The sequence below is a fragment of the Lampris incognitus genome, chromosome 9 (assembly GCF_029633865.1).
Source record: "Lampris incognitus isolate fLamInc1 chromosome 9, fLamInc1.hap2, whole genome shotgun sequence".
In the NCBI taxonomy this organism is placed as follows: domain Eukaryota; kingdom Metazoa; phylum Chordata; class Actinopteri; order Lampriformes; family Lampridae; genus Lampris; species Lampris incognitus.
In genome coordinates, this window is record NC_079219.1 from 37509195 (window position 1) to 37581283 (window position 72089).

At 46.7% G+C, this 72089-nt stretch overlaps 2 protein-coding genes across 2 annotated transcripts; both read left to right on the forward strand.

Moving 5' to 3' along the window:
• The first annotated feature begins 10802 nt into the window (after positions 1-10802).
• rrp15 (ribosomal RNA processing 15 homolog) lies at positions 10803-17235 on the forward strand. Its single transcript, XM_056286707.1, has 5 exons — positions 10803-10851; positions 11194-11495; positions 11635-11732; positions 12901-13090; positions 16693-17235. The coding sequence occupies exons 1-5, from the start codon at positions 10803-10805 to the stop codon at positions 16819-16821; spliced, it is 768 nt and encodes a 255-aa protein (XP_056142682.1). The 3' UTR covers positions 16822-17235.
• Positions 17236-20156: 2921 nt separating this feature from the next.
• Positions 20157-45197, forward strand: tgfb2 (transforming growth factor, beta 2). Its single transcript, XM_056285912.1, has 7 exons — positions 20157-21104; positions 35648-35811; positions 37980-38112; positions 38203-38313; positions 38845-39025; positions 41908-42061; positions 43156-45197. Exons 1-7 carry the CDS (start codon positions 20762-20764, stop codon positions 43312-43314), a joined length of 1245 nt encoding a protein of 414 aa, XP_056141887.1. The 5' UTR covers positions 20157-20761; the 3' UTR covers positions 43315-45197.
• The last annotated feature ends 26892 nt before the right edge of the window (positions 45198-72089 follow it).

Below are 72089 nucleotides of genomic sequence, written 5' to 3' on the forward strand. Positions count from 1 at the left end.
ACGGGAACTTGATGATAACCACGGACCAGGTCGACTTTTGAGAAGACGCATTTGCCAGACAGGTTTGCAGAAAAGTCCTGGATATGCGGGACAGGATAGCGGTCAGGCGTGGTGGCGTCATTTAGTCGGCGGTAGTCCCCGCATGGGCGCCAACCTCCATCAGGCTTAGCGACGATGTGGAGTGGGGACGCCCACGGGCTGTCAGAGCGGCGGATGATCCCCATGAGTTCCAGGTGCTCGAACTCAGACTTGGCAATGGCGAGTTTGGCGGGGTCGAGACGCCTGGCTCTGGCGTAGACCGGGGGCCCCTTCGTAGCAATGTGATGCTCCACCCCATGCTTAGCGGTGGGTGCAGAGAAGGTAGGCTGGGTGAGGTCAGGGAACTCAGCGAGGAGGCGGGTGAACTTGTCTGCCTCTGAGAGAGAGTTGGCTAGACCTGCATAGGCCGCTTCCCTCCGCGTACATGCGAAGGAGGAGAAGGTTAAGGCATCGACCAGACGGCTGTTCTGAATGTCCACTAGCAAACCGTAAGCGCACAAAAAATCAGCTCCGAGGAGGGGAAGCGTTACATTGGCCATGACGAACTCCCACGTGAAACGTTGTCCACCAAAACACAGTTCTACAGACCGCACGCCGTAGGTGTGGATAGGGCTGCCGTCAGCCGTCGCCAACTGGGGGCCCCGCTCCCCGCCCATGATGTCGACGTCAGTAGCAGGGAGCACGCTTCTCTGTGCGCCCGTGTCACAAAGAAATCGCCGACCGGAGATGGTGTCGAGGATGAAGAGTAGCCTGCTCGTATCGCCAACACTCATGGCCACTACTGAGTGTTGGCCCTCTCGTTTCCCGTCGGCCTGTAGTTGCAGGGGGAACGGCACCGTTTAGCTTTCGCACCAAATCGAGCGTGGTACATACAGAGTCCAGAGGGCTTGTAGCGGTCTGATGCTGTGGCGCCACCGTCGGGCCACGCCCGCGATGTCGGCGGGGGGCCAGTGAAGGTAGGAGCCAGCACCCCGGCATGGGAGGAACGTTGTGTAGCGACGAAGAATCGGTCTGCCTCCTTTGCCAGCTCACGGGGATCAGTGATGGTGGAGTTAGCGAGCGCAGTCTGGACGTGGGGCGGCATGTTGCGCAGAAACAGCTCCATAAACAGGAAACATGGCTTTTCTTGACCCATTAGGTTTAACATCCTGCTCATTAGCTCCGATGGTTTGCCATCTCCCAAGCCCTGAATTGCGAAGAGGCGACGTGCTCTCTCCGTTGCTGACAGTTCAAAAGTTTCAAGGAGGAGATTTTTAAGTGCGGCGTATTTACCATCGGCCGGTGGGTTGGTTATGAAACCGCTTATCCTGGAAGCCGTAGCGCACCCCAGCGCTGCCACTACGTAGTAGTACCTGGTCTCGTCTGCTGTTATGTCTCTGAGCGCGAACTGTGCCTCAGCCTGCGCGAACCATGTAGCCGCGGAAGACTCCCAAAACTCCGGCAGTTTAATTGCAACGGCGTTCGTAGCCATAATGTGTGTGGTTTCAGAAAACTTATCCGAAAACCGACGTCGGGGTCACCAGTGTAGAGCCGAAGGAACGGAGAAGACCGTAGGTTCACACTTTAGCCGTGTAGGCAACTTTCTTTAATCCACGGTAAATCAGCGAGACAAACAAAACCCACAGCTCGACTGAGCGGAGGTGGCAAGAATAACCAGAAAACTGGCTGGACAACCATAACTTAACCCTGCGTTAACCTGCCAGGGCAACCATGACTTAACCCTTAGTTCCTGGGTTGAATTCTGTCCCCAATACGTGTCCACCACAACCGTATATTTGTCATGTGACGTTCAATCTCTATGTACGTCCTGATATACTGTATAGAAATGTTTACATACTGTTCCCTTTGGCACTTTGGATATATCCATGTATTTTTGGATGGAATGTATATTTGCCATGTTTGTTTTATAATGAACTTTCTTCAAGAATCTGTACATGAATATGAACAATGTTCAATAAAAATATATACATAAAAAAAGTATCAGGTCTTATAGGGCTAGGAACCTTAATGTATGGGAAGTTTTCCGGGGGGTCAATAAAGGTCGGACCGAATCCAGTAAAGACACCGGTGTTGTGAGTTCTTATTTGAAAGTTCATGTTTAGTGTCATAAGACACACTAACCAAACACTCTTCACCGGCCAATGAGGTAGCGCTTCTTTTATGAATATTAACAAACCGTCCCCTGCCACCCTACATTTCGGGAATTCGCCCTCCGGGCATAAAGGCCCGATACAAATTGGGAAAAAAACGGAAAATTTGAAAAAAAAAACCGATGCGTCCCGGTAAGCGGAAATAGTCATCTGTCGTATCAGCAGCCCATTGGCTTCTGCGCCAGGGACCGCCCACGACCTATCAGGAAACTCGTGGATATTTCGGATTGAAATACTTTTTTGAAAGCCATCATGATTCCTGAGCCCGAGATATCTCCAGCGTATGGTAAGATTAAGATCACGTTTACACGACAATGGTCTTGTTAGAAGACTAGACTAATACTTTATGTCTATCTCTGCTCAGATGAAGTGGATTATTAAACCGTTATAAAGAATCGTACTGACTACTGAACTTCTGCTGGAGGGAAAAATGCAGCCTCCGTTTATTCGGTAGTTTGGGGAGATGAAGAAAATGAACGGTGTCTCAGTGACGTAATCAATCCGCGCATGCAAGCGCAACACCGCCCACTTGTGGACAAACAAAGTCGTAAACAAAATAATAGTACACAGTAACACAGTCATACAAATACGCTGGTGTCATATCTCAACACTCCCACTTATGAATCATGAGCTTACTGTATACCTTTTCTTATTCATAGAACAAAAATAAAAATAAAACTTGGTATAACCCATACCACTCACATTTCACACACCAAACATTGCCTTTGCAAATGTCTTCAGTTCTACCTTGGATGCGGGCTTCGTCATTACATCCGCAACCATTTCGTCTGTAGGGCAATACACCAATGACATCCTTTCCTCTCTTATGGTAGACCTTATAAAGTGGTATTTGATATCCACATGTTTGCAGCGTTGCCTACACACCGGGTTCTTCGCTAAAGCTATTGTCCCCTGGTTGTCCTCATAAACCACTGTTATCTTGTATTCATATGAATCAATACCTCCCAGTAACTGTTCAACATAAATACATTCCTGGATGGCTAAAGCCAGAGCCATATACTCCGCCTCGCACGTAGAAAGTGCCACAGTAGCTTGTTTCTTGGCTTTCCAAGAGATAAGTGCACTTCCCCTGCTCATGCTCACACAGTAACCTGATGTGCTGCGTCTATCCGCAGTATCTGAAGCCCAGTCGGCATCACTATATGCCTGTAAGCCAAGCTTCTCGTCGCTCTTCCTGTAACAGAGCTGTTTGTCTGTGGTGACCTTAAGGTAACGAAACACATGTTTTACTGTCACCCATTGCTCTTCAGTAGGCTCTGCAAAATGCTGAGATAGCTTGCTCACAACAAAACATAAATCTGGACGTGTACATGTAGCTAAGTATATTAGACTCCCGACCACCTCTCTGTACTTTTTCACATCTAACATTTTTGGTGCATCTTCTGAGTAGTCTAATTTCTGCTCACATGGGGTTTCTCTTACCCTGCACTCCTGCATATCAAAACGCTCCAATATTTTCTCAGAGTACCTTTGTTGTGAAACTGTTACACAGTTGGCGGACTGAGTGAAGTCCATCCCAAGAAAGCACTTTAACCTGCCCAGATCTTTCATCCTGAATTTTGTGGACAGCATCTTTTTCACTTTACTCAGCATCTCTGTGCTGCTTGATGCTATGATAAGATCATCTACCCAGGTTATAATGATCGTTTTCCCTTCCTTTGACTCCTTGGAGTACACACAATGGTCTGATTGGTTTTGTGTAAAACCATCACCTGTCAAACACTCGTGTAACAGTAAGTTCCAATTGCGGCCAGACTGCTTGAGGCCGTAGATTGACTTCTCTAGTTTACACACTAGTTTTTCTCCCTTCTCAATATAACCCTCAGGTTGTTCCATGTATATGTCATAGTCTATTGGGGCATGAAGATAGGCCGTCTTTACATCCATCTGGTGTAAAATCAAGTCATACTGAGCCGCCTTCTGTAGAAGCACTCAAACACTTGTTAGGTTGGCTGTTGGCGAAAATGTCTCCCCATAATCCACCCAGCTCTCTGGCTATATCCCTTTGCTACAAATCTAGCGTTGTACTTGTCGTGTCCGTCTATATCTGTCTTTATCGAATACACCCACCTTCCTCCCACTGTTTTCTTGCCCTCTGGCAATTTCGTAAGGGTGAATGTTTTGTTGTCTCTTAGAGACTCCATTTCCTCGTCCATTGCCCTGGACCACTTTTCTGATTCTGGCGATTCCATGGCCTCTTTAAAGGTCAGAGGGACACCGCACACTGCCCTGTATGCATAATCTATAGTAGTGAGTGAGCTGTCATCACTGTCGCCCTGACTATAGTCAATCAGGTATCTCGGAGGGTTGCGTTCCCTTTGGGGGTACCTCCCACTGGCTGAGGCTTGTGACGTCACCCTTGGGTGCTCCTCGTCATCATCCTCGGGTGCTGACTGTGTACCGTCAGTCTGTACATTTTTCTGTACTCTAGGCTGAGTTGCAGCTGTCTCAACAGACTTTCTCTCTCTTACCCAGTCTTCTGGGTGCAGACCTGGTGTCTGAGTATAATTTTCACTAGTTGCCTTGTGTATAAACTTAACTAGTCTGTGTCTCTGTACTTTCTCTTGGTCAGGGTAGTAGACTAGGTAGGCCGGGCTGTTCTTGTCATGTCCTACAAAACGCCCCCTCTCACATCTAGAATCTAACTTTCCCTTGTCCTGCTGGTAAGCATAGCATTCTGTCCCGAACTTTTGCATTCTAGCCATGTTGCACTTTTCAACAACACATTCAGTTTGCAAATAGTACATTTTCCCCTGTACAAAAATGTCAAACCTGGTACCATCCGGTGACATCAGGGCACCTCTGCCCTCTTCGAAGAACACACTGGCTCCGTGTGCTGTCGCAGACTTCACAGAGAAGAGCTCTTGGGGGTACGATGGAATATATAGTGCGTTCCGCAGTGTCACTCTACACCGTCGCCCCTCACTGTCGAGCAGACATACCGTAGCATCTCCCCTGCCCTGCACCACACCAAAGGTGCGCTTACCGTCCGCCAGCTCCATGCAGTGTTTCTCTGGCTCGAATGAGCTGTCAAAGCTCTTGAACTTCTTCTTATCATTGACTATGTGGGAAGAAGCCCCACAGTCCACAATCATTCCTGGTTTGAACTGTTGCCGTCGTCCTGGTCCTGCTGAGCTGGTCTCTCCAGCCTGCACTCTGAAGATGTAGTTCTCTTCTTCCGCAGTATTCCCCGGTCCCTGACCTCGACCTGCTCCGTGACCACCGCCGTTTTAAAGTAGAGGCCTATCATTGGGTCCTCATAGAACAGCAATCCATGATGCAGTTGCACTTGGGAAGGGCTCGATGTCTCCCTCAGAAGCAGAGGCCTCTGTGTCATCAACACAAGAACCATCAGTGTATAATCACAATACAAATGCCACAGCCATTAAAACAAAACACAAGAATCAACATCGTAAAGTAAGGCTCAATCTGACAAAAATCAACTATTGTTGCTAGTTGAAACTAAACTTAAATTCTGAACTGGGCATGTGACTGGCTGTCTGGTAGATGCTCTGACCTGATGGCGGAGGACAACGTTCCTGGGCCTGTGAAGCCTGACCACACTGACTCTCAGCATTACTATCCTCGGGTTATCCTAGCTCTGGAGCACATTTACCCATCTGAAATAATCAGGGACTAATCTTAACCATCCCACATGAATCACAAAATGAACTCTGATATAGCGCAGTTAATACATAATGTATATTTCAGTAAAATTGTGTAATATTTATGCCAGATGGTCAAGATTAGCCTTGGATTGTTTCTGTTAAGTGTTATTTGATGGCGCCCTTACTGATTGTATTACGGTACATTCGGCTGTGACGTCGCCACGTTCTCAATGTGCGACAGTGTGTGTTGTAAGTGTGCGACATCGTGTGTGTTGTAAGAGTCGGTAGTAGAGTGCTAATACGTGCTGTATTTGCATAAATAAACATGCCTTACGATAAAGGCTAAAGAGAAAACAGTCAAGCTTTGCTTATCCTCCGTACGCAAGAAGATTGCGCACTGTTGAGAATCACCTTCGTGTTCCTCGTCCCCGGGTCCGTTGATGTGAAGAAAAAAGCCACCACGTCTTAGGAGATTAAAATAATTTTATTGAGTACAGATCTGGAGACACACTGCCAATCCGTCGTGTGTGTCTGACTTCTTTGTGTGTCCTGGTGGGTTATATAGACCCCCCTGCTTCTCCTTTACGACACCTCTGGTCTTGATTATCCTATCAATAGAACCTTTTGGTGGTTGAGCTTTAAGAAGTGCTCATCCTGTTTTAACCTACTGAGCTTAGCAGGGGGTCCTCCTCGTACCAGACACGGTGTCTCTCCAAAGGCCCCAGGGGAGGGCAACCCCCTCCCCTACCCACATTCTTGTGGGAGACCTGCAATATATTTGTCTACATGAATGTGTCTTCTTCACCCTCTGTTCTGGTTACATACATTGGTTACATACTGAGTAATACAAAATACACTCGGATTATATTTAATATCACTTAACAGCACCCACCCCAGCTCAACAGGTTATGGGCCTAGGCAGAGTTGGACAGAAGCTAGCATTCCGGAAGAAGTTTAACGCTAAGTATTACACGGAACTTCTACAGGCTATGTGGACCAGCTTGGCAATAAGTGAGCGTTTATATCACAGAGTTTCTTAATCTGTGTTTATATTCGCGGAAGAGGTTTTACATGATGTATTATGCGTTAGCCAATGAAGCTTATATGCTAGCTTAGCAAAGAAAAGTATAGCACGCTAGCAGGCCACGGTAAAATTAGTGCGTTAGCAAAATGGCAAGCAGAGCAACAGGAGTCTTGGCACCGCAGCTTTTGTTCGACGGATCCGAAGATAAGTATGACCTTTGGGAAACAAGATTCCTAGGCTGCTTACATACTCTGAAGCTAAAAGAGACTATTTTACATGAGCCCACCGGCACTAGCGAAGAACAGCTAGCTCAAGATAGATGAAAGAATGCTGATCAATATGCTGAGCTAATAAGACTAATAGATGATAAAAGCCTATCACTGATAAAACATGAAGCCGCTGATGATGGCAGGAAGGCTGAGAATACTGAAAGAACATTATTCTGGAAAAAGCAAGCCATGGATAATAAATTCATACACATCATTGACCAAGCTATGCATGGCAAATAACGCAAGTGTTACCGACTACATAATAAGGTTGGAGAACCTCATTATGGCTCCGAGAGATGCAAGCGAGACCATGAGTTATGGACTGACCGTAGCCATGATATTAGGTGGGCTACCAGACTCTTGTATAGCCGCTAGCCGTCCACATAACACAAAACGAAGATAACGTTACGTTCGCAGACTTTTAAAAAAAAGACTACTGGTCTACGAAGAGGCAGAGAAAATGAACGCGGCAAGATCTACAGATAATGTGATGAAGACATGCGCAAGGCAAGGCCAAGGCCCCACCAAGACGCACACTAGCAACAGAAAGATGAAGATGCCAATGTGACGTGTTACAAGTGTGGAATAAAAGGGCACAAGGCAAGAACATTTTACCGAAAAGTGTGGTGCAGTTACTGCAAAAATAATACACACCAAGAATCACTGTGCAAGAAAAAGGGGGAACAAGATGGTGTCAGAAAAGTCGCGGAGGAACAAAATAGCGACCAAGACCATCTCTTCAAGGCCAAGCACACAAAGAACGAGAGACCACCAGACAACGTGAAGATGAAAGGCATCATGGTGGATGCAGGAGCAATATCCCACATCGTGAATGACATCAGAAAGTTTAAAAGCTTCGACAAGTCATTCCAGCCTGACGCCCATTCAGTGGTTAGCCGATGGGACCAAGTGCAGTGGAATAGCACAACGAAGAGCGACGGGATACACTGTATATGCCTTCATACCCACATGACGTCTTTTCGGTGGCAAGAGCAACAAACGGAGGGGTGACAATCACTTTCAAGAAAGGGGACAGTCACATGGTTACCAAGGACAGTAGCAGGTTTGACATCCACGAGAGTGGAAATTTGTATTACTTGCCAACTGTTGAGGCGAGTGTTGACCAATGTAAAGGGTGTCACGACATGCAAACTTGGCATGAAATGTTGGGTCATTGTAACTATGAAGATGTACAAAAGTTACAAGGTGTAGTGAAAGGCATGGAGATAAAAGGAAGTGCAGTCAGACCAGATCAGTTATGTGAAGTGTGTACACAGGGCAAATTCACCCAGACGAGAAATAGGTAGCCAGACAGAAAGGCTAAGAAACCCTTAGAACTAGTCCACACTGACTTAGCCAGTCCCATGCCAACGCCAAGCATAGAAGGGTACAGATATGCACAGTCTTTTACAGACGACTACTCAGGTGCCGTGTTGGTGTATTTTCTAAGGTCCAAGAGTCATACAGTGCAAGCCACAGAAAGGTTCTTAGCAGACATAGCACCTTACGGAGAAGTCAAGTGTATCCATTCACAAGCCGAGACTTCCAGGCACTGTTAACAAAGAATAGGATTAGACACGAGACGTCTGCACCCTATTCACTCCACCAAAATGGCATAGCAGAGAGAGGTTGGCGAACTCTGTATAATATGAGCAGATGCTTACTGATAGAAAGCGAGTTACCTGATAAGCTATGGAACTACGCTATGCAGACAGCAGCTTATGTAAGGAACAGGTGCTACAGCAGGCGCACAAAGAAAATGCTACAGAGCTGTTCATAGGCCAGAAACCAAACATATCCAAACTGCAGAAATTTGGATCAATGTGTTTTGTGTACAAGCAAGAGAAAGGGAAGCTAGACTGTATAGGTGCAAGCAAGGTGTTTTCAGTGGCTACGATAAAAACAACCCAGCTTATCTAGTGTACTATCCAGACACAGAGAGGATCCAAAAGCACAGGTTGAAGTTCACAACCAAGACAGCCAAGGTAAAGAAACACAAATACCTGAGTCATACATGGAATATGGTGATAGGAATGTACATACCAGGGTCAATGACAGCGAAGAAAATGTTGTTCATGAAAATTTGGAAAATGTCAGGGTGTTCAGAATGGAGTTCCTCGGACTTTATCTGAACAGACTGAACGCACACAGCCGGGCAAAGTCACGAGACTGTAATCAGAAGGAACCCACCACGAACCAAGAGGAGACCAGCTTACCTACAGGAATTTGAGACTGAAGATACAGAGGACAAACTGCAAACATGCGTGGACTCTTGTTATAGAGCAGTATGCAACATTCCTCAAGCCTACCAGGATGCCATGGCGTCAACCAAATCAAGGCTGTGGAAAAATGCCATGAACGAGGAGATGCGATCACTGGAGGAGAACAAGACCTTCAGCCTCACCCAGTTGCCACCAGGTAAACAGGCAGTGGGTGGTAGATGGGTCTGCACACCCAAGTGTGACATTGATGGATCTGGTAAGTACAAGGCAAGATTTGTAGCAAAAGGCTACAGTCAGAAACCAGGAACTGACTACGAGGAGACATTCTCCCCCACAGCTGATGTAATGACAAAGCCAACCACTAAGCTAAAGAGGTCTGCTCAAGACATGTTTGGCACTTAGAAATGCAAAGAGTGTGTTCTCATTGTCAAGGTAAAGAAGAAGCCTTATTTTTGTTGTTGTTTTGCTTTCCAGATAACTCAATGAGCTAAGAGCGAGTGGGGGTGTTAAGTATTGTTATTTGATGGTGCCCTTACTGATTGTATTACGGTATATTCGGCTGTGACATCGCCACGTTCTCAGTGTGCGACTGTGTGTTGTAAGTGTGCGACAGTGTGTGTTGTAAGAGTCAGTAGTAGAGAGCTAAGACCTGCTGTATTTGCCTGAATAAATATGCCTAACGTTAAAAGCTAAAGAGAAAACAGTCAAGCTTTGCTTATCCACCATACGCAACAAGAAGATTGCGCACCCCAGCTCAACAGTTTCAGATGGTTAAACGTGTTCCACAGCTAACATTGATGCTGCTGTAGTAGGCCACGTTGACTAACGCTAGCTAGCTATAATTTATCAGACTAATCTTAACCATCTGACATAAATATCACAAAATGAACACTGATATAGCGCAGTTAATACATATTATGTGATATTTCAGTAAAATTGGGTAATATTTATGACGGATGGTCAAGATTAGCCATGGATTGTTTCAGATGGTTAAACGTGCTTCACGGCTAGCTAACGTTAACGCTGCTGCTTTAAAGGTAATATTTTCGCTAGCTATAATTTATCTAGAGCACATCTCCGTTTCTGAAACAACCAGACACTAATGTTAACCATCCCACGTAAATATCAAAAAATGACCTAAACCCAATGCAAGTTTTATTTAAAACTTACTTCAACATGTGTTGTTCTTTCACGTAGATCCCGTTGTGTGTAGTTGCGTGAACTCTGGAAGTATTGTCCTTGTCCTCAATATTAAAAAGACGCCAGCGAATAAAAGTTTGGGGTGGCACCTGGGGTGGCCAATCAATCGGTCCACTCTCCAGTCCAGTTGGTGGCGGTAATGCGCCAAACCGTTGTTTGCCAACCGCCAATAAGCCTAAAAGGCAAAGAAGAAAGAAGATGCACGGAACTTCCGCTACCTGGTAACGAGCCACTACGGAAGGATTTTACTGTAACGCTTTTCCGGAACAATGACGGAAGCAACCAAGACACATGTGCGCGGCTCTACTGATGTATTAGGTAAATACTGCATAATTTACGTTGCTTTATGATTCACTTCATATTGATTAGATATTTTGACAGATTGCCTCATTAGCAGAAAAATACCCCATTTGCCCTTCCTACCCAACTTCCTTTCTGACTGTTTATTTTTGTTTTTTGGCTAACGTTAGCTCTTTTTGCCAAAAGGAAAGAGGCATAGTTAATACAGAAGGGTGAATTTAAACTTGCCTCGGTTATAGTCAGTCAGTGTCTGTTTAACTGGGCCCTGCGCCGCTTATGAGTAAAGTTCAGGAAAAAAAATTGACTGCCAGCAATGTAGTGAATTGTTGTCAGTAAATTGCGCATGTTTGTATTACACAGATGAGGATGAACTTCAGCACGGCGATAGCAGTGACCAGGGGGAATCTGATGGAGGAACAGACGATGGAGAAAGCGATGGAGAAAAACTGGATGACGGGAGTGATGGGGCGGAAGCAGAGGATGAAGGACAGGACGATGAGGAGGGAGACGAGCTCAACCCCAATGCTGGGTGGGCGGAGGCCATGGCTAAGGTTCTGGGGAAGAAAACACCAGAGAGTCAACCTACCATTCTGCTAAAAAACAAACAACTAGACAAGATAAAGCAGAAAGAGAAACAGGAACAGCAGGAGAGAAAGAATCAGGTACACAATAATGAGAGACTGAGTGATGTACATATAGAACCACTAGTCATAAACCCTCATGGATTAAGGGACTCGTGTATCCCAATTATCTCACAACCTCGCACAACGCTTAAAAAAATAAAATTTGTCTTATACATAGGTGGATAAGAAGCGAACATGGGAGATGATGTGCAGAGAGAAACCGGATGTGGTAAGAGACCGTGAATCCGAAAGGAATCTACAAAGAATTGCTACCAGGTATGTACACCTATTGCATTTATGGTTCATTGTTGACTTTCAGGCAACAAGATGACAATGAAAACATGTACATTAAATGAATGTTGAGGCGCGATCCAGGGTAAAACATGATTTTCCAGCTTCCTAGGAGGGGGCATTCGGGACATGTTTGCATGATGGAAGAAATTTGGAGTTTCTGATTATTTCAAAATTTTTATTGCCATAATTTCAACCAAATGCAAGCACATCAATGTCATAACAATAGGGAAAATTGGAAGTTTTTAAAATCTCACATTTTGATGTGAATCATTTTGTGACACGTTGCTCTCACATTTTCCACTACACTGCCACCTGCTTGTCTCTAGATAACTAGTAGCAGTGTTTGTTACAATATACAATGAGCATTAATGCAAGTTAGCAAGTTTAAAGTGCAACAAGCTCAGAAATGGCTGTCTGTTGTGCAATATCTTTTTTTTTCATGTATTAGTATCTTCAATTGAAATCATTCACCTGCTCAGTTTGAAACAGGTATTACATTGCTTTGCAGTGCCCATTTCAAATCAAATTTAAATCAGTTAGATTTGAATTTTGAAAAGTTAAGCCAACACTATTCATTTATGGGACAAGTATTAGCACAAAGCCACTGTCATCTCAACTGTTCTGTCGCAACCTGATTTTGACTGCCAGTCAATATAAGCAATGTATTTGCTATTGTTTATCCTCACTTTGGTTGCCATCTTCAAATTCCACAAGTCTGAGCATTGTTAAGTGCGTAGTGGTTAATTGTTAATTGAATGAACTGTTGCTATATCAGATGTGCTTTGTCTACAGTTTGCATGTGTTGTCCTTCAGTGTATGACTTGCCGTCAACAAGTCAATCAAAAGTCTTTTTAAAAAAATTTGACATTCCTACACTTTTAAACAGCATGGCTAGAGGTGGTGAAAGAATTGCCGCACTATATCTGTATGCTTTTGAAATATGGGTAATCTTGTGTCTTGATGTTATTGTACATTCAACATGTTTTTCAACATGAACAAAATTAAGTCAGTGGAATCAGTCATTAAATATGACTGAGTGAAATTGTTTGGCTGTAGCTGTAAAATAAGGCTATCTTGCCTCTACCCCTTGAATACAAACCTGTGAGCTGTAATGCAGAATTTTTCTTGTTTGATTCTCATTAATCCTCAGAGGGGTGGTCCAGCTCTTTAATGCTGTAAGGAAACACCAAAAAACTATGGATGAGAAAGTGAAGGAGGTTGGTGGCTCAGAGAGAAAGAAGGCCAAAATCCTCTCCACAGTTTCCAAGAAAGACTTCATTGATGTCCTAAGGAGATCAGAGGCGGGTGCTGATGTGGTCATGAAGAGGGGAAAGCAGACTGTGAGTTGAGTATAACAGTTATGTGTGATTTAAATAATGCTCAATTAAGGTTAGGTACACAATAGACTAGAGAATAATGGGGGACAAATTTACCCAAGGTGTGCCTATCGTAACAGTCAGAGGGCAATTCTCAAATCCCAGAAAGACAACACAGATGAGGACATAACACATACAAGCGTTTTTTTCTATGTATTAATTTTTCTGTTTTACCAATTCACATTTATTTTCCTCAATCCACCAAGCTGAGCCTCGATGCGTGTCTCTAATTTAGTGGTCGAGATCATATTGAATTGCACAATATCCTGTGATACCTGAGGTCCTGTCACCAAAGATCTTTCAGGAATCAGCAGGATAATGTCAGTTAAACTTTTAAAGTAGTATCTGTGATGTTAGGAAACGGTGACTACGTTGCTGTTGTGATGAAGCCGGGAGATGGAGTTACACCCCTCCTAGCCCCAATTCACCCCCAACAGATACCTACAATAGCACGCCTACTGGAAATTAAAAAAGGTCACTTACTTGCACAGTAAAATGTTGGAAGGTCAGCACCACTGCTAAATCTTTCCCCATTTTAGAGCTCTCCCATATTTTAAAGCATGGCCTATATTAATTTGACGGTGAGAGTGGTTGTGAGGTCGCTTGTGCCAACCAGTGCAAATCAATAAAAACTGAATGGAAAGAGGCAATATGGTGCAACAAGCTGCTGTTTCACATCAAGATTTGTAAAAGGAGAGTAATGGTTGCTTGCTTGGATTGAAAAGGGTTCAGCTTGAAGCTGACAATATTGCTCATAGCGAATCAGCCAACATGACTCTCTCTGTCAGCTGGGAGGCAAGGTTGGAAGTCCCATGAAGTTCCGTATGTCAAGTTTGAGAATGTTGGCTTGCTGTTGTTTTACTGACTACAAGAATAGGTTAATTCATAATGTGATATGTATCGCAGAGCGAAATCGTGGCTTGTGCCGTATCGCCTCTTTCCATTCACTTTTCATTGACGTGTGCTGTGCCACATTGTGTTCGGTGCGAATCCACCATGAACACGGTTGTTTTCCTGACTCCACCATGATAGAAACGTTGTCCCTCACAGGTCACACTGCTTCACAGGCTATCATGACCCCTCCTTTCTCCCATCTCAAATCCAACCCACACAACAAACCAAAACAAAACAATGGAGTGGAAGTACACATTATTGGTCTTACTTTTTCTTTTTTCTTTTTTAAGATTATTTTTTGGCATTTTCCACCTTTATTGGAAAGCAATAGTCGAGAGAGACAGGAAAGGCAGGGGAGAAAGAGGGGATGTCATGCAGCAAAGGGCCGAGGCCGGATTTGAGCCCAGGCTGCTGCGGTAAGGACTCAGCCTTATGCCTTATGTGGTACACACTCTACCAGGTGAGCCACCGGGGTGCCCCCCCGGGTCCTACTTTTAATCATATGTAATACCTTGTTCTCACCTAATCACCTGGTGTGATGTACAACAGGGTAAAACAGCTGCTTTATCAGTCATTCTGTGTGAAGCTCTGTGTTGTCAAACAATTAGCATTTTGAGTCTTCGTTTTTGCTCATTGTTAGTCAAAGCCATAGGGGTGCTGCAGCTAATAACACAAGTAATGGCTCTGTTAAGTGTATCAGCGCATCTATCAGCAGAGACAGACAGAGCCGGCACTAAAAATTGTCAATAGTACTGATAGTACTGTTAATGCTGATTCTTTGGCACACTTACATCCAACAGATCCGTTATTAATGTTATAATCTGCAGCTGTGTTTATCCTGCTATGCTAACATTACAGAGTACCAAGATCAGCTTGCCATGTTTTTAACCTTGATGTGGTTTTCAGAATCAGAATCAGAATACTTTATTCATCCCCGAGGGGAAATTTAACCTGTAGATGACAGCAGACTCACTAAAACACTCTAGGGTTTAGCTACTATTTAAAGTTATGCCTATATCATGAAAATGTAACTCAACTATGTTGTCTGTGTGTGTGTGACATCAATTGTGGGACCTTTCCTTTTGCGGTGGACCTGCAAGATCACCTCCCCCTTTGTGTCTTGGGACTTCATGAATTAGAAACAGAATGAATTTTGATCTGAACATCATAAACCATACTTGGTGGGAGTATGTCACGTGATTAGAAGCCGACGTGCCCTCGTCACACATCAGTGTTCGGAAGCACTGGTATCAGTAGACAGTAGATCAAAAGAGCTTTGTCTGTTGGTCTTAAATGTTTCAGTCAGGGCCATTGTCACTGGCTTTGGAATTAGTCAACCCTATATGCACTGTGGGTTTTTGCATTTGTTAGTAATGTGTGACATTATGAATTATAGTATTAATTGGGTGTCACCGGTCCATAGCTCATTGATAAGCCCATTGCAAATGGTCTACGTAACCCTTACTGTTTCTTCAGCTCATTTTGGTTAAATTTGATTTCACTCCCCTGCTGCCACCAGGTTCTCACCAGCATCACCTTGGGTGGCACGGTGGCGCAGCGGTTAGTGCTGTTGCCTCACAGCTGGAAGGTCCTGGGTTTCGAACCCCGGCATTGTCCAACGTTGGGGGTCCTCCCAGGTCATCCTCTGTGTGGAGTTTGCATGTTCTCCCCGTGTCTGTGGTGGGTTTTGTCCAGGTGCTCTGGTTTCCCCCACCGTCAAAAAAGACATGAAAGTTAGGGTTAATACTCCTGTCTGTGCCCTTGACCGAGGCATGGCAAGATGAACTGGAGTTGGTCCCCGGGTGCTGCATGGTGGCTGCCCACTGCTCCTAGCTACACAGCTAGGATAGGTTAAATGCAGAGCATAATTTCCCTATGGGGGTCAATAGTGTGTATGAAAAAAAAGAAAAGTTCCTATTGCTATGTTCTTAGTCACACCAGGTTTGTGGGACTGCAGATTTTTTTTGCATCGATATGTATTATCTCTGGAAAACAAAAGGTCAGGCTGGAACATGTGAATGTTTTCAAAAACCTACCCACAGCCATTGAAATTCTGTTACACTTTGCCCTTTATATGTACTCTGGATGGTGAACATAGGGAAGCAAGGAAGGGTGGCACCGTTGAGAGAGCGGGCCCTCCAACAATGTGTTGGGTGGAGAACGGGCCCTTGCAAGTGATTCAGATTGCCACCTCAGAAATACGCCTGTGTTCAACGTACTAATGTTAAATAAAAAAATGGTGCCATTTGCTATATATGCCCTCAAAAAGGCAAACACATCTCCATCATGTTTTTTTTTTGTGAAATAGTCTGTAGCAATTATAAACTTATTCTACACAACGATAAAAACTATAAATAAACCTTAAAAAACTGTTCATAACCTTCGGTGTCATTCATTTCCTCTGAGATTATGTAAAATATAGGAAGTCGTTCAAAGGATAGTTTCTTTTAATGGTACAGAATTTCTGATTCTGGTTCTGATTCGAAACTGTTATTTCATTATGCGCCCACTAGGTGGCACTGTTGACTATGGATAGCTCGCAGCCGCGAAGCTGTGACATAATTGCAGAACGTGAGACTGAAGAATTCTTGAATTTAAAGGAGCATTTTGATTTTAATGAGTACTTGGCTTTAAGTTTCATTGTAATGCTAGTGATGATTTCATGTGTTCAGGCTGCCGGAGCAGAGGACAAGCCTGCTTGGAGTGTCCTTCAAGAAGATTTTATGATGGGGGCTTCAATGAAAGACTGGGACAAAGAAAGTGAGGAGGAGGAGGGTGAGCCAGAGTCACCAGGTGTGTAATGAATGGTAAGTCGTGCAGAGACTATCCATACTACAGTGACTGTGGACATGTCACTAAACCCGCCCAACGAGGAAGGTGGAAGACCATGGGATCTGTCAGGGAGCTGGAGCTAAACTGTGCTAAACACCTAATAAGGAGAATGTGATGAAAACTGTTCCTGTTCTTCCGTGCAGAAGTAGTTTTCCCCGGCTGAAACTCGAGGAATTTGACATGGCTCTGTGTTGAGGTTCCTCTATCAATTATTTTTCATAATCTGCTGTTTTGTCTTTTTGGCTACATTGAAACCGTGGCTATTGAATCACCTGTACGAGTTTTGTACCCACCATCACTCTGTAAATATTTTGTTACCAATTCTAGATTTAAATAAAAAGACATGTCTTTTAGTTGCTATGATTGTTGGGATGTTACAGGGTATACAAAGGGGCTTTATCATGTCATTTTTGATTGTGTTAGTGATGCCATACGTGAAGTTAGTTTTCTCGCTTCTCTTCACCTGTTAAGGGCTGAAGTAGACCATCATATTCTATGCAAAGCATTCTGACATTAAACTCTTTGTGACCTCACAGGGGAAATGTGTGTACCAGATAGCACAGGCCAGCTGGTGACGGTTAAATAGCTGTCATACTATGCATAAACCTCCGGTTTAATGAGACCCCTGCCTGTTTCTACTGGGCTGTTGCCAAGGCGCTACCTTCCCCACCCATTTTACATTGACCTTTGGAGGTGAACTGATGTAGCGTTGATAGTTTTGCCTACTCTTCCCCCCCCCCCTCCCGCCGTTTTGCTTTGCTGTGCTCTTCCCCATTCCGGTGTCTAGCTCCTGCCACACAGCGAGTGGAAATATTTGCCGAGAGCCATATTGCCACAAGGAGGATGCCGGTGCGTCTCTGCAGACCTGTCTGCGCCATGTAGAATGCTCATTTGTCATGGCAACACTGTGGCCTGCCACTGTGGAATGCCAGCCTTCCCCTGGCCCTGTTGACACACAGGACGGGCTGCCATATCTCCTCATTTACTGCCTCTATCCTATCCGTCTCTCTCTCCCACGACTTGCCTCTCCCGACCTCTCTGTGCTCCCCGCCGTCAGAGGCCTTAGTTCTACGGCTTTAAACATCATCGTGTGTGTCTGTGGATTAAATCTATAGGTGTCACTCAGCTGTCGTATCTGGGAAAGGTGGAGTAGCACTCCCACAGCAGGTTCACATGCTCATGAGCTGTTGTAAGCCTGCATTATTTCTTCTATTTTGTGCTATATTGTCCAGTATGCTGTTAGAGTAGTAGTCATAGGTGTGAGCAGGTGTTGGGAGGACCATGCAGTGACTGCCTCAGCATGAGATATCTCCCCAACTCCCCTTTCACCAACCCAAACACACACACTCACACCTCTGCAGGCCTCACATCTGTCTCGGTGGGTACTGATTTACTGACAACATCTGGTTTACAACAGTGCTGGATGCTGAGATTTTTTTTCTTTCTTTCTTGAACTTGTCTCTAGTGATAAATGGCTGTCTTTGGTTGGGTTGGGGTATGGGGGGGTTCTTTGGAGATGGGCAGGCAGTAAGCCTTGGGAAATGAAAAGGGAGAATTTTTTGGAACATAAATGTAAATCAACCCAAGCTTACACGAGGCATTGGAAGTATGGGAGAGCAGAAGGAGACGAGGAGGTGGTGAAGGCGTCTTCCCTGTTGTGGTCTGACATGATCCAATCATGGAGAGACAGGTGTAAGGATTAGAGTAACCCTATTTCTAGTTCCTTGTTCCCTCCACCGGTAAAAAGACCAGAACCTGTTCAGTTTTGTTGATCCCTGTGGGGTGGGGGGTTGATATTAGGGCTCTCGTCATTGGCTTGTTTTTTTTCTCAACCTCAAAGGAGTCCCAACTGTAAATCATGCTCATAGTGTATACTCTGCCCTAGTCTGAATTTAAGGAGAAAACCCACATCAGAGATTCTGCATGGTCCGAGTTGTAATCACTAGAATTTAAACTATATGAAGTTGCTTTAACTGGTGGAAAATGTAGACACCCCCACTCCCCCCCACACACACACACACATTTTTCCTTTCATGTATTTTGAAATCAGCCAATAGGTTTACTAGTGATTTTGTACATCTGTTGGAAGGGATGTCTCAGTATCATGTAATACCCCCCAGCATGATTTACAACTTAATACCCACAGCCGCCCCCCCTCCCCCCATATCAAACCAACCCAGAACCCACTGGTCCAGAAGTACCAGTACCACACACAGACACACGTGCTCCACATGGCCAGGGTTTAACGGCGTTTTCTAAAATAAGTCATTTTTCAATTCACATTCACACGTTTGTTAATGACCCTCTTAGGACTTGGAAAAGAAAACCCTTAAAAAGAGATTTGAGTTGTGTTGTCATCAGCGCGAGGTGAGGTGTTGTCGGGTATAAAATGGATGTTTTGTACACCACATATTTGGTGTTTTCTTATGGGAAGGACTATAAATGTTTGCATTCATTTACGTATTGAACTATAGCTGTACTAAACTATAGCTGTGCCGTTTTGAGATTGCAAATCATCAAAACACAAAACGTCACAACAGACAGAAGGTCTGCTGCAGCTTTTATCAGTCTTTCATACAGTTGTACCGCTGTTTGTCTGGGAGTTAGGACATTGCGAGATCACTTTTGGGGAAAGTTAAACCCAAGGCATATATGTGTGTTGTCCAAGATGTCACAGATTATACAAATCTGCCCTCGTGTCCCTGGGATGAACATCGGAGCGGTCTTGACGAAGCCCGTTTTAAGATTTAAAGGGGAAGGGTCCGGCTTTAGGACCCTGCGTCGCTCCGCGCCGAGCCAGAGTGCCGTTACCCATAGCCGTTACCCGCAGCACTGTCCCAATGGGCACACTGTGCACTCATTTTTCACACTAGGTCGTCCCAGTAAATCGGAGTCGCAGGGGTCCGCTGGTTTGGAGAGGGGAGAGCACGTGGTGAAGGACGGCCCGTATAAACCTGCTTGAGGTCGGCCACGGCTCACAGCACAGTCCTGAGCCGTCTGCCGACCTGCATGGGCAGAGGAGAGACGCACGAAACGGTCCGCAAGTGAAGGATAACACCGGTTGTTTTTTTGTTTTTGTTTTGTTGCTTTACCTGTTGGTCCATAAAGGAGCAGTTCCTCAGAATTTAATTCATCTCTGTCCGTCCGTCCGTCTGTCTCTCTCTCTCTGTCGGATACCTTACGCTTGAGCCAAAACTGAAATGATCACACCTTGCCCGGTGCTAGGGTCGACTTTTTTAACGATATATTTGTCTTTTTTTAAACTAAAAAAAATGACTTACTGCTCGAGATCTTGAAGCCCGGCGCTTACCAGAGGCAGCAAGACGCGTGTTTTGGGTGCAGCGCCTGGCCCCGGTTGGAGAGCTGGCCGTGCTCTGATGCGGCGGAGGTGTGCTCTATCCCGCAGGCTGCTGCCGCTCCGCGCTGTTATCGCAAGCTTGTTTCTGCTCCCTTTCTATTAAAATCCTGTTTTTTTTTTAAATTTTATTTTGTTTTTTATCGCCGGCGTCAGGAGACGCTCGGTGGCAGGTTTGGGGTGACATTCGGCAGCATCTCCGCGGGTGTGTTTTTTTTTTTTATTATTTTCAACCGGGACCAGACCGGAGCGGTCCGCTTTGAGCGAATAACGGGTCCGTGTGCGGGGCAGCTGAGTGGATTTCCAGGTACAAGTGAAATGACTTCACAGAGGCTGGGAACATAAAAGACAAAAAAAGCCGCAAAGCTTTTGAAGTAACTTTGGAGAAACCGGCACAACCCTTTGAAGTGTTTCGTTTTCCACATTATCCACGAAATGTGTTTATTCCATTTTATTTAAGTCTCCCCCCCCCCCATTCAACTTTTGTTTTTGTTTTTGTTGACCTCTCCTTCTACCGAGACTATCGACGCGCCGCACGGAGTGACTCGGTGAAGATGAACTCATACATCTTAAGTCTTCTCCTGACTTTGGATTTAGCCACTGTGGCACTCACTCTGTCCACGTGCAGCACCCTGGACATGGACCAGTTCATGAAAAAGCGCATCGAGGCCATCCGGGGGCAGATCCTGAGCAAGCTGAAGCTGACCACCCCTCCGGACAGTTTCCCGGAGCCCGACGAGGTGTCCCGGGACATCATCGCCATCTACAACAGCACGCGGGACCTGCTGCAGGAGAAGGCCAACGACCGGGCGGCGACGTGCGAGCGCCAGCGGAGCGAGGAGGAGTACTATGCAAAGGAGGTGCATAAGATCGACATGCCTCCCTACCCCTCAGAGAGTAAGTGTTTGTGTGTGTGTGTGTGTGTGTGTGTGTGTGTGTGTGTGTGTGTGTGTGTGTGTGTGTGTGTGTGTGTGTGTGTGTGTGCACGTGTCCCAGATTAGTACACACTATGAAACTTAGTCATGAGTGATACGAAGTTGCTAAAGTCGACAGGCAGCCTCTGTACTCAGAGAATACATGTGTGTGTGACCCCATTAGTGTTACACACTATGCAGCCCTAATGGCGTGAGTGACGGGAGTGTGCTCATGTGTGTGTGTGTGTGATTGTTTTGGAAAGAAAAAGAAACCTTTTCCAACAGCCATAAAGAAGAAGAATGGGTCTGTGCTTGTGCAGTCATGCATCAACAAAACAACAAGCCAACAAACGACTTCTTCTCATGAGATAGGTGGGATAACTTTTTCCCAGCCCCATTCCCAGCACTGCCACGAGAAGTTATTGTTTGTTATGCATTGTGTTGCTCTATTGTATTATTGTATCCTTTAGACCTTTTAAAGAATCAGCCCCCCTTTTTTAGCCTGGATGCCTTGTTTAAAATGATCACAGTTTCAGGTTCATGTTTGTCACCATATCAAAGCTGTTCCCTAGACTAGGAGAAGACGAGGATAGGGAGAAAACAGTGAAGTACACAGTGATGCATGGCCCTTTTTACTTGGACTGTGAGCGTGCCCACGGTCCGAGTAAAAGAGGTGTTGGTGCATGCATGCTTATGCATACATGCATGCACTAATACTTTTGTAACCTAGAGGACGTGTTAGAAAGTGAAGATACAGAATGGAGTATGTATGTAAATGACCAGGATGAGTAAATATGAACCGGCTATTTTTAACTCTAGTGATTGGGGAGTCATTTTGATAGAGTGAGTCAACTACAAGGCCTAGATTCAAGACCATTTGACTGCAATTGCAGTTCCTACCAGCTCCAGGGATTTGATGAATGGTCACAAAAGGGGACCAAGCACAAAATTTTTTTTTTTTCAGGATTAATAGAACATTACAAAGAAAAAAGGATATGATTGTATAAACAAAATTAATCCATTTATCCATTACTTGCTGGTTCCTTTTCACAGGGGGGCAGGGGGGCACCCTTGACAGGTCACCAGCTATTGTTGAGCCAGCACACAAACACACAATCACTCACATTCCCATTCATACCTCTTGGTCACATACGAGTCTCCAAGTTCCCCTGACCTTCAGGTCTTTGGACTGTGGGAAAAAGCTCTGGCTGAGGTGAGCATCCCGAACACATGGAGAACATCCCAAATACATGGAGAACATCCCGAGAACATGCAAACTCCACACAGAAGATGGCCTGGACCCTCTCTTACCATCTTACATGTGTGCTAACCACTAAGGGCCTCCCCTTATTAACATAACATTATGTGTAACTACAGGGCCTTAAACCCTGAAATGCCCCCCCCCGGATCAGAAATGTGAGTTTATGGTATGAAGTAAAAATAAATTAGCAGATATTTTACATGCCCCGAGGTGTATTTTGCGCCATGTTATTCTTGGCTCCGCTTATGTTGTATAAATAAATACTCCAAATGTGAATAGATTTGGTCTGACCCCGAGTGCAGTCAGGAAAGCATTTAAGGGGTATAAATAACACCGATTCAAACATCCAGAGGAAAAAGGCCAGAATTTATACCTATTAATCTCAACTTCTGACGCTGCCCAGCGCCTTAGATCTGCGGCGGCACGATGACAGAGGGCAAGTGAGATAAAGAGGAGGGGGAGGTTGTGGTGGATGTGGGCTGGTTTTTCCCCTCGCTGGACTGTGGAGGCTGTTATTCAGTGTGTGAAAGTGAATATCGTTGCCAGCGCACGCAAGCTCACAAGGGTATCAACCTTATTTGATAGGGTGCCAGGAAGTCCTTAGAAGCAGTATTGTGGGGGCACCGATGGCAGCGGAGCCTATAAAAACAAAGCACGAGACGGTGAGGAGGAGCGGAGCGGGGTGAGGAGGAGGGGAGTGGGGTGAGGAGGGGGAGGGGGTAGAGGCAGGCAGAGGGTCTCTGGCAGGAGCCAACAGTGCACTATTCAGACCAGTGCATTGTGCACCACCGCTGTATGTTGCACCGGGCTCGGCTCTGCGCTTGCCACTTGCTCCATGGAAAATTCCAGGAGGAGACCCACTGTTGCTGGGGTGTGGAGCTGCTGAAAACGCAATTTGCTGCTGGTCGAGAGATCCTTTACTCACCTCCTCCCGTTCTATCCCTTCCCATCCTGTCGTCTCCCCTCGCCCTCTTTCTTTCCTTTCTTTCAGGTCCAACTGCCCCCTCAATGACCACCTTTGTGTGTTCTTTGTATGTAGATGTGTGTGTGTGTGTGTGTGTGTGTGTGTGTGTGTGTGTGTGTGTGTGTGTGTGTGTGTGTGTGTGTGTGTGTGTGTGTGAGCATGTCTTTGTGAAAGTGTGTGTGTTTAGTCTCTATAGGGTCTATGTGTGTGTGTGTGTGTGTGTGTGTGTGTGTGTGTGTGTGTGTGTGTGTGTGTTTGTCTCTATAGTGTCTGTATGTGTGTGTTTGTGCGTGTGTGTGACCATGTCTTTATGAAAGTGTGTGTCTGTTTGTCTATAGTGTCTGTATGTGTGTGTTTGTCTCTAGTGTGTATGTGTGTGTGTGTCTATAGTGTTTGTGTGTGTGTGTTTACAGCATATATATGGCTGGGTGTAATGGGCTTGGTTTGTTAGTACAGTGACTCTTTGTATTGTGTGCATGCCCAGTACAGTAGAGGAGTATGATACATAAGTGTGTGTGTGTGTGTGTGTGTGTGTGTGTGGTGTGGACGATGTGTCTGCCACCAGTGTTGCTGTGTGTCTCTGCTGAAACATGGAGTTCCCTGGTTGAAACATGGAGTTCCCTGGTTGCCCCCAAGCAGCCAGGAAACAAAACGAGGCTTGTCTGTAGGGCAGTGGGGCTGCATTGTGCTTTCATATACTTGTACTATTCATTCTGTCCTTCAGATGAGACGTTAAACCGAGGTCCTGACTCACTGTGGTCATTAAAGAGCCCATGGCATTTATCGCAAAGAGTAGGGGGGTTCCTCGGTGTCCTGGCAAAATTCCCAACCTGGCTCTCTCCATCTGGCCACCGAATCACACCCCCCCCCCCCCATATAATTGTCTCAATGATTCCTCCCTCTCCACCTCAAGCTGATGTGTGGTGAGTGTTCTGGAGCAAAATGGCTGCTGTGCATCACCCAGGTGGTGCTACACATTGGTGGTGGTTGAGGTGAGTTACCCCCTTCAATATGAAGTGCTTTGGGTGTCTAGAAAAGCGCTATATAAATGTAATCCATTATTATTATTATTCCATAATTTCAATTTTCAGTTTGTATGCCATCATAATCTGTCTACAGCGTGTGCTGCATGCATGTATTTACCGTGCAGCAATGCATGCTTGCGTAATATGATGTGTTTTGTCTGCATGTGTTTTGTAAGAGCATCGGTCATCCTCCAACATGTTACTGACACAGCAGCACAGCAGTAAGACTGAAGCTCTGCAGAGCATATGCAGAAATTGTCAAAGCAGTAATGGTGTTGCTGTTGTTTGTCAGATGTGTAACACACTGAATGCTCTTGGCAAACCCTCACAGTGGATGTGTCCTTGAAAGCAGATAAGCTCACTAGCATGGCCGAACACCCCCCCCCCCCAATGTTTCACTTTATCGCTGATTTACATCGTGGCTTTACCATAAATGATGTGTGGCATGTGGTTCTCTTTGGTGTTTAGCTTGGAACTGTGCAGGAAACACACACACACATGCACACGCGCGCACACACACACACACACACACACACACACGCCTTTACTACACACATTGTGATGGTACATGGTAAAAATGATTCCACGTCATTTCTTGGTTCATTTTGGGACATTTTAATAATCAAACTTATTTTTCTATATTTCGGACCCACCCACCCCAAAATATTTTTTCAATAATGGTACAGAATCACAGAGAAAATGATGAATTCACAAATCATAAGACAGTGCTGAAAGAGCAATACAAAGTCACAAACTCTTCAAAAAATATCTTCAAGCCAAAAGGCAGAAGCACTTGAAACATATTTACATCTTGAAACATATTTACATGTTGAAACCTATTTACAGGTTGAAACGTATTTACATGTTCAAACATATTTACATATTGTAACATATTTACGTATTGAAACATATTTACAAGTTGAAACATATTTACAGGTTGAAACATATTTACATGTTGAAGCATATTTACATATTGAAACATATTTACATGATGCAGGCACAGGTTTGTATCATGTACTGTGTTGTCATATCATGTGCCTCATGTAATGAGATTTGGTGTTGAGCTTGGATCTTTGCTGGAAACACGCACACACACACACACACACACAAACACACACACACACACACACACACACACACACACACACACATGCACATATGCGTGCATTATTTACAACACCAATCTTTAATAAGTGCATGTGACGTGAACATGGAGTGCCCACCACTACAAATCTCTTGTCAAAACTGTGATATTAGAGATGTTTGGCTAACATTTCAAAGAGCATTAGAGAGAGGCCAGTTGTCAGATGCCAAAGATTTACTCATTATTTACAAAGTAAATGCAGACCACATGTTGCCCTCTGCTTTTATTTAGTGATCCAGATTCAAACGCACTAATTAACCCCAAACATCTGTGTGGGTGAAATTAGATTAAAAACATTATTAGAAGTTTTTAAAAACGTGGGGATGCTGAGCGGGTTCAGTGTTGTTGGCTCGGTTATGTGCCGCGGTATCTGTTTGAACACACAACTGCCGAGGCAACGCACTAGAAAGAAAATATTTGGTGGAGCCGTCACAAGTACGAAGGCTGCTAATCGAGAGGCCTTTCAGAGAATAACTTGTTCTGTGAGGATTTTATCTGCTCTCATCGTGTGTTTTGTGAAGGCGAGCTGGCACCACGTAACGACATTCCTGTGGCGAGCATATGCAGAGAGGCTGAAGAGAAACAAGCTTCTGTTTGGCAAAAGCAACACAATTACAGTATGGCTTCTAATCCAACATGTATGGCCGTCAGTGCAAGGGCATGTCCCTTTATGATTGGAAGCCAGAGGATGTGTGATTGGAGCGTCATGGCTTGTGTGTGTTCACGTATGGTTGTGTCATTAAATGACTGTGGAGGGGGGGACACCTGACTCGTTGCAAGTGTTTGAGAGCTTGTGTTTGTCCTGACGTGATGGCCAAAGATTTATTTACATGATGTTATCCTCTTGTGGTTGTTTTGCATCATCTTCCGGTGTGGGAAGATGGCAGTGCAAATTCACGTTTGCAGTGGCTTCACCCAGTACCAGTGTGGGAAGATGGTGGCGCAAACTTACATTTGCGGTGGCCTCGCCCAGTACCGCCCATGCAGTGTCTTTGTCCACGTCTGCATCTAAGTTTGTGTCTTCATTTGATGGCTGGGAGAGCTTGGTCTGCTGTGTCCTGTGGGCCCAGCGACCACGGCCCTGCCTGGAGCTGCACCCGAACAGGAAACTCTAAGGGAGGTCTGACAGGACGCAGAAGTGGGGCAGGCTAAGCTAACCGCTAGCCCATGCAGACTGACAGTTCCGATAACACCGACGGCTGCCTCGCCTAGTGTTGACTGTGTTTTTGGTGTTATTGTGTGGAGTGCGGGCAGGTGTGTCGAAGGTGTCTGGCCAGGAGAGCTGGCATTGGATCAGCTGGGAGAGCCTTGTCTGCTGGGTCCTGTGGACCCAGGGACCACGGCTTTGCCTGGAGCTGCACCCGAGGAGGAAACACCGAGGACGGTTTGACAGGACGCGGAAGCGGGGCAGGCTAAGCTAACTGCTAGTCCATGCAGACCTGCAGTTCCGACAGTCATGCTGGTGTTCAATTTCTTGGACAGTGAATTTTTTTCTTGATATGTTGCATAAATGTGTTTTTGTAGTTTTTTTTTGTAGTTTGGATTTATATGTTCTTGTAGTTTGGATGTGTTTTTTGTCTTTGTGTTGCACTCCTGTGGGCTGGGGGAAATTATATTTCATTTCATTTCATGTGCGCAGGTGCATGGACTGAACTGACATATAAAAATTATTGATTCCTGATCAGGGTTTAGTTACCCACCCATGCATTTAAATGGACCGAGTCGTGTGTATTGGTTTGTGAAGGAAAAGCTGTAAAAACAGGGATGCAAAAGATCATAAACACACCTGAGATAGCAGGTATGTTTCAGACCCAAAACAAAACTTTGCCGTCACACGCCGGTTTGTCAAAGGACAGCCTTGGTCACTGCAGTACCTGTCGCTGGGGGAGGTAACCTCAACTGACAAACACTAACTGTCCCCCAGAATTGTAATGGCCCTATTACGACAGCAAACACTGATCCTAATCAAGAATCAGGAACACTTTATTTGCCATTTAAATAATATAAATATGGCTGGGGGGAATATCGTTTCCCCCAGCCCACAGCAGTGCAACACAAAAACAAAAACACATTTCCAAAAACTACAAGAACTTCAAGAGCACACATACTAACTAACACATATATCTAAACTAACACATATATCCAAACTAAAAAAAATAAAATAAAATTACTATGCAAGGGAATGAATGCCAGCCAGGATGACTGTCAGAACTGCTGGTCTGCATGGGCTAGCAGTTAGCTTAGCCTGCCCCGCTTCCATGTTCTGTCAGACCGCCCTTGATGCTTCCTCCTCAGGCACAGATCCAGGCAGGGGCCATGGTCCTTTGGCCTACCAGACACAGCAGACCGGACTCCCCCAGCCGATCCAACGTCAGCTCTCCCAGCCAGACACCCTGGACACACCTCCTCGCACTCCACACAACGACACCAAAAACACCACAGTCAACGCCACGCGAGGCCGCCACCAGACCGGCCTTGGTGTGATCAGAACTGCCGGTCTGCATAGGCTAGCAGTTAGCTTAGCCTGCTCCGCTTCCGCGTCCTGTCAGACCGCCTTCGGTGTTACCTCCTCAGTCACAGCTCCAAGCAGGGCTGTGGTCCCTGGGCCCACAAGGCGCAGCAGACCGGGCTCCCCCAGCCGATCCAGCGCCAGCTGTCCCAGCCATCAAACGAAGACAAAACTTAAAAGCAGACGTGGACAAAGACACTGCATGGACGGTACTGGGTGAGGCTGCCGCAAACGTGAATTCACGCCACCATCTTCTCACACCAGAAGCAGAAAAATATGGCCCATTGACCTGAATCAGGCATGTTGTCATTGATACAATGGTCTCGTGTATCTCAGCGGCGCCACACCAGAATCACAGCCCGGCTTCACCCCCACTTAATATCATTTGTTAACTCGCCCAAGGTGTTAAATCTTCATCTGCTGAGGATACCACCCAGAACGCTAGTGTTTCTTTCTGAGATTAAACCAAGCCCTCAGCGTTTGAACCGAAATCCCCTCTCCTGTCATACGGGGTCAACAGGGGGCAGATGTAGAAGATGTAGGGGAGAAGGTGTGGTAGGTCTGAGAGCTGAGGACTTGTGGGAGTGGGAGTGAGTGACAGGATTGCTCGGCAGGATTGTTGTTGAGAACGGGGCTGCGTTCACTTACGCAAGACCTGGACGCCTGCTGCCATCTGAACTGCACCGCCACCGCGGCCAAGCAGCATTGCGTAACAGAAAGAGAGAGTGATTGAGCGAGAGTAAAAAGAATAACAACTTCTCCTCCCAGCACTTTCTGTATTGTTTACAGCAACAGCACAAGTTCTGTGTAAGATGATAGTCTTAACAGGAGTGTCAACTAAAGGGACTGAGATGTTTTTTTTCCTTCGTTTTTGTTTTTTTAGATGACTCAACTGCACTCTGGTTTGGGTTTTCAAGTACCACCAGTTTTATGATGAGTACACCTCGGACGCTGAATGAAAAATTGCGCCGTGTTTTTGGCGGAGTTGGTTCAAGCTGCATCTTATGCAACCACACGGTCAAGTGCAGGCTGCTGCGTTGTTTGTCACAATTGTGTGTCAGGCTTTGTCACACTTCATTTACATACACCATGCAAGTGGCTCAGCTCCATGTTCTCTCTCTCTCTCCCTCCCTCTCCCTCCCCCTCTCTCGCTCTCTCCCTCGCTCTCTCCCTCGCTCACTCTCTCTGTCTCTCTCTCTCCCTCGTTCTCTCTCTCCCCCTCCCTCTCTCGCTCTCTCTCACTCCCTTTCTCTCTCTCCTTCTCTGTCTCTTGCTGTCTCGCTCTCTCCCTCTCTCTCTCTCGCTTTGTCTTTCCCTCTCCCCCTCTCTCGCTCTCTCTCTCTGTCTCTCTGTCTCTCCCTCTATAAAAAGATATCAAGTGTTTTTTGGCAATTTTTTGTTAAATAAAGACTTGTTTTTAAATTCAATTCTCTCTCTCTCTCTCTCTCTCTCTCTCTCTCTCTCTCTCTCTCTCTCTCTCTCTCTCTCTCTCTCTCTCTCTCTCACTGTCTCTCTTTCGCTGTCTGTCTCTCTCCTCATCTCTTTCCCCTTCTCCCCCCTCCCTCTCTCACTGTCTCTCTCTCTCCCTCCCTCTTTCTCTCGCTCTCGCTCTCACTCTGTGTGTGTCCTGCTGTCCTTTTGCCCTTTTGACGTACATTGACTTAACTCACCTAAGCATGTAGGAGCTCTGTTTGAACACCTTTACAATGAGTATTGGAGTATCTCTTGCTCCTTCCCGTGCACGCATGTGTGTGTGTGTGCCTCCATGATCATGATGTGAAAGCACACAGCAGTGTGTTTCTATGTGCACACGTACGTCTGTGCTCTCACCATGGTGTGTGTGTGTGTGTGTATGTGTGTGTTATGTATACATGTGTGTATATCTGTTGCTGGGAATTGGGCCTTTGGAGACTGACAGGCCTTGGTGGAAGGGGCTTCAAAGCGCTGGATATTTTTAGCTCCCAGGGATTATGTGCAGAGTTGTTTTCAATTTGCTATTGGCAGGTGAGTGGCTGGGCGGAGGCGTCTGCAGGGATCCAGACAGGCGGGAGCTCTCCGCTGTCTCAGATTCCCTCGCTCTGCCTCCTTTCTATTCTCCTGTTTGCTCTCGCTGTCCGACTTTGCTTTCATTCTCCCTACTCCCTCCAGCTCTCTAGCTGTTTCCTCCATTTCCTTTTGGCTGCTGTGCATCTGGTGCCGTCTCCTCCTATCTTTTGCACTCTTTATCATTCTTTCATTCCTTTTCCTCCGTTTTGTCAATATGCTCGCTTAACTTGTCCACTTTCTTTTTCCCATAAATCACCTCGATTGTTTCTTTCGGCTTGTAAGATCATCCGGTGAACCCTCGCTACAGTGGGGATGACACCCCCCTAACCTCGACCCTGCACTTTTCTTTTCGGATCATTTTCTTCCTTTGTCATCCACCAAAACCGGTGCATTTATCTTGTGTGCTAACATCTGTTGAATCGTGCACCATATACCCTTTCCCCCCCCCATCTTGTCTTTTCACTCGTTGGCTTCTTTCTTCCCTTTCTTCATCTCCACGTCTTCCCACCTCTCTATTATTCTCCTGTTCACCCATGAAAGAGAGAACAGACCCTCCCTCCGTAGACGAACTTCGGAGGGGGAATCCGACAGCATGTCTTTCAAAAGTGAGAAGTGCTCGAAAGTAGGTCAGCTATATTTCCCCCGAGTCCATCCCAGCCTTTCAGTTTCGCAAACCAATATTTGCTCCCCGTTTCCATTTGCAAATGGCAAAAGTGAGTCCTAGGTAGTAAACAATTGCATCCAATCATTTTACAGAATATTAAAGATGACTTTTTGGGAGTTTGCGAAACAGAACGGCACTGTTCCTGCAACACAATAAAAGAATATCTCCTCGTTAACTATATACTACTTAATGTCATCTTTTATTAAAGCCACATGTGACATCATAAAGGTCTCCACGGTAACTAAAATGTTTTAATATCACAAAAAAACTCAGTAATGTCTAAAAGCACCTTCTGTGTGTGTGTGTGTGTGTGTGTGTGTGTGTGTGTGTGTGTGTGTGTGTGAGAGAGAGAGAGAGAGAGAAAGAAAGAGAGAGAGATAATGATAATAGTGATGATGATGATGATGCCAATACCATTTATACAAGACGTGCTCTGGAATTTGTTCCTGCCAATACATCTGCAAAAACAGTCACAGCTGGAATTATAATGGCCCGCAATTACGGCAGAATTGGTTAACAGCAAATTCAATTTAAATGTATTTATATAATGCCTTTTGAAAAGAAAAAATTACCAAGCAGCTTGAAAAACAAACGAACACAATTCTTTCGAAAATGTTAAAATGTTGGTAAGAAATAAAACCATTGCAAAAAAAGAAAACAACAAAAAAAATTCAACAAACTGTCTACACGTTGGGAAAACAATGACCCGAAATCTTCAAATGGGACTTGAATGAGGGGAGTGGGTTCGAGCAGCTCCTCGTGCTAAACACACCTGAGAAATGAGGCCCAGGGTTTGGGACAACTTGAAGGGAATGAATTGTGGATCTCAGACCCCTCCGTGCCTTAAAAGTGGTCAAATCTTTGAAACCACGTGTTTTTTACTCACCTTGAAAGTATTTCTGGTCGGACGAAAAGCAGGTCAGCTTGTCATTGTATCATTATAGGTTGATCCACTTTCAGATGTTATTGTTGAACTCACAGTCACTGCTGACTAATGAGGTCTTCACCCTTCATCTAGGTAGGTATGGACCAAAATGCTGTCAAGCTCACTTCAAATCAAAATACTTCACCTCGGGGCATCTGGGTAGTGTGACGGTCTATTCCATTGCCTACCAACATGGAGATCGTTGGTTCGAATCCCCGTGTTATTTCCGGCTTGGTCGGGCGTCCCTACAGACACAATTGGCCATTTCTGCGGGTGGGAAGCCGGATGCGGGTATGTCCTGGTTGCTGCACTAGCACCTCCTCTGGTCGGTCAGGGCACCTGTTCGGGGGGGAGGGGGAACTGGGGGGGAATATCGTGATCCTCCCACGAGCTATGTCCTCCTGGCAAAACTCCTCACTGTCAGGTGAAAAGAAGCGGCTGGTGACTCCACATGTATCGGAGGAGGCATGTGGTAGTCTTCAGCCCTCCCCGGGTCGGCAGAGGGGGTGGAGTAGCGACCAGGATGGCTTGGAAGAGTGGGGTAACTGGCTTTATACAATTGGGAAGAAAAAGAGGGGAAAAATACTTCACCTCATCTTATTACTTGTCTTAACTTGTCACAAACCCATTTCATTTTGCAATACTGGACTCTGTATTAGTGTGTAAATGTCTCCGTGAAGCAGAGCCCGGCCACAACTATGAGGTAGCATGAAGTCAGACTACGCTGGCGTTGGAGCAGAGAGATTGCACGGTGTGGTCATCTCAGAAGCTTACAAAGTGTATTTGTAGTCAGCCAAAGTCTGAATGGGGTTGGGGGTTGTTTTCATATGGTTTTGCAGTGTTGTTAAATAGCAGCAACTTCCCTACCTTGACACCTTAAATGTTTTGCATTACCCTATCAGTCCTTGCTGTCCCTTCAGGAGGACACGGCGACCTGAGTTGGCAGCGCGGTGCGCTTCATAGATGTAGCACTGCACCCACACAACACAGCTGAGCCGGGGCTGCAGCACACAGCGGTACCGATTCTGTGGCTGCAGAGCGGAGGAGGTTCACCAGGCCAGTGCTTTCTGCTGACATAGCCACTCGTCTGTGTTAGCAGCAGGCCAGGGGGAGAGAGAGCAGCCAAGGCCAGCGCTCTCAGCCCTCTCCCATCAGAGAGGAAGTCTGTGTTTAATGGGTCCAAAGGCAGGTTTCCTCCTCCGTTACCGAACTCTGAAGTCCTGCCCTCGGGGTGACATTCAGGATGTAGTATTTGAAACTGGGCAGTTTCTTACAGAATGTGCCCCGCTTTTTCTCCTGGCTTGCTTTTTTTATATATATATATATATATATATATATATATATGTACTGTACCTGGGTGAATTTTTAAAATACCCTCCTGGTTCATCACACTGTGCTTGCCTTGAAACGGCAACACTGTTTTTGTCCACGCCACATACTTGCAGGCTCTGCCAGTGGCATGTGATGTAATGGGAGTGATGAGTAATGAAGTAACTGATTAGAGGGATGAGGGGCTGTGTTTGCTTTGCTTGACAGGTCTCATGTGACATCAGCTTTCCTCTGGGAGGCCTAGAGGATGAGGGAAAGGAAGGAGGGAACGATGGAGGGCTTATGAAAGTGCAACACCCCTGTGTGTGTGTGTGTGTGTGTGTGTGTGTGTGTGTGTGTGTGTATATATATATATATATATATATATGAATGTGTGTGGCTGTGTATGTTTGTATGCATCTGTGTGCGTGTGCGTGTGCGTGTGCGTGTGTGTGTGTGTGTGTGTGTGTTCTGTGACATCACTGCCTCACTCTCACCCACAAACACACAGACCACAGCGGCGCCAGTTGTGGTGGATCATTTTCACATCACGTTCATATAAATCAGTGGTAATGTGGTCTGACTGTGCTTCACGCCACCAGCCCCTGAGGCAGTCGAGCAGCGGTTTGCTTACGCAGTCTCTTCAGAGGTCCACGGTTGGATTTACCCGTACATGAATATACAGATCCATTTCGATAACAAGCGTGTGTGTGTGTGTGTGTGTGTGTGTGTGTGTGTGTGTGTGTGTGTGTGTGTGTGTGTGTGTGTGTGTGTGTGTGTGTGTGTGTGTGTGTGCGTGCGCGCGCGTGTGTGTGTGTTTGATACTGTCAGGGTGTCCATGTGAACGTATATGTCCAACATCTGCAACATATTGGCGACCTGCATCCATCTGGAGCGGCCCCTGATCCTCTGGTCAATGCCGCCAGTGTTGCCTCAAGCACAGCGGACTCATTCATGGAGCGGCGGCATTTTGTAGCACTTTGTGTAAACACTCCGCCTTAAGCCGGCCCCGCCGGGAGTTGGAAGTGTGACCTTCTCTGTTGACGGATGGGAAGGAAGCGAGCGAGAGCATCGTTGCTCTTGGCTCATCTGCCTCCCTGGTCATACAGTTCACAGTTAGTGTTGGCTGGGCCCGGCCGCTGGTCATCCAGCAGAAAGACAAGGAGAGGGTGCGGGTGGAATAGAGAGAGATTGATATACTGCAGACAGCACGGAGTGCCATGCCGAAACATGACACTGGGAGAGGCATTTCATAGGTGGTTGTGAGAGTCCCGAGTATGTGCTGGACAAACAAGGTCAGAGGTGGCATTGTAGGTTCGAAAGTTTCCCCTTCACATGCTGTTTTGGCCCCCAGTATAATTCTGCATCCCTCAGTTGTGTAATATTCACTTCCTATTTTTGATCAAAACATGGAAGACAGGGGCATCCAGGTAGCATAACGGTTTATTCTGTTGCCTACCAACATGGGTAATTGCCGGTTCGAGTCCCCGTGTTACCTCCGGCTGTGTCCCTACAGACACAATTGGCCGTGTCTGCGGGAGGGAAGCCGGATGTGGGTATGTGTCCTAGTCACTGCACTAGCGCCTCCTCTGGTCGTTAGCGTGATCCTCCCACGTGCTACGTCCCCCTGGAGAAACTCCTCACTGTCAGGTGAAAAGAAGCGGCTGGCGACTCCACCTGTATCGGAGGAGGCATTTGGTAGCCTGCAAGTCCTCCCCGGATTGGCAGAGGAGGCGGAGCAATTGGCCGGGGAGGGGTAATTGGCCGGGTACAATTTGGAAGAAAAAGGAGGGGAGAAAAAATCCTCCAAAAAATAAAAATAAAAACGGCCCTCCACCTCCCTTTCAAAAACTATCTTTATCCCCTATGCTCCTCCACTCTCGTTTTTGGGCCATCCCTGGCCCGGTCCCTCTTTCTCCTGCTTTCCATCGCTCTCCTTCCATCTCCGCCTCTCCCAACCCATCTGCTCTGACGTGGGTTGTGGTTGTATACTGTTTTTTAAATCAACCTTGGTGTCGAGCTAATCCTTGGCCGCTGTCTAAGGTTCGAGGCATCAATTTAAGGCCCTGAGCCTCCTAATACATCATGGTGTGGGACGCTGTCAAAACAGTTACCGCTGCACACATGGTTTCCAGTATTACGTTGTGTTGCACAGAGCTTGTGTGGTACCGTCAGACATGGCTACACACATGGCTGTCAGTGTTAAGTGTCACACGGTTTCTTTGTGGAAGCTGCTGTCAAACATGCACTTCCAGACACATGGTTTCCAGTAGTGTGTGAGGATTATTATGCTGCTGCTACTGTGCATGCCTGTGCGCCGCACATGTGGCAGCTGTGTGTTCCTAAATGTGAGCATCTGTCCTCGTGTGCACACGCTGTTTGCAAAACAATTTACATTAGGCTATCATTACGCCGGCTTTACTGACCACGCAAGTGGAACAAGAGCCATTTCTTGTGTATTCCTGAAATGATTGTTTTCGCTTCTTGTCGAGAACGCCAACCCAAGCAGATTACCTCGCCTGGTGATAAATTAAACAATGCCTACTGTTGGGGGTAGTGTGTGGTTTCTCGCCCCCCCCCCCAACCATCATCCCGGCCTTGTTTACACAAACACACACACACACAGGTACATGCACAAGCGAACACACGTGGATGTGCTGAGCTCCCTTTCTTGTTTCAGACGTCATCCCTCCTGCCCACTACAACCCCTTCTACAGGAGGCTGACCTTCGACGTGTCCTCCATGGAGAAGAACGCCTCCAACCTCGTGAAGGCTGAGCTCAGGATCTTCCGTCTTCAGAACCCCAAGGCCCGCGTGTCTGAACAACGCATCGAGCTCTACCAGGTATAACCCACACCCCACCACACACACACATACACACACACATACGCACACACACACACACAATCTCACGGCTTGCTTTTAGCTAGAGCTCTCTATCTTGTTTCAAACTCCATAAGTCCTCTGCATGTTACTGGCATCTGGGTAGTGCAGTGGTCTATTCCGTTGCCAACCAACATGGATTGGTGGTTCGAATCCCCGTGTTACTTACCTCCGGCTTGGTCGGGCGTCCCTACAGACACAATTGGCTGTGTCTGCGGGTGGGAAGCCGGATGTGGGTATGTGTCCTGGTCGCTGCACTAGCGCCTTCTCTGGTCGATCGGGGCACCTGTCGGGGGGGGGGGGGATAGCGTGATCATTCCATGCGCTACGTCCCCCTGGTGAAACTCCTCACTGTCAGGTGAAAAGAACCGGCTGCCGACCTCACCTGTATTGGAGGAGACATATGGTAGTCTGCAGCCCTCCCCGGATCGGCAGAGGGGTTGGAGCAGCGACTGGGGCGGCTTGGAGGAGTGGGTTAATTAGCCAATCAAAATCGGGGGGGAAAGGGGGGGGTAATCCCCCCCCCAAAAAAAAATCCTCTGCATGTTAATGTCACCGATGGCTGATACCACTAATTCAGAAGTGCTCTCTTGACTTAGCTGAATATCACTAACACGCCGGGCAAATGGCTAACGGCGTTAGCACAGCTGGCTTTTCTCCTGCTCGTCTGCGTACACGTTATTAACTGTTCTGTTCTGCAGAGAGGATCCCAGTCTTGCCCATGACATTCGAAGCTTGCAGGCTTTGCTGTAGGTCTGCTCATTACCACATAGGCTGCACAATGTCTATCTTTGTTTTACATTAACCAGTGAGAATGAAGAAAGGGCACGTTATTTATTGCCCTTTGAACTATGTCTTCCATTATTTTCTTCTCTTCTCTCACCATGAGATGTTGTTGAACACCAAAACACATGTGCACACATGCAAAACCACACACATAAACAAAATAAAATTCAGGGTGGGTTTGCCATTGGTATAAGTGGTGGTGGGTACCATGAATCAAACTTGTGCTATTTGTGAATGTTCAACACGAGGAATTTATTTATTTAGACCCAAGTCATCCCGAGCACAGAGACCTGGGGGTTGCGCCGGTGCAGCCTACGCAGGCTGTCTGCCTCTCCGTCTGCCTATATGCCCTGGCCCCTGCTGCTCAGCGCTGCCCGGCTGCACCAGCCAGTTCCCAGGCTGTGTTTACATCCAGGCGAGGGGATGACAGGTGGGCTAAACACAGCTCCAAACAGGGGGATTTTCTCACGCAAACACCGCAGCTGCAAATGTGCGAGGGAGGATGGACGGGTTGGTACAAAGAGGAGAGTTTCACTGAGCGATGACCCTGATAACACCCGCCTCAAAGACATCCATCACCTAAACCTCAGATTCATTTAATTTTCATGTTTACACAGCAAAACTTTATGCCTCATCTAAAATGTCCAAATGTTTCGACTGTTGAGATGAACATAGGTCTCCTTCACAAGGATGGATGTCTCGGAGAGGCTAAAGATTTTGCAGTGAAAATACAACCGAGTCTTGAAATACCACAAGGGTTGATAAGTGACTACTCAGCCATATGGGTTGGACTTAATAGTGAGGGCTATGAGACTCTGCGGTAAGCCTCACGACAAGCAATAAAACATACTGCCTCCAACTTTTATAATCTGTCTGTAGATTTTCCCTCATACCCCACCACTGTCAGACTCCAACTCGCTCCATCTCAATCTCGGAAAGATTTTTCTCTCTGTCATATTCGACGTTCTTCTTCACCATCCTCCCTCTCTCTGATGCTGCTGGATTCCCACACCGCTACCAGCGGCAGCCCGGGCTGCTGAGCAGCGGGACTAATGTTATACGCATTAGGCGGAGATGAGCCAGTGTAAACACATGGCTATGAAGGACAGAAGAATAAAAGCGCTCTGTCCGGCATCTGTTTCCGCTCCCGGTGCTCCACGCGGACCTGGCCGGTGGATCAGGGAAAAGAGAGCCGTCTTGCTAAGACTTTAAGGAGGGAACCAGGAGAGCATCTGGAGGTGGCAGTTTTTGCATTACTTCTTGTTTTCATCTCTTTATCGCACTAAGGGTTGATAATGACGATGCCACATGCAGTTCCCATCATGTACTGTGCATGTCCACAGATTTTGGGACACAAAGACCCAGCGTCCCCAGCGCAACGCTACATTGACAGCAAGGTAGTGCGCACGCGCACAGAGGGGGAGTGGCTAACGTTTGACGTGACAGAGGCCGTCAGCGAGTGGTTGAATCATAGAGGTACGTGCGTCTTATACCCCTGGTATAACAACGTCCTCATATTACACAGATGTTAGCGATTAGCAGGCTTAATTTTGGTTCTTCCCACAGACAGAAATAGCGGATTCAAGATCAGCCTGCACTGTCCGTGTTGTACGTTTGTGCCATCAAACAACTACATCATTCCTAACAAGAGTGAGGAGCTGGAGGCACGGTTTGCAGGTGTTTTATTCATTACATCTTATTATGCAATGATGTAGGCGCAGTCACTATTCAATGGTTCATCTTAGTGTAATGATCACGAATGACTAGACTCAGTAGCCCATTGGCTAACGGGTCGCGTCCTTGGTTCCCGGCTGCCCCTGAATTCGCTACATGGTGTCAGAAATGGGGCGGTCTCACCATCACGGTCTCACCGTCCCACTTCTGACACCAATATAGTGAATTCAGGGGCAGCCAGGAACCTCCGCCGCAGCCGGGAAGCGAACCCGGGTCTCCCGCACCACGGGCGACTACGTTAACCAGTCGACTAAAGGGTCCGGCCTTTAGCCAGTCAGCTGTTGAGTCTACTCATTCATGCTCATTACATTAGTAAATATAAAATTGAAATTAAATAACGCAGAAATGTGAGCTAAATAAAGAAACTTTATTAAAAATATGAAGTATTTCTTTAAATGCCGACAGTGGCTGATGCCATGAAAATAACATTCGTAATTCTTTTGCAGCTAAATTGTTTCACTTTCCGTTTTCCAGGTATCGACGACAGTTTTAACCATGGCGGAGAGCTGAAGGTGTTTAAGAGGCGACCACATATCGCTCAGGCTCCTCACCTGCTGCTCATGCTGCTGCCATCTTACCGGCTGGAGTCCCAGTCCCAGCCCCCACATAAGAGCCACCGCTCTAAGAGAGCACTGGATGCCGCCTACTGCTCCAGGTATTGGACATAGACTGTACAAAACGATGGCCATAGGGCCTGTAACATCACCCATTGGTTTCTGGATGAGCATTTTGAAGCCTAAAGTTTGGCTCCATGGTCGCTGCCATCTTGTCAGTTGTTAGAGGTGTGGAATCCAAATTGGGCTGACTGGGTGGAGCGTGGGTGAATCCTCGGTGGCAGACAGGTTGACAGACTTTTCAATCAAGGCAGGCATGCCCTCAACACACCACTTTTTTAATCCTTAATATCTTCTTCATGGAACGATAATTTTCAAAATCACCACTGTGTGCCAGACCCATAATTAGCAACCGAGACCCAACTTCTTGTAGAAAAAAATTATTGGCTTTATATTTGAAGATGTGTGGCATGGTGGTGCAGTGGTTAGCATGGTCGCCTCACAGCAAGAAGGTCTTGGGTTCGAAGCCTAGGGAAGTTTAACCTTGGGGGTCGTCCCGGGTCGGCCTCTGTGTGGAGTTTGCATGTTCTCTCCATGTCTGCATGGGTTTCTTCCGGGTGCTCTGGTCTCCTTCAGCAGTCCAAAGACATGCAGGTCAAGTGAATCAGTCGTACAAAATTGTCCCTAGGTGTGAATGTGTGTGTGTTGGCCCTGTGATGGTTTGGCGGCCTGTCCAGGGCGTCTCCCCGCCTGCCGCCCAATGACTGCTGGGATAGGCTCCAGCATCTCTGCTACCCTGAGAGCAGGATAAGCAGCTTGGATAATGGATGGATGGATGGCTATTTGAAGGTAGTAGTTGGGAATTCTCTCATTGACTTACAATGGCATGGAAGTTTTTTGAAGCCAGCAACCTAGTGGCCCAGTTGAAAATGCAATTTAAGGCACTTTTGTGTTGGCTTCAATTTCCAGCCCCGGTGGTTGCTAATTAGTATTGGATCAGATTGACCCACTGTTCAATTTGTCACAGGGAATTTCTGGAATGGAGGCCACAGCAAAAATGTAAAAACTGCACATATGCACATTTTAAAGCTTTTACTTTGAACCAATGGATTTTCCTATAATTAATTCTAATTGAGGATTCAAATATTAAAGAGGTCTGGTACAGTGTAGGGGTTTTTACAGTGACTATGACACTGCTGTCCTCAACTTTACATGCAACAGCTGCCATATGCAGAGGTCAGCTACAGTTCAACTCTGAAACACTAAGGAGAAACTCCAAATCTCTACCAGTGCAATACTGACTCTTATTTATCAGGCTGGGGATAGACTAATACTTTCACATTCATAGTCCCCACGCTCATTCATCCTGCCTACGTAGTAAGAAGCCCTACCTTCCCTTTGTTGTGACTGGTCACATCTAAGAGGCAGTTGGTACCATGTGGGCTCCTCAGAAAGCTTGATCCTCTCTAGACTTCATATAGCAGCCATTCTTTTATAAGAAAAAAAGAAAACGTACTGCTTTCCACCTGTCTTGTAGATGCTCCTCTCATGTTTGTCATGTAAAAACGCCAGTGACAATTAAAAAAACAAAAAGTTTGGCATAGGAAGTATGAACACAGCCAGAGGAATATACAATCATCCTCCCCACCACATGCCCAGACAACGTATTACTATAACTGAACAAAACTTTGCATGTCATATGGCCAATTTTTGCAAGTGAACTCCTTCTGAATGCAGGTTTGCACACACACACACACACACACACACACACACACACACACACACACACACACACATACATGATCACAGAACGTTGAATCAGTTCATCTGGACACAACGTTTATTGAGGGAACGTTTCATCACTCATCTGAGTGACCTCTTCAGTCTCAACTGACTGCAGGTACCCCCACCCTTATAAACAATACAGTGGCATAACGACCCAAACCAACGACTGGTTTCATATGCAAATATGGGTGTGACCATTAGCTAGAGTTACAATGGCCATGTGTACTATTCACAGAGGATTTGGGAATGTTTACAATCACCTCGGCACAGTGACGCAGTGGTTAGCGCGGTCGCCTCACAGCAAGAAGGTCCTGGGTTTGAGCCCCGGGGTAGTCCAACCTTGGTGGGTCATCCCGGATCATCCTCTGTGTGGAGATTGCATGCTCTCCCTGTGTCTGTGTGGGTTTCCTCCAGGGGCTCCAGTTTCCTCCCACAGTCCAAAAGACTTGTAAGTCAGGTGAATCGGTTGCTCTAAATAGTCCCTAGGTGTGTGTGTGTGTGTGTGTGTGTGGGCCCTGTGATGGGGCTGGCGGCCTGTCCAGGGTGTCTCCCCACCTGCCGCCCAATGACTGCTGGAATAGGCTCCAGCATCCCTGCAACCCTGAGAGCAGATAAGCGGTTAAGACAATGGATGGATGGATGCAATCACATCATTGTAAGATGGTGACAGATGTACTCTTACGCACCCCCCCCCCCCGTTCAGGGATGATTGTTCCCTCTTCACATAGATGGCCTCTTTGACTCCCCGTTCAAACCAGCGTTCTTCCCTATCAAAGATGTGCATATCCTCATCCTTGAAAGAGTGGCCACTGGCCTGTAGATGGGTGTAGACTGTGGAGTCCTGGCCTGACGTGGTAGCTCTCCTGTGTTGTGCCATCCTTTTGGCCAGCATCTATTTAGTTTCTCCGATGTACAAGTCACAGCAATCCTCTAGTTAATGGTCATGCCTATTTGCATATGAAACTGATCGTTAGTGTTGGTCATTATGCCACTGTATTGTTTGTAAGGACGGGGATCCCTGCAGTCAGTTCAGACTGAAGAGGTCTCTTAGGTGAGTGATGAAACGTTCCCTCACTTCACCTTTCAGCGATTTCCTGACCTGGATTATTGAGCATGCATAAAGACACGCACACAGATGGATATGCACGTTGGTGTAATTTCCACTGCACCTTGACACACACTCTCCTATCACCCGCAGAAATGTACAGGACAACTGTTGCTTAAGATCACTCTACATTGACTTTAAGAAGGACCTTGGCTGGAGGTGGATCCATGAACCAAAGGGCTACAATGCTAATTTCTGCGCAGGGGCCTGCCCGTATCTCTGGAGCGCTGACACCCAGCATAGCAAGGTGTGAGAGAAAAGCCTCAATCAATCCATCAATCAGTCAATCAAGTTACATTTTATGTAGCGCTTTTCTAGCTGCAACAGCCAATCAAGGCGCTTTACAAAATGTTGTGACCCATAACCTGCAGTCATGTGTTAACCCGCTGACGTGGGTTGATAAAGGTCAGCACAGAAGTGTGCAGTAGAGCTGAAAGAAGCTTTGTGTGATACAGCCTGCGAGCTATTATTATACAGTATTTCCTTTTCATTTGAAGTGAAAAGATATAAGCCAAATGTGCAGATAGAGGGGGCGTCCGGGTGGTGTGGCGGTCTATCCCGTTGCCTACCAACACGGGGATCGCCGGTTCGAATCCCTGTGTTACCTCCAGCTTGGTCGGGCGTCTCTACAGACACAATTGGCCGTGTCTGCGGGTGGGAAGCCGGATGTGGGTACGTGTCCTGGTCGCTGCACTAGTGCCTCCTCCGGTCGATCAGGGCGCCTGTTCGGGGGGGGGGGACTGGGGGGAATAGCGTGATCCTCCCACGCACTACGTCCCCCTGGTGAAACTCCTCACTGTCAGGTGAAAAGAAGCGGCTGACGACTCCACATGTATCGGAAAAGACATGTGGTAGTCTGCAGACCTCCCCGGATCGGCAGAGGGGGTGGAGCAGCGACCGAGACGGCTCGGAAGAGTGGGGTAATTGACCAAGTATAATTGGGGAGAAAAAGGGGGGAAAATTAAAAAAAAAATACAGGTAGTAATTACGAGAGTGCAATCATAAAGAAATTATAAATGATGAGAAACTTTATTGATCTGAAGGTTAATATCATATGAACTTTATTGATCTGAAGGTTAATGTCATATGAACTTTATTGATCTGAAGGTTAATGTCATATGAACTTTATTGATCTGAAGTTTAATATCATATGAACGTTATTGATCTAAAGGTTAATATCATATGAACTTTATTGATCTGAAGGTTAATATCATATGAGCTTTATTGATCTGAAGGTTAATATCATATGAACGAGGCAGTCTGTACCATGTGACCTCATAGTAAACTGCAACATGGAAATATTGGCTTTTGGTGTGATGCTTTTGTGTCTTGCTCTGTCAGGTCCTGGGTCTGTATAACACGATCAATCCTGAAGCATCGGCATCGCCCTGCTGTGTGTCCCAAGACCTGGAGCCGCTCACAATCCTCTATTACATCGGCAAGACCCCCAAAATCGAACAACTCTCTAATATGATCGTCAAGTCTTGCAAGTGCAGCTAGGAACTGTCACAAGCCAGCTCAAACACTCTCTTTCATAAACACACACATGCACACGCACACACACATATGCAAACGCACACACACACACACACATTTCTGGACGTACATATAAAACAAATGCATCTGTACAATTTCTTACATGCACTATTATCCTGGCATATTTGATCTTTCTACAAAAAAAGAAAAAAGCAGGATGGTCATGTGTGATGTGCTTTAGAATACAGGTACACAACCAGCATTGTACATATGTACATTATACATACATTATGTACCTTGTACTAATGCAACCAACACACAAACATACTGTACGGAAAAAAAAGCATTCACACAGGGGACAAATACATGCTACATAGGACACACACACACACACACACACACACACACACACACACACACACACACACACACACACACACACATACACACACACACACACACACACACACACACACACAAATGTGGCACAGACATGGCTTTTGTGAAGGCATGCCTGTGCTCTTGTGTGTAGAAGGGCCTGTCAACGTGCATCACCTCACACATTTGTCACACAAAGATGCAAGAGTACAGCAAACACTGGAAGTATAGTGATAAGTGTCTATATGTGAAATATGTCCTGAGAGTAAGATACCTGCACCTCCCTTGTACCTCCCCCTCCCCCTCCACCACCCCCGACCCCCGCATCCCCCCGATTTCAACACCCAGACGACACCGTCATGCCGTGGCCTTATCTGTTTTGTCTCATTTTTGTACCCTTGATATTTTTCTATTTCTTAGTTGTTGTATTGCTATTTAAGTTGTTTGCGTTTAATGGTTGGCACCCATCAAACTTGTAACTATATAGGAAAGTAGATAGTGTGAACCTGCTACTGGTCATAATAATGTCTGATCCCACCTGCAGTTTAGCGGTGATGTAAAAACTGTCTTCTTTACGTGTATGCTTGAAAACACACCGGATGAGAGGAAAACGCCAATGTTCCCACTGAGATGGTTAGGACAACAAATCCCATGCCATAGTAGTCCCTGCCAGAGTAAGTACACTACCCATAGTTTGTGTCTTTAGTAAGTCCTGCTTGGCTCTGCTTGGCTTGTGCACCGACCCTCCAGCCCTTCAGCGGTATGGATGACCGAACGCCACACTTCCAACATAAAAAAGGTAAACGCACTGATGAAGGCAAAAGAGCCAGGAGGTTCTCCGAGCTTGACAATCCATTGGCTTCATCTCACATCCATCACACCCGGAGTTTCAGAGGATGTGGACGATGGGAGGTCTGGCGAAGTGACGGAGGAGGTGTTTTGTCTCGCTAAGCAGCAACACAGCGGTGTTCGGCAGCACGTCGTAGATAACAAGTGTGATGATGGGCTGGAACAAAAAGGTGCTAATGGAAATTAAAAATATGACCTTATTCAAAATAATGATCTTAGGAGACGTGATTTACCAAAGGTGGTTGAGGTGTGTTGAGATGGTGTCTGTACAGGTGTGGCTGCGGTTGCTTGCACAGACATCGAATTGGTCGTCTTTGTGCAAATGTGAAGCTGCCTGATCACCCCAAACTTCACGAGATGAAAAACTGTCTTCTCAGTCATTAGAGTCTTCTTTTTTCTTTATCAAACCAATTTGCACTGATGCTATTTTAACATTGCTTTAGACATATCTTCCCCCCTTATAAGATGAGGAGTGTGGATGAAGGTGACATGACCCCAGTAGCACCAGTGGACCTCCTGGATAGCAGGGCAGAGAGCAACGCACCGATATTGTCACGATAGAGCTGTTATTTTTATGTTTATTGTTGTTGTTTATGATGATGATGATGATGATGTTGACCCACTATGATGTATCGTAACACAATATTGTTGTGGTGCTCTGGTGGTAAATAAATTATTTAAGTTACAGTGGTGTATATCTGGAGTAACTGAGTCTGCTGCAGAGTGTTGTATGATCATCAGAATCAGAAACACTTTATTTGTCATTTCTTTTCACGCACTTGTGTAGCTACATGAAATGAAACGAAACACTGTTTCCCCCCAGCCCACGGCAGGGCAACACAAAGACAAAAACACATATCCAAAAACTACAAGAACACATCTATCCAAACTAACACATATGTATATCTAAACTAAAAACAAACAAAAATAAACAAACATAAAAAATCACTGTCCGAGAGAACGAACGCCAGCCAGGATGACTGTCAGAACTGCCGGTCTGCATGGGCTAGCAGTTAGCTTAGCCTGCCCCACTTCCGCGTCCTGTCAGACCACCCTCGGCGTTTCCTCTTTGGGCGCAGCTCCAGGCAGGTCCGTGGTCCTTGGGCCCACAGGATGCAGCAGACTAGGCTCCCTCAGCCGATCCAGTGCCAGCTCCCCCAGCCAGACCCCTTCAACACACCTCCCCGTACTCTACACGACGACACTGAAAACACCAGTCAACGCCAGGTGAGGCTGCTGCCAGACTACCCTCGGGGTCAACGCCAGGTGAGGCCGCCGCCAGACCGCCCTCGGTGTTATCGGAACTGCCAGTCTGCATGGGCTAGCAGTTAGCTTAGCCTGCCCCACTTCCGCGTCCTGTCAGATCACCCTCGGTGTTTCCTCTTTGGGCACAGCTCCAGGCAGGGCCGTGGTCCCTGGGCCCACAGGACAGCAGACCAGGCTCTCCCAGCCATCAAACGAAGACAAAACTTAGACGCAGACGTGGGCAAGGACACTGCATGGACGGTACTGGGTGAGGCCGCTGCAAACGTGAATTTGCGTCGCCATCTTCCCCCACCGGAAGTGGAATTAACTGAATTAATTAATTGCAATTAAATAACACATTCATCATGGTGCCTGTAGAGAAGCCGTGTGTTACTGTCATCAGCACTGTGAACTCTGCACACTTCGCCCTGCACTCGCTGTCTTCATGTCGCTGAAAACAACAAAGACAAACAGAAAACAGGCTCATGTTTCTGCCATTTTGTAATGCACTCAAGTGTCATAATATGATATTTGATCAAAGGAGGTAGGGGGCGATGTCCGTGTTGGGGGAGTAAAACCGAGCCCTGAGACAAAAGGAGGGGTTGCATGATCGGCGCACGAAAAGGAAGAATGGGTGCATGTCGAGATTATGAAATAGAAATGGCTGGGTTGTGTGAATAGAGAGCGAATTAAAGAGGATTTCAGTGTGTGTGTGTGTGTGTGTGTGTGTGTGTGTGTTGTTAGTGGATTCCCCGGAGTGAGGCTTCCCCCCATGCCAGTTAGTGAGACAGCTCGGTATGAGGGATTAGCTCTCGCTCCGTGTTGGAGCAATGATAAATAAAGACAGTGTGGTCCAGGCGCTGTGCCGCTCCTCCGGGGGGAGAGGACCAGTGGAGAGCCTGGCACCAGCTCTAAGTCTTGATCTGGACCTCTACAAACTATGTCTCCACCTCTCAGCTGGAACCAATTGAAGTGTGTCATCATTCGGGCCCTCAGCTGTGGGTCATTCCTGATGCTGCGGAGCAACACAGAACCACCAAATGCACAACCTGTGATGTGGCCCTGCACACAACCTTTCCTCTACCTTCTCTCACATTGTGTGGTTAGAGAAAAAATGTTTTGGAGACAACGTGCAAGCGTTCAGATGGGAAAATAAACAGGGTTTAGTCGGTTGAAGCTGACTGATTAAGCCATAGCTTCAGAAAATGGTTATTCGGTTACAGATGAAACAACACTGCCGTTGGCCACAGCAAGAGAGGTGATGACGTCTATCAGGGATCATAAGTTAGATTTGTGAAAACAGAGGCATTCTCTGCTCCATGAACCACTGAGTCATGCTTTAATTCAAATCCACTGGACTAGTGAACTTCAGAATTCAGATGAGATGTAGTCACAAAATGATAATAAATGTGATTTTTTTTTTAAGTGGCTCCTTTATTGTGGTTTGCACTCCACACGGTATTTTGAATGCTTAACGACCGCATCTGCCTGCATTACCGAGCGTAGTGATGCCTGTTGTAGGGCAACCCTCGGCTTGAAGATGGAGATTATCGAGCTAGGTTGCTTCCTTCACTCTGGTTCGGACCTTCATCTCGCTGCACTATCAGGTGTGTACTCTCTGTCTCTGCAGAGCCCCAAGTTTGGAGGGAGACTTGAAATTCCACATCTACTGCTGAGGCATAGCGATCATCCAGCCTTGTACTCTTTTACACACACACACACACGCGCGCACACACACACACACACACACATGCGTTCAGATGAATGGGTGTGTGTGTGTGTGTGTGTGTGTATGCACAAACATACCCTGAAGTGTACTTTTCCGCTCCGCATTTAATGCACGAGCACACAGCCAAAGCATGTGAGCCCCCCCCCCCCACACACACACACATACCCCACACCCCAGATGAGCGGGAGGGCTCGTGGGGGGAGAGGGCTCCCTGTCTCCGGGGAGAAAAGCCATTTCGGAGATTTGGTGATTCAGCTGCAGCTGCGGTGCACAATAATACAGAATAAGAGAGAAGCACTCAAACTGTGACATCAGCACAGAGCAATGTGCTGGCTCCCATTAGCAAAGTGAAAAATCTCAGAGGATACTTGTCAGAGAGTGAATGTCTAACTGTGTGTGTGTGTGCATGTGTGTGTGTGTGTGTTGAAAGGTGGGGTGGAGGGGGGCACAGGCGTTAATTTGTCAGGATGGTTGCAGCGGAGACGTTCCTTTGATAGCAAATTTGAATGAACTCCATACCATTTTGGTCTCCTTCGCTCTGCCAGGCAAAACAACCTCTAACGCCCCCATCCCCCCATCTCCATCCCCCATCTCCACCCCCCATCTCCATCTCCATCTCATATGGCAGCAGCACTGGCCCAGCAGACAGTTTTGTATTGCATCTGCAATTACACAGGAAGGCCACCTCTCTTTGAGCTCTGGATTAGCGGCTCTCTTTGTGTTTCTCTCAGAAAGGGGGGCACAAAGGCAGCCAGGATGAAGTATCACACACAATCCCGGTACAAAGTGTTTTTTCCCCTCTTTCTTTCCCTCCCTCCCCACTCCCTTCCTCTTTGAGTTTGACAGGCATCTTGGAGATATCACGATAGAGAGAGCGAGCGAGAGAGAGGCAGGAAGGGAGCCCCGGAGCCCCAGACATTCAATCCCTCCAGCGCCAGCCTGCCTGTTTCACTGTCTGCCTGCCTGCCTGACTGCCTGCCTGTCTGTCTGTCTGCCTGCTTGCCTGTCTGCCTGCCTGCCTGCCTGTCTGCCTGCCTGCCTGTCTGTTTGCTTGCCTGTCTGTCTGCCTGCCTGCCTGTCTGTCTGTCTGTGTGCTTGCCTGCCTGCCTGTCTGTCTGCCTGCCTGCCTGTCTGTCTACCTGTCTGCCTGTCTGTCCATCTGCTTGGTTATCTGCCTAGCTATTTGCCTGCCTTGTCTTTCTGTCATGTCATGTCTGTCTGTGTCTGTCTCTTGAGCGTGACTCAGTAGATAGCAACCGACCTATGTGACCCTTTGCCTGTCTGTCTACCTGGTCAGCACTTGTCTGCCTTCCTGACTGTATGCTTCCTTGTATGCCTGCCTGCCTCTATGTCAGACTTGTACCAGTGCCAGACACAGGCCTCCCACTGAGCGCATGCTCCCCCTCTTCCTCCCTCATCCTGCTCACATACGTGTATTAACCCACGCTCTCATGTGCAGCTCATTCACATGCTGCTCACACCCCAGCCAGCCCTCCACAACACATGCACACACAGCTTATTATTATTATTATTCAGTTTTTGTTTCATTTTCACCCCTTCCGAGTTTTAATGCATAAACAAGCAGTGAGTCACACTCATTTTCATTATTGGGGTCAATTATTCCCACCTGTACAGTACGCCTTAAACACAGAGCCTCCGTATCGCTGACAGGGCAACAGTCTCTGATAGTTGCATTTATTATTGAAATAATTTATTGCTGTGAGAAATTGAAGTATGGTTGTTGAGTGCAAACGGGGTCTGCTTAAGAGTTTAGCTTTCTCTCCCAGGGTGAGTATGTAAAGGGGATGTGGCGTGGGTGGGCCATGGGAAAGCAAGTCGGCCTGGGCTCGAATATAGAAGCTGTGTATATACTGTATATGTACAGCTTGTGAAATTCTGTGTGTGTGTGTGCGTGCATGTGTGCGTGCGTGTGTGTGTGTGTGTGTGTGTGTGAGTGTGTGGTGGTGGGGGGGGGGGGACAAATACAGTGAGAATGAGAGTGAGGTCAGGGATGAGAACATGCAGATTGAGTAACTGCTATTCCATGTTGGTTCAGTGACCCATGTGGAGCATTGGAGCTGCGTGTGTAGCTTCCTTCTGAAAATAATGACCGATAATAATTAAAAGGGAATCTCGGCTGAAAACAGAAGTACATTCCCATGGGCGACGGAATGGGGAGAGGTGTGGGGGGGGGGAAAAGAGGGTCTGCTTTGGACTGGGCACTCATACTATTACCTCTGATAATAGCAATCTGGAATTGTCATTATGAGCAGCCTGCCAAAATATCCAAAGCAACCACTGTATGGTTTTAACTCTTACTTTGCACCCGGCCAGGCTAACTACACCAAAAAACACACTCGCCATTACTCAAATGAGTAACATATTTTGCTTTTTTTTTGGTCAAACCACATCAGGGGTTTGGCTGTTAAGTTGTCTGCATGTATAACGTGCACACACACACACACACACACACACACACACACACACACACACACACACACACACACACACACACACACACACACACACACACACACACACACACACAGGGATGAAGGGCAGGATGGGGGAGGGGATGAGCGGAAGACACACCACTTGGTTTCATACCAAGTATGTTACCTGCTGTTTATCCAGAACAGCAGAGGGTTTACGGAATTCTTACGGAAAACGACGGATTGGCAGAGGCGAACACAAGGCAGGGAAGTGGGGGCCTCAGAGCGTTTGAGAGTGACAAGCAGTCTCTGGGTGAGTATGAGTGTGTGTGTGAGGGAGACGGAGAGAGAGAGAGAGAGAGAGAGAGAGAGAGAGAGAGAGAGAGAGAGAGAGAGAGAGAGAGAGAGAGAGAGAGAGAGAGGGGGATTCTGGAAAGAAGAGAGCGGACAGGAATATGACATGGTTAAATGGAAACTTCACAAGGCTGGCGTCTCTCCCCCCTCTCCCTTTGTCTCTCTTGCTCTCACTCACGTGCAGGAGCTTCACCAATACACTGTGACTGCACTGTTCCGCTCCGTTCTGCTGCTCGGGAACCTACCCCCCCCACCCCACCCCACCCCACCCCACCCCAAATGATTTAGCCAGCGTTGCTGGAGCCTCGGCAAAACATCTGGGTCTGTAGTGGCACAGGACTCGGGACACAGTCGAAGTCCTGCAGAAAGTATTATGTTTTACACAGTCGCATTACAGCGCTGGGAATTTCCCACAGTTTTATGGATTGTAGAGGAGGGGGCATGGGATGAAGGAAGGCAGGGGGTGGAGAATCATGGCCTGCTGTCTTTTTGACATCAGTAGAAGACTCTCACAAGGCTCTCCAGGTGTGGGGCTGTGCCCCCCCCATGCATGATGCATAATGCATTATGCACATTTTATGGGTTATTCTGACTTATAATCGGCCCGTAGCTCCGCTAACCGGATCCTAAAGTTTGTTCTCTGTATTTTCAGGGCAGAATGGGATGTTAAGCATGGGTCCACTGGGACACGGGGGAGGCGAATGAGAGACAGGTTGACAGAAAGACAGAAAGCAAACAGACAAAAGCAAGAAAGTGTAGAGAAAGCCAATCTGATTGTAACGGGGGCACCATGGTTGTCTGATTAAACCCCTTTTGCCATGCCTACCGTGTATGGAAACAATTATACACCAAGGCACCTTTGTGTTGCTGCTGCTGATGAATGCTCTGCATTTCAGCAGCAGTTGCCAGGGGTCCTGGAAGCAAGACCCCTGTCTTGTGCCTCCATCCATGCCCCGATTGCCCCCTGCCCCTCGCCAAGAAGGTAGAGATTAATAATACATAATGACTAACACCCCGATCGTGTGAGATGAATGGCCCGCACTGACTCACGCCAGCCTGCAAGATTAATAGCACTTAATGGTTTGTAATGCTGCCTGTAATCGAGCTGTCACAGGGCTTTGCATCATTTCTCAACTGTCGCTGGTTCCCCTGTTTCCCCTGAGCTCTCAGTCCCCAGGCACACGGCTCCGTTCTCCTTTTTTGGGGGGGGGGTACATGGGTGAAATGATGAGATTTCTCCGATGCCCAAGGCGTCTGCAGCAGCACAACACCCTTCAACACCGCAGTGCCGATGGAACCTTTACACTGTGTGCATTTTTTGTGCAACCAAAGAAAGTTGAAGCGGCTCATCTGGACACAACGTTTTTGTATTTTTTTTTCAATTTATTTCTGATTTCTCCTAATTTAGTGGCCAATCGATCTCTATTTTAGTTCAAAAACCCACCCTCGTACTGCATTGCGTTCGCCAACTGCATCTCTCTGGCTGGCAGTCTCGAAGGACACGCGTCGCCCCTTTCGTGACAAGGCGAATCCAGGCCGAACCACTGCTTCCCCCCCCCCACACACCCAGAGACGCGTTCATGTGACGAACACAAGCCGACTCCGCCACCCTCCCGAAGACAGCGTTATCAATTGTTGCTACTTCTTCGCGTCCGGCCATAGTCGGATCTGACGAGACCGGGGCGCGAACCCCCGGTCCCCAGTGGGCAACTGCGTGGACACAAAGCCGATGCTTAGACCGCTACACCACCGCGGACTCTGGACGCAACGTTTATTGACAGAATAAATCTGTCAATAAACGTTGTGTCCATTCTGTCAATAAACGTTGTGTCCAGATGAACCGATTCAACTTTCTTTGATTTTCTTACCTGGATTATTGAGCATGCATAAAGATTTTTTTTTTTTGCGTGGCATTTTGGGCAAATTGTGAATCACCTAATATTAAACAAACCATGATGTTGTGGGCCTTGTCTTAACTATTAAACTGGTCAATCATAACGGCAAATCAATAGTTATGCATACAACATTTCTTCATCATATTTCCCTTAAATGAGCTGATTATGTCTTTATTCAGATACATATCTGTTGCCATCGCAAATGGATGACTCTGGAACCAAGGCAAAGCCCTCCTCCCTCAGTGCAGCAAAGTGACAGACGTAGCTGTTATTGTTTATTGTTTTAGGATCCCGATGCTCGTCTAAATGAAACAGATGAAAAGCAAGATCATGGCAATATATGATACCTTTGTAGTCAAGCCAACTTGTGTTTTACTTATCTTGATCTATGTGACATGTTTGCGTCCGTGAATATGCGTGAGCATGAGTGCTCCTTCATGCCTTTGGGTAAAAGTGTATGTGACTTCATTCCCTCACTCTTTGCCTGTGTGTGTGTGTGTGTGTGTGTGTGTGTGTGTGTGTGTGTGTGTGTGTGTGTGTGTGTGTGTGTGTTTTACATGAGGAGAGTTTTTTTCTTCCTTTAGGTTGTAGGGCCATGTGAGCGAAAGACAGCAGTGTATTGAATAACTCCCAGCCCCCTCCCCAGTGGAACGGAACCCCTTATTGAATGGAGCGTTGTCTCCCAGGCCGAGCGTCGGCCTTGATTCAGAGCCAAGAAACCCAACTGTCCCTGTCCATCAGTATGACGGGCCCGGCCGGGGATAAACTCAACGACCTAACAAAGCAACCAAGGAGGGGCCGCAGGGGCACTGGGTAAGGGGTTGGGTTGGTGAGGTGCTGGGTAGAGGCTAGTGGGGCAGCAGTAGGGGTGAAAAGGGAGGTGGGGCGGGGTGTGCTCATGGTGGTGGAGTGGTCTGGAGAAGGGTAGGGAAGGTCAGGTCGTTAAAAGGGGCAGTGCTACGGGGTGAGAGAGGTTGGGTGTTGTGGTGGTGGTGTGTGTGTGGGGGGGGGGCAGGTCAGTCCTGGATCGGACATTCACTTCTCTGGGTAGCGAGACAGGGTGCATTGGCTAGTGACAGAGTTCACACAAGATCGAACAGGAACTGACATCATGCAGCAGGTCAGGAGCTAGAACAGCTTGCTAGATCTGGAGCCAGGAAGCTTAACTATGCACATTTCCAACTTGGGTGAGAAATAAGGCATTTCACTCAAGAGGAATGATTTGCTCCCACATCACTGTTTTATATCAAAGAAATGACCACTTGCATGAAAAAATAAACAAGGCATAAAGCCAATGCAACCTCTGAGGCATTTGTGTGTGTGTGTGTGTGTGTGTGTGTGTGTGTGTGTGTGTGTGTGTGTGCGTGCGTGCGTGTGTGTGTGTGTGTGTGTGTGTGTGTACGTTTGTGCATTTGTGTGAGTGAGTAAGCGACTGAGAGTGAGAGAGAGAGAAGCACAGGAGTAAGGGAGACTGCATGATAAACACTTTGTGTGGGAGTGTGTTTGTATAGAGCTGCTGGTGTATGTCCACTGCAATGTCTGCAAGCATGATCTCTGTTCTGCGCAAGGGCTGACCCGGTCCTGGGATCAGATTGTGTGGCAGAGTAGCGTCATGGGAACCTAGCCCATCCCACCCCCACACACACAAGCACCCAGCTCACCACCCCTGTGTATTTGTGTGCACATGTACGCTCACATGCACTCATGCACAGAACTGACGATATGCATGAGTGTACACACACACACGCACGCACGCACGCACGCACGCACGCACACACACACACACACACACACACACACACACACACACACACACACACACACACACACAGAGTCCCTGGGTTGTCTCTCCCAGAACCCCTCTCCATCCCACCGCCCCCTCCAAACCCCACCCATAGTCCAGACCAGACCATAGTGTCAACACGAACAGACTGTCTGTAACTGTGCTTTTAGCAGGAAATAAGTGATCAAAGGTTATCCACACGAGACAAAGCACAGGCCCTCTAAACACAGACTGAGTGGCAGAGAGCTGACGCTTATCATGGCAACTAAAACACACACACACACACATTCACAAATAAATACCCGCATGTACTTAGACACAGACAGACACAAACACATGGGGGTTTTTTTCTACTTTTTTCTACTCCTCATTGACTGCCTTCATTCCCTATAGTCGCTAATCCTAACCTTAAACACAACCGTATGCCTTACCTTAAACCTTACCCTGACTTTAACTTTATCCTAATTCTAACCTTAACCCTAAACCCTAGTCCTAACCCTAAAATAGACCTTTAAAGAAGCGAGGACCGACCAAAATGTCCTCACTCTTATGGTTAAAAACACAAATGGGTCCACACACATGTCACCGAACAAGAATAGACATACAATCTCACTTCCTCACATACAAATATTCTCATATATAGTCATACACTAACACACCCACTTGCATAAACCTTGGGCTCTCATCCTTAACATTGTGCAAGGCGGCACGGTGGCCCAGTGGCTAGCACTGTTGCCTCACAGCAAGAAGGTCACGGGTTTGAACCCCAGGCTGTCCCAGGTCCTTTTTGTGTGGAGTTTGCATGTTCTCCCCGTGTCTGCTTGGGTTTCCTCTGGGTGCTCTGGTTTCCTCCCACCATCAAAAGACATGCATGTTAGGGTTTATACTTCTGTCTGTGCCCCTGAGCAAGGCAATGGAAAGAAGAACTGGAGTTGGTCCTCAGGTGCTGCAGCTGCCCACTGCTCCTAGACAATAGGATGGGTTAAATGCAGAAGATGAATTTGTTGTAAGAATACCAGTCATTGCAACAATGCAATCAGAACCAGAATCAGAATCAGAATACTTTATTCATCCCCGAGGGGAAATTGGGTAACGACAAAGTAACGTGGCATTCTCTCTTTCTTTCTTTTCTTTTCATGTGACCTAGTGAAACCATCAACTGTGGGTTTGTCGTGTGTGCGCTGTGACGTCACCCTGACGGCCCTGGGATGGTAATAAGTCATGTAATCCCTTTCAGTGGCTCACGCTTGTTCGGAGCGCGTCTCTTCTCCTGTTTGTTATTATTAAAGATTTGTTTCTTTTAGGCTATGGATTGATAAACTGGAGAGGATGACGAGTGGAAAGGTGGTTGGTCCAAATGACATACCTGTGGAGGCATGGAGATGTTTAGGAGAGATAGCAGAGGAGTCTGTAACTGGATTGTTTAACACGATCTTGAAAAGGGAGAGGATGCCTGAGGAGTGGAGAAGAAGTATACTGATACTGATTTTGAAGAATAAGGGTGATGTGCAGAGTTCAAGTAACTAGAGGTATAAAGTTGATTTTTTTTTTCATTGGTCTACGGAAAATTGGTTTATTGGAAAGTCTACTCTGGGGTGCTGGAAAGGAGGATCCAACTGATTGTTGAACCTTGGATCCAGGAGGAACAATGCGGGTTCTGTCCTGGCCATGGTACAACGGACCAACTCTTTACCCTTGCAGAAGTGCTGAGGGAGGCACAGGAGTTTGACCAGCCAGACTACATGTGTTTTGTGGACTTGGAGAAGGCTTAGGACCATGTACCCCAGGACACTCTGTGGTGGTGGTGGGGGGGGGGGTACTGTGAGAGTATGGGGTCCCGGGGCAGTTGTTACAAGCCATCCATCCGGTCCTTGTATAGCCAAAGTGAGAGCTGTGTCCGCATTCTCGGCACAAATCAAACACGTTTTCGGTGGGTGTTGGACTCCACCAAGGTTGTCCCTTGTCTCCGATTCTGTTGGTGATATTCATGGGCAGGATCTCAAGGCGCAGCCAAGGTGAGGAGTGTGTCCATTTTGGGAACCTCAGAGTTGTATCTCTGCTCTTTGCAGAGGATGTGGTTTTGTTGGCTTCATCAGAACGCGACCTGGGGTGGTTTGCAGCTGAGTGTCAAATGACCGGGATGAGAGTCAGTACCTCCAAGTCTGAGGCCAAGGTTCTCTACCGGAAAATGGTGGATTGTTCCCTCTGGGTTGGGGATGAGTTGTTGCCTCAAGTGAAGGAGTTCAAGTATCTCGGGGTCTTGTTCATGAGTGAGGGTAGGATGGAGCGGGAAACTGACAGGCGGATTGGTGCAGCATCAGCAGTAATGCGGACGCTGTACCGGACCGTTGTGGTGAAGAGGGAGCTGAGGTGGAAGGCAAAGCTCCCAGTTTACCAGTCAATCTTCGTTCCAACCCTCACCTATGGTCATGAGCTTTGGGTAGTGACTGAAAGGGTGAGATTGTGGATACAAATGGCTGAAATGAGTTTCCTCCGTAGGGTGTCTGGACTCAGCCTTAGAGATAGGGTGAGGAGCTCGGACATCTGGAGGGAGCTCAGAGTGGAGCCACTGCTCCTTCGTGTCGAAAGCAGCCAAGTTGAGGTGGTTCGGGCATCTGATTAGGATAGCTCCTGTGCACCTTCCGTTGCTGGAGGGACTACATGCCCAGTCTGGCCTGGGAACGCCTTGGGATCCCCCAGGAGGAGCTGGAGGGTGTTGCTGGGGAGAAGGAAGTCTGGAGTGCCCTACTTAGCTTGCTGCCACCACGACCCGACCCCAGAGAAGCAGCTGATGATGAGATGAGATGAGATGAGATGAGATGAGATAAAGTTGATCAGCCACTGCATGAAGATATGGGAAAGAGTAATAGAAGCTAGGTTAGGAGGAGAGGTGGTGATTAGCGAGCAGCAGTATGGTTTTATGCCATGAAAGAGCACCACAGATGTGATGTTTGCTTTGAAAATGTTGATTGAGAAGTTTAGAGAAGGTGAGCAGTAGTTATATTATGTCGTTGTGGATTTAGAGAAAGCATATGACAGGGTGCTGAGAGAGGAGGTGTGGTATTGTATTAGGAAGTCAGGAGTGGCAGAAAAGTATGTAGGAGTGGTGCAGGATATGCATGAGGGCAGTGTGACAGTGGTGAGGTGTGTGGTAAGAATGATGGACGGGTTCAAAGGGGAGGTGGGATTACATCAAGGATCGGCTCTGAGCCTTTCCTTGTTTGCAATGGTGGTGGACAGGTTGACAGACAAGATCAGACAGGAGTCTCTGTGGACTATGATGTTTGCAGATAGCATTTTGATCTGTAGTGAGAGTAGGGAGCAGGTTGAGGAGAGCCTGGAGAGGTGAAGGTATTCACTGGAGAGAAGAGGAATTAAAGTCAGTAGGAGCAAGACAGAATGCATATGCATGAATGAGAGGGAGGACAGTGGAATGGTGAGGATGCAAAAAGTAGAGGTGGTGAAGGTGGATGAGTTTAAATACTTGGGGTCAACTGTTCATAGTCATGGGGAGTGCAGGAGAGAGGTGAAGAAGAGAGTGCAGGCAGGGTGGAGTGGGTAGAGAAGAGTGTCAGGAGTGATTTGTGACAGAAGGGTACCAGCAAGCATTAAAGGCAAAGTTTGAAAGATGGCAGTGAGACCAGCTATGTTGTATGGTTTGTAGATGGTGGCACTGATGAAAAGACAGCAAGCGGTGCTGGAGGTGGCAGAGTTGTAGATGCTAAGATTTTCATTGGGAGTGACACAGAAGGACAGGATTAGGAATGAGTATATTAGAGGGACAGCTCAAGTTGGACGGTTTGGAGACAAAGCAAGAGAGGCAGGAATTGAAATGGATTGGACATGTGTGGAGGAGAGATGCTGGGTATATTGGGAGAAGGATGCTGAATATGGAGCTGCCAGGGAAGAGGAAAAGAGGAAGGCCAAAGAGGAGGTTGATGGATGTGGTGAGAGAGGACATGCAGGTGGATGGTGTGACAGAGGAAAATGCAGAAGACAGGAAGAAATGGAAACGGATGATCCGCTGTGGAGCAGGGAGCAGCCGAAAGTAATAGTAGTAGAAGTAGTATAGCTTGATATACTGACCCATAGTGCATCTCAGGCCAAAGCTGTTCATTGAAATCATTCCATATCCCACCAATACTAGGTTGGCTAAAACAAAGCAAACAAACACACACTGGCTTTTGCCCCCCTCTCCCTCGGTCTAGTGAGCATAAAACCTTTCTAAGTTCCGCTTGTATTTCATGCTGCATATTATGTTGCTATCAGACATTAAACTTGTTGATAGTACAGACACACAAACACCACATAACAACACAAACCTCATAAGAAATTGTATTTATGATGTTTGTGTTTGAGAGAGCGAGAGAGAGAAGGAGGGAGAGTGAGAGGGAGGGAGGGAGGGAGGGAGAACTTCCCATATTGAGAGGCTCTTCCCAGCAGCAGCCTCAAAACCCAGCCCCGCCGTTCTGAGCTCCTTTCAGGGAACCTCATGAAAACAGGGGGAAAGAATGTGAAAAATCTGCAGCATTCATACGGAAGACAATCTAGCAGGTATGAGGAGGGTGTAGAAGAAGAAATGATGAAGACCATCCACAGGGGGAGGAATCCGCAGTATGCGTGCTCTTTAAGTGGGTGTTAGGTGCCACGACTTCACCAGCCCATTGTTTCCCTGTCTGAGAACTTGGTGTGTGTGTGTGTGAGTGCATATAAGCATGGAAGGAATGGAGAGGATGTGGGGAGAAGGGTGTCTCTGGTAGTATAAAAGTCCCCTCCTTTCATGGGAATCCCGTAAAATCACCGCAGACAAGGAACAAAAACAAGGAAGTGTGGGCGTCGGGGCTCAGACAAACGTCCCCATGCCTGGTGGGATGCTCCGCGTCCAGACCGAGCTGACACCATGACTAGCTGTTTGTAATTGGTCTGACCTTCCTTGCCCCGCTTTATTGTTCATCGCCTGGCTCTCTCTCTGCTCTCTCTCATGAGCACGCACACACACACACACACACACACACACAAACGCAGACACGCACACAAATGCTCACCCACACCCCCCCATACACACACAAAAGCACACAAACACACACACACACACACACAAATGTTCATCCACCCCCACCCACACACAAACAAACATACACACATACAAACACATACACAAATGTTCACCCACACACACGCAGCCACACATACACACTCTCTCTCTCCCTCCCTCTCTCTCTCTCTCTCTCTCTCTCTCTCTCTCTCTCTCTCTCAGCGCCATGGTTCACAGAGTCGTGTTCCATCAGGATGTTATTTAAAAAGCCAGTCGAATCTTGTGTCAAATCAGACGGAGTGTAGTTGTGATTAGTCCATTGTGGCCAGGTCTCCTGCCGGGAACTGGTGGACGCTTTAGTGCTTTGGGTGAAATATCTTTGATGCATGCTCTGCTAAACCGGCTACGCTAAAGTCGAAAGCGAAATCTACTGACCTCATTGATAAACGACTGGCACAGACTGTGACGCTAATGCAGTACAGACAGTTATGACCTGCAAACGTTTCTAGAAAAAGAAAGTGGGTGATCCTGTCAACTTTAAAAAAGTTTCATTATTTACTCAGAAAAAAAAGGGGGCAGGGGAGACGAAGAGAGAGAGAGAGGGGAAGACAGAGAAGGGAAATCTCGGGCAGGATTTGCTTCTAGGCCATCGGGGACACACATGTGGCTCCAGAGGATGGGGGTGGAGGAGACAACTAAACTTTTCAACGGAGGTTCCACCGGTGAAGCTAGTTGATTGAGAATTCAACATAATCCGAATCCAGGCCGTGAATTATTTCACATCCTCCAACAGTAGCAATTGGCTGTAGTCTGCCCCCGTTAGGCGTGTGCCTCATAAAAGACTGTGAAGGGTCAAAGGAACACAACATTACACACTCGCAGAACCCTTAAAAAGCTCATAAAGGCCGTTCTATTAACAAGACTTTCCTGTCTAAAATACAAGTTTCCCTCCCTGAGCAACAATGGCTTCCTGGCCCAGAGGCAAGCCCGTGGCCTCGCCTCCTCTCCGGCTCTGTTTACCAGTGAAATAGAGGGCAGATTTTAAAAAAAAGGTGAAGGGAGCGAGAGGAGTGAGAGGGGAGCAATGCAAAATAACATCAAGAAAGGAAATGAAAATGAGAGCATAAAAAATAAAAAAGAAAGAAATAAAGCATGGAAAGTGCAGCTTTTTCTGAGTTTCAGCAGTGTGCAGACCAAACCCGACTGACTCAGAGACTGACTGACACGGAGTTGGGTGACAGATAGCAAAGCCAAGAGCAGGGCACGAAAGAAAGCAATCTCCTTAGAAAAGTGATCCGGCCCTGTAGCGTGTGAAGCATATCACAGTTCCACATCTGAGGTGAGCCTGCACCGGACATGCAGACTCCTGTTTTTCTGGCTGAATTAAACACCACCTTGCCTCGTCTCTGGGACCACAGGCATCACCTAATCCACGCCTGGTAAAGGGAGCAAAGTATAATGGAGGAACGCTGTCTCGGGGGCACTCTGAAAACAGAAACCGCTCACTGTTGTCTAATTGTTTGTTGAACACATGAATTCCTGAGCATGCTGCACAGCATGACACCCTGTCAGCGAGGACACGGATGTCAGAGGGAATCTGTTTGCCGAGGTATGTATATAGGTGTTCTCGCGCATGCCAGTATTGAAATGTGTTTGTGCTTGTAAATGGGAAGGAGAAAGAGAAGGAGAAAGGGGGGAGAAGGGGGTTGTGTCAGGTTGAATTAGATCTGACAGCTGAGTAACATTATCCCCTCTGTGTACGAAGCTGGGGGAAAGGCGTTATTGGGGTGTGCGTAGAGAATCCACTTTGTCTCGCTGTCCCCTGCTCTCTCCCTCGTCATCTTTCTTCCTGTCAGTCTCCACCGGTTTCTGTTGCAACAACACTGCATCTGCTCTACACTGCCTCGCTTTCTCTCGTACAATCTATCTCTCTCAAGCAATTGACACGCTCTTCAAATACCTACACAAACTCCTCTTTCCAACACGTCAACAAAGCCTCGCGCCTGTTGGTGCCATCGCTTTGACAGTTTACAACTTATCTCACTTGTGGAAAGAATGGCAATGCATTGGGGACAGTGTGTGCTTCAGGAATTAATATGCAGCATTACAGTTTATTACTATGCAGCGTTAGAGTTTATTACTATGCAACATTAGTTTATTACTATGCAGTGTTAGAGTTTATTACTGTGCAGTGTTAGTTTATTACTATACAGTGTTACAGTTTACTATGCAGTGTTACAGTTTATTACTATGCAGCATTAGTATATTACTATGCAGTTAGTTTATTTCTATGCGGCGTTACAGTTTATTACTATGCAGCGTTAGTTTATTACTATGCACTATTACAGTTTATTACTACGATGTTAGTTTACTATGCAGCATTACAGTTTATTACTATGCAGCGTTAGTTTATTACTATGCAGCATGTTTACTATGCAGTGTTACAGTTTATCACTATGTAGGGTTACAGTTTATTACTATGCAGCTTTGCAGTTTCTTACAATGCAGTGTTATAGTTTATTACTAGGCAGCGTTACAGTTTCAGGGCTTTTTATTGGTCTGCTAGTTTCAGTGAGTGCCTTTCCTTGGCTCTTGTGTTAGGAGGCTGCCTGCGGCAGTGTGTGAAGATTCTCCAAATATTCACCCATTCCATCCATTATCCAAACCGCTTATCCTGCTCTCAGGGTCACTGGGACGCTGCAGCCAATCCCAGCAGTCATTGGGCAGTAGGCAGGGAGACACCCTGGACAGGCCGCCAGACCATCACAGGTTCTCCATAGATTCTCCATCTATTTCAGCTCAATTAGGACCCAGGTGTAGAATAAGGCATGAGAGATGGATCATAGAGCAGGGACACACTTGGGGAAACACTATAAATGCTAATAAGGCCATATAAAACTCACAGAGCAGGTATTATAGGCATATTGTGCCCAACACGTGTCCAAAAAGAGAGGTTGAGGATGGAGGGAGGGAGAGAGAGAGAAACACAGGTCTAGAGGACGAAGACAACAGCAATGAACCAAGACTTCATTTTGAGGTCATTATTTGTGATGGCGTCAACAGTCCACAGAGCTTGCATGCAAAGCCAAAATACCAGTTTAAAGAACAGTGGCATCGTACAAGCCTCGTCAACCCTCAGCAGATGTGTACCATAACACCCCCCCCCCATCGCTTTCTAACTATAGTCTCTGCTCTCCTAGTTCACTGAAGCTGAGGTCAACGTGATGAGGGAATGGAAAAACTGACTTCTATCTTTCTTCCTCTCTCTCTCTCTCTCTGTCATTCTTTCTTTCATTTTAACTATGATGAATTTAACATGTTGGAGATCATGAAATCCAACCAAACATGAAAAAGCCTATCCACAATGACCCCAATTTCCAAGTTTACTAACTCATTTGAATAACTCTCCAAAAGCATTTGAAATGCGTCCATCTGCGATAAGCGCGGCGTCACTTCCTCCTACAGTCCGGTGACCGTGACCAGTCCACCAGGCTTGTGCAGTTTCCATTTTCAGCCAGTCGGTCTATATTCCCACCATTAAATTAAACTAAAACTTCCACCCAGATTTGCCAGGCACTTCCCACACTGAACTGATTTTCCCCATTCATCCTCTGTTTACAGGGAATCAGGACAGGAATCAAGACCACTATCATGCAGCACATGACTCTGTCAAGGCACACATGGCGGCTCTGGATGTTGGCTTGGTTTGTCATTGCTAATATGTTCCATCTCTTGTCTTGCATCCTTTTCCATCTGAGGCATAGCGAACACACTCATCCATATCCTGGCTTCTTTACTACGTCTCAGTGACTGCTTCTATTGGGGTGGCCATGTTAATTTACTTCTCTAAAAGGATTACCAGTGTCTTGGCTTTTCAGACTGAAGCTAATGCTTCTCCGCTAAGCCACACTGGCGTGCTGTGTGCATGCCAGGTCACCTTCCCGCTCCCCTTCGCTCCATGCAGCTGCAGTTTCTGCTTCCCCGAGCTTCAGGTGTGTCCTCCCTGCGCTCACACGCCAACCTGCCCACCTCAACGCCTCCCAGCACTCACCTGTGGCCCTCCTGATCTCTCCTAACGCAGCCGCTCTCGCAGCCTCCACGAACTCTGAGCTGACGGGTGAGAGGCAGGGGCCGCGGGGGCTGGGTGATGTCTGTGTGATTGTGCATTCAGCCGCATTCACAGATGATTAGTGTAAAACCCTTCATTACACAGAAAAGGATTAGGTTTTGCTTTTAGGAGGGAGCAGGAGCGCTTGAAGGTGGTTTTGTTGCTTACTCTTTTTTCTTTTTTTTTGCAATCATACGAGTAATGTGATGAGACAAGTGAGAGGATGCCAAGAAGTGCTCAGGTGAGGGTACAGAGGAAGAGGGCGTTGAGTTGTTGGAGGAAGAGGAGGAGGGTTCGTTCGTGGAACAGGGTGCACTGAGCCTGACACTTGCACGGACCACCTTAGGAATGTTGTAACTGCAGTAACACCCCCCCCCCCCACACACACACACACACACTTCGATCATAATCATGTGTTCTGTGATGACTTGTGGGGTTTTGCAACAAGATACGCCTGTTTGAAAAGGATGGACTTTCTGATTTGGAAGGGTGGGGTATCTGAATGAAAAGAGATATCCAGACCTCATGCCGGGACACGATCCTGCTTCTATCTGATGGAGGAGTGAGATCACATAAGCTGTTCTACATCTGTCTGACAAAAGAGCTAGGCCCTCGTGCTCTGCGGTGGAGACAATGGCTTCACACCCACCTTTTACATCTCATTAGCTGTTTAGCACCATGTGCCGGTCCTCTGACTGAGTCTGATGGTAACTGACAGACTGGAAGAGCCGGCACCACAGACAGATCCGCTCCATGCTTTGTGAAACTAAACAAAACTCACTTCCACATCAAACCCTCGTTACAGGGGACAACTTGAGTCAATAGCTCAGTGCTTTGAAAGCAGTTTCATGGATACTGCTGTTGTGTGTTTTCAGGGGGAAAACGTTTGACGTGGCGCTGAGGGTTAGACGTGCCGTTTTAGTTCAGAAGGAGCCGTCAGCTCGTCTGTTTGACGGCAGTCTCTTGATTTCAACAGAAAGCTTGTTGATGTCTTGTTCATGTACAAACCAGGGTTTCCCTCATTGTTTTCATCACTCACAACCCAAGGGGGACCGGTCACTTTCGTGTTTAGCCTCCATTCATTTCACACACAATGCATCCCCTATGCCCAGAATCAGCCCTTATATCTTCCAAACATATACAGAAATTACATCACCACTGGCCATGGCACAGAACCACCCTGTTTTTCTGCAGACCATAAACACACACACACACACACACACACACACACACACACACACACACACACACACACACACACACACACTCATCAAATGTGTGAGCTGGGGCTAAATAAGCTTAAGGGAGGGGAGCCTCTAAGAGGTCTGGGGTGAGTAAAATGGGCATTAGCACTAAGGGTCTCTGACCACCCCTTTTCTCTGAACTGAATGTGGCAGTATCCTGAGAGTCCACACACAGGGCTGCTCTGTTCATTCAAGTTGTATCAACAGAAAGAAACCTACTTGGCTGCCACTAAATATACACACAAACACCCCCCTCTCTCTTTCTCTCTCCATGACACACACACACACACACACACACACACACGTATATAAACAAAAGCTCAAAAATGCACATTTATATGTTGGGATTACAGCACAGTGTAATGCAAAAGGAGCTAAGAGCATATATTGCCTTTCATAAATGTATTAATTGCACTATATACACATATAATTGCATTATAATTAATTGTGTTATAATTAATTGTGTCAAACACTATATATAACTGCATAATTCAAATATTTAAATATATATGTGTGTGTGTGTATGTATCCATTCCATCTATCTATTATCCAGACCGCTTATCCTGCTCTCAGGGTCGCGGGGATGCTGGAGCCTATCTCTCAACAGTCATTGGAGGCAGGTGGGGAAACACCCTGGACAGGCTGCCAGGCCATCACAGCCCCCCCCCCCACCCACCCACCCACCCACACACACACACACACACCTAGGGACAATTTAGAATTTAGTGCAGCCGATTCACTTGACCTACGTGTCTTTGGACTGTGGGATGAAACCGGAGCACCCGGAGGAAACCCATGCAGACACGGGAGAACATGCAAACTCCACACAGAAGATGACCTGGGATGACCCCCAAGATTGGACTACCCTGGGGCTCGAACCCAGGACATTCTTGCTGTGAGGCGACCGCACTAACCACTGCGCCACCATGCTGCTCCTAAAGGGCCTGAACTGGATTCGAACCCAGGCTGCTGTGGTAAGGACTCACTCAGCCTTATGTACGTAGTACACGCGCTACCAGGAGAGCCACCGGGGCGCCGGTATTGATCCAAAGAGCCAAATTTCTGCAAAGCACAAAACTCAAGATGAAGAAAAGTCTCTATTCTTCCCCACCAATAGATGAAGTTTGTCTACATTATTGCACATTGATCGCATGTTAGAGAGATATATTCCCAGTCAGTCAGTGCACCATGAATTGTTAATAAAAAAACATATACCACCTCACTTTACCTTGCCAGTAATCGTCATGGAATGGTCCATGCAGTGCACAGAAAAACCCTCCGGTTGTATAGCCCTATCAGGTGTATTGGGGCGCAGCCAAGTCTCTCCCAGATCAACCAGCTGGACAGTGACTCACACACACACGCACAAACACACACACACACACACACACACACACACATATATATATATATATATATAACATGGAAATTCACATGTAAACATGCCTTGACTGTTATTCAACAAAACAGTGAAACAGCTACAGTTATACACATAAACCCTCTCATACATTGTCATGCACATTGTGCATTATTTTGAAATGCATGTGCACAAATTTCTTCTGTGTTACCTAAAAAAAGACACACAGACACACATTGTAAGCCTTTCTTATACTTTTGTGCTGTTCGGTATCTCAGATCTTCTGTGTGTGGACGTTTTGACCAGTGAAGCGACACACACACACACACACACACACACACACACACACACACACACACACACACACACACACACACACACATCCCAATGGCATTGTGTTGATGGATCTGAACATTGATCAGACCTGTAGTTACTGAAGCAATCACTTGAGAAAAGAAAAGAAAAAAGGAGAGAGAAAAAAAAAAGGAGAAATCATTAAGCACACTCAAATCCTTCTTGGCAGAGTTCATTCTGGTTAGCCATAAATCACTAAACCAATCATTAGTGTGAAAGGAACTTTTTAATAACCACTAATTAAGTTGATTTGAAAATAGCATGTTTATTATGATTGGTTGTGGCTCTGCAGCTGTTTTGACAGGGCTGAGGAGGTTTTCTGATTTAAGGCTTCTCTCTGTTTCAGGAACAGGAAGGAGGCAACTTGGAAAAGCTCTGACACGGTGACGTCAGTGTTCCCGTGCACCCGACGTTTACAGACGTGAAATGTAGCTTTATGTCCATTTTCCAAGTAGTTCACAATACTTTGAATGTATCGCTTAAGTAAGCCATTATGTTCTAATGTGTGTAAGTTTAACTCGTACCATAGACATTCATTATATAAACAGATGTTGAGAAAAATCTGGGTGATTTATTGGGGGAAAAGTCCCAAAAAAAATTTTTTTTCCAACACATATTTTAGTTACACTTTTCCCATGGCTGATTTAAATCACCCATACATACACTATATGGACAGAAGTATTGGGACACACCTCTTAATCATTGAATTCAGGTGTTTCATTCTGACCACAGGTGTATAAAATCCAGCAGCTAGCCATGCAGTCTGCATTTACAAACAGTTGTGAAAGCAGGGGTCATTCTGAAGAGCTCAGTGAATTCAAGCGTGGTACTGTCATAGCATGCCACCTTTGCAATAAGTCAGTTTGTGAAATTTCCTCCCTGCTAGATATTCCACGGTCAACTGTGAGTGGTGTTATTTAAAAGTGGAAGAGTTTAGGAACAACAGCAACTCAGCCACAAAGTGGCAGACCACGTAAAGTCACACAGCGGGGTCAACGAGTGCTGAGGCGCATAGTGCGTAAAAGTCGCCAACGCTCTGTTAACTCAATAACTGCAGAGGTCCAAACTTTCTCTGGCATTAACATCAGCACAAAAACTGTGCGCCGGGAGCTTCATGGAATGGGTTTCCATGGCCGAGCAGCTGCATGCAAGCCTTACATCACCAAGCACAATGCCAAGTGTCGGATAGAGTGGTGTAAAGCATGCTGCCACTGGACTCTGGAGCAGTGGAAACGTGTTCTGTGGTGTGATGAATCACACTTCTCTGTCTGGCAGTCTGATGGACAAGTCTGGGTTTGGCGGATGCCAGGAGAACGTTACCTGCCTGACTGCATTGTGCCAACTGTAAAGTTTGGTGGAGGAGTGATAATGGTATGGGGTTGTTTTTCAGGGGTTGGGCTAGGCCCCTTAGTTCCAGTGAAGGGAAATCTTATTGCTTCAGCATACCAAGACATTTTGGACAATTCTATGCTTCCAACTTTGTGGGAGCAGTTTGGGGAGGGCCCTTTTCTGTTCCAGCATGACTGTGCCCCAGTGCACAAAGAAAGGTCCATTAAGACATGGTTGGGTGAGTTTGGTGAGGAAGAACTTGACTGGCCCTCATAGAGCCCTGACCTCAATCCCATTGAACACCTTTGGGATGAACTAGAATGGAGATTGTGAGCCAGGTCTTCTCGTCCAACATCAGTGCCTGACCTCAAAAATGCTCTTCTGGATGAATGGGCAAAAATTCCCACAGACACACTCCAAAATCTTGAGGAAAGCCTTCCCAGAAGAGTGGAAGCTGTTATAGCTGCAAAGGGGGGGGGGGGCAAATCAATATTGCCTATGGATTTAGAATGGGGCGGCACAGTGGTGCAGTGGTTAGCAAGGTCACCTCACAGCAAGAAGGTCCTGGGTTCGCGCCACGAGGTAATCCAACCTTGGTGGGTCATCCCGGGTCGTCCGCTGTGTGGAGTTTGTATGTTTTCCCCATGTCTGTGTGGGTTTCCTCCGGGGGCTCTGGTTTCCTTCCACAGTCCAAAGACATGTAATTCAGGTGAATTGGCCATATTAAAATTGTCCTTAGGTATGAATGGGTGTGTGTGTGTGTGTGTGTGTGTGTGTGTGTGTGTGTGTGTGTGTGTGTGTGTCGGCCCTGTGATGGCCTGGCAGCCTGTCCGGGGTGTCTCCCCGCCTACCACTCAATGACTGCTGGAATAGGCTCCAACATCCACGCGACCCTGAGAGCAGGATAAGCGGTTCAGATAATGGATGGATGGATGGATTTAGAATGGGATGTCATAAAAGCTCTTGTAGGTGTAATCGCCAGGTGTCCCAATACTTTTGTCCATATAGTGTACTTTACACTGAACCTAAATTCACAGAATCTTTACCATTCATAATTTCCGTAATATTACCACCAAATAGCAGAAAAATGAAACTATGTCAGCACAGTGGCCCAGTGGTTAGCACTGTTGCCTCACAGCAAGAAGGTCCTGGGTTTGAACCTCAGGCCTTTCCCAGGTCCTTTCTGTGTGGAGTTTGCATGTTCTCCCCATGTCTGCGTGGGTTGTCTCCGGGTTCTCCGGTTTCCTCCCGCCATCAAAAAGACAAGCATGTTAGGGTTAATACTCCTGTCTGTGCCCCTGAGCAAGGCAATGGAAAGAAGAACTGGAGTTGGTCCCCAGGCGCTGCAGCTGCCCACTGCTTCCAGTATGTGATGGGATGGGTTAGATGCAGAGAATGAACTTCCCCATGGGGATTAATAAAAAGTACACCTTGATCTTGATGTCCTAATTAATAGGTCATCTCATAATAATTACACTCAGTTCTGAAATGATATGTAATATGTCAATATGTAATAACAATAATTTGGCGTATGCTAGAAGTTTGTTTATCATTCCAGAACCATGGTTTAATCATTTGCAGCTATGCTATGCTTCAAGGAAGTCCATGTTGCCAGCTCTGTGACTTTGTCCCCACAGTACGTGCAATAGCACAGCGTAATAATGTGGGGGCAGGTCCATGTAGGGGGGCTGTTGGAGTCTGGATGACTGGAGATGGATTTGATAGGTTGATAGGGGGTCAGTGAAAGGTGCCAGGGTTGCTTTTGCAATGAGCTCCCACAAGGAGTGTCCTGATTGCAAATTCTGTACATACGACTGAGGCAAAATCCAGTCTCCCGGGCCAAGCAGTCTCCTGTTCTGTGATCACTGTTGCAACATGCAGCAGAATCGGATCAAAGGCATGGCTTAGCTCCTACAGCTGTGGCCTCTAAGGGGAATGCACAATTTTTTATTTTTTTTATTTTTTGTTGCTTCGAGCATCTTTTGCTTCTATTGTGACAGAAAATAACAAGAACGTTGTACTTTATGCACAAGAAAGGCAGGTAAACAAGAGATAAAGACGGTCCTGCTTACCAGAGCGTGGCAATGCCAAGGACTCCATCCCTCCAGGGAGAATAAACACGTGCTTTGGATGGATGACCTAATACGTTTCAGATAGTAGGATATCCCTCTATACTCGAAGTATTCATTTCACACACCTAAAGGGACTTCTTTCTCCTGCAAGAGGGTTTTATAATTGTTGCAGAGTAGCAGGGGAAGTGCAACGTGGTGAGTTTTCCCAATAGTCTTTTCAAAACCTCACAACAAACAATCCAACATTCCTGAACTTTCTGGCAAGAGCTGTTTGTTTATGCAGCACATCCTGGAGATGGATTTGGAGTATGACAAAATAAACCTGGAGAAAGATGACAGAGGGGAGAAAAGGTAAATGATCAGAACATGATAGCAGAATGTGTGAGAGACGTTGGACGAGGTAGGGTTGGGGGCTCTTTGTCCAAGTAGGAGCAACATATTGTAGTAGGATGTACTGTCACAGGGGAGCTATATTAAGTCATTCTTAGTGAAGTAAAGATGTAGAAATAGCTGGACATAAAGGCCTGTGTTATCCCAGATTCACATCATAATACTCTCCCAGGGAGGATTGGTCAATGAAGCCTGACAACAGCTCATTCCAGAACAAAAGTTAAAGCTTCAGGAAGAGCAGCAAGAGTTGGAGCTTAACTACGGCCGGCACATTTACGGTGTAGTCTAACTCCGTAAGTGCTGTTTTCCACACCACAATCCTATTTTTACCATCCAGATTCATGTTTCGAGTTCACCTATCAGGTTCAATAGATACGTGGAGTGCAACCATGCAATGGATTTTTACTTGTAGATGCATTTCAAAAACAAATTAAAAGGGCTTATAGAGTACAAGTAAATGTCTCATCTCATCTCATCAACAGCCGCTTCTCTGGGGTCTGGTCGCAGTGGCAGCAAGCTAAGTAGGGCACTCCAGATGTCCCTCTCCCCAGCAACACCCTCCAGCTCCTCCTGGGGGATCCCAAGGCGTTCCCAGGCCAGATTGGACATGTAGTCCCTCCAGTGAGTTCTGAGTCTACCCCAGGGTGTCCTCGCAGTTGGCTGTGCATGGAAAACCTCCAAAGGAAGGCGACCAGGAGGCATCCTAATCACATACCCGAACCACCTCAACTGGCTCCTTTTGACACGAAGGAGCAGCGGCTCTACTCCGTGCTCCCTCCGGATGTCCGAGCTCCTCACCCCATCTTTAAGGCTGAGCCCAGACACCCTACGGAGGAAACTAATTTCAGCTGCTTGTATCCGCAATCTCACCCTTTCGATCACTACCCATAGCTCATAACCATAGGTGAGGGTTGGAACGAAGATTGACTGGTAAATTGAGAGCTTTGCCTTCCGGCTCAGCTCCCTTTTCACCACAACGGTCCAGTACAACGTCCGCATTACTGTTGATGCTGCAGCAATCTGCCTGTCAATCTCCCACTCCATCCTACAAGTAAATATATTAAGGGATAACGAAAGTTAACTAGGTCAAAAAGTACAAGGAAGCATTAGAAATACAACATAATAAAAACAAAATATAAAGTATGACAATATAAAGTATGACTCTAAGTGATGAAAATATAGCAGATAAACTCAGTGTAATTATGTATTGTAACAAGGTATCAAGAAACAGTACAATTAAAATGCAGCAGCAGATGGAAATTATAATAACAAAACAATACTATAGATACAGGCAATGCTTTATATCTAACAATGATGGATGTTGGAGGAGTTACACATGTTGCATGCACACATGCAACATGTGTGACTCTTCCGCTTCCGGTGTGGGAAGATGGCAGCACGAATTCACATTTTCAGCAGGCTCACCCAGTACCGGTGTGGGAAGATGGCAGCACTAACTTAAATTTGTGGTGGCCTCACCCAGTACCCTCCTTGCAGTGTCTTCGTCCACATCTGCTGTATCCTGTGGGCTCAGGGACCACGGCCATGCCTGAAGCTGCGCCTGAAGAGGAAACACCGAGGGCGTCTGACAGGACGCGGAAGCGGGGCAGGCTAAGCTATCTGTTAGCCCATGCAGACTGGCAGTTCCAATAACACCGAGGGCAGTCTGGTGGCTGCCTCGCCTAGTGTTGACTGTGTTTTTGGTGTTGTCGTTTGGAGTGCGGGGAGGTGTGTTGAAGGTGTCTGGCTGGGAGAGCTTGTTCTGCTCAGTCCGGTGGGCCGTGGGACCACGGCCCTGCCTGGAGCTGCGGTCAAGGAGGAAACACCAAGGGTGGTCTGACTGGATGCGGAAGCGGAGCAGGCTAAGCTAACAGCTAGCCCATGCAGACCAACAATTCTGACAGTCATCCTGGCGTTCGCTTTCTTGGACAGTGAAAAAAATGATTTTTGATATGCTGGATATAAGTGTTTTTGTAGTTTTTGTAGTTTGGATATGTGTTTTTGTCTTTGTGTTGCACTGCTGTGGGCTGGGGGAAACGATATTTTGTTTCATTTCATGAACACAAGTGCATGAATTGAAATGACAAATAAATGTGCCTGATTCCTGATATGCACACACTTGCCAAGTAAAGTACAGATGAACATGATCATTTACAGATAGTAAGGGAGAAGGATTTGAAAACATAAATAAAAACAGATGAGCAAAGAGAATTACACATTGAAACGAACAGAAAGAGCTATTTGG

Bases quoted from the DNA above. Each gene is read 5' to 3' on its own strand.
- rrp15 (XM_056286707.1), top strand. From the start codon at position 10,803: ATGACGGAAGCAACCAAGACACATGTGCGCGGCTCTACTGATGTATTA. The intron at 10,852-11,193 runs GTAAATACTGCA...TGTATTACACAG, and splicing joins CGGCTCTACTGATGTATTAG to ATGAGGATGAACTTCAGCAC. The intron at 11,496-11,634 runs GTACACAATAAT...TCTTATACATAG, and splicing joins AGCAGGAGAGAAAGAATCAG to GTGGATAAGAAGCGAACATG.
- tgfb2 (XM_056285912.1), top strand. From the start codon at position 20,762: ATGAACTCATACATCTTAAGTCTTCTCCTGACTTTGGATTTAGCCACT. The intron at 35,812-37,979 runs GTATAACCCACA...GCATGTCCACAG, and splicing joins AACGCATCGAGCTCTACCAG to ATTTTGGGACACAAAGACCC. The intron at 39,026-41,907 runs GTATTGGACATA...TATCACCCGCAG, and splicing joins GATGCCGCCTACTGCTCCAG to AAATGTACAGGACAACTGTT.